At 35.5% G+C, this 72,089-nt stretch overlaps 1 protein-coding gene and 1 long non-coding RNA gene across 3 annotated transcripts in view; both read left to right on the plus strand.

Annotated features, from left to right (window-relative positions):
* The first annotated feature begins 8,746 nt into the window (after positions 1 to 8,746).
* On the plus strand, positions 8,747 to 50,720 carry LOC111047726 (E3 SUMO-protein ligase RanBP2). Of its 2 annotated transcripts, XM_039440268.1 has the most exons (19): positions 8,747 to 8,929; positions 13,032 to 13,201; positions 16,247 to 16,398; positions 17,758 to 17,917; positions 18,544 to 18,855; positions 21,273 to 21,414; positions 22,600 to 22,830; positions 23,977 to 24,097; positions 29,383 to 29,545; positions 30,324 to 30,532; positions 33,515 to 33,665; positions 34,697 to 34,925; positions 37,344 to 37,513; positions 38,628 to 38,801; positions 40,391 to 40,618; positions 42,914 to 43,227; positions 44,575 to 46,109; positions 46,618 to 46,885; positions 47,668 to 50,720. In XM_039440268.1, exons 3-19 carry the CDS (start codon positions 16,307 to 16,309, stop codon positions 50,711 to 50,713), a joined length of 7,545 nt encoding a protein of 2,514 aa, XP_039296202.1. In that variant the 5' UTR covers positions 8,747 to 8,929; positions 13,032 to 13,201; positions 16,247 to 16,306; the 3' UTR covers positions 50,714 to 50,720. The 2 variants fall into 2 exon arrangements, with proteins under 2 accessions (XP_039296202.1, XP_039296203.1); XM_039440269.1 differs by lacking the exons at positions 8,747 to 8,929; positions 13,032 to 13,201; positions 16,247 to 16,398; ... (3 more) ...; positions 22,600 to 22,830; positions 23,977 to 24,097 and adding exons at positions 25,118 to 25,259; positions 26,445 to 26,675; positions 27,820 to 27,940.
* An 18,668-nt stretch (positions 50,721 to 69,388) lies between these two features.
* Positions 69,389 to 72,089, plus strand: part of LOC120354071 — a 6,057-nt gene continuing 3,356 nt past the window's right edge. The window contains exon 1 of the long non-coding RNA XR_005572814.1: positions 69,389 to 69,479. This is a non-coding gene — a long non-coding RNA (uncharacterized LOC120354071). The remainder of the gene's footprint in view (positions 69,480 to 72,089) is intronic.

The raw sequence follows: 72,089 nt of genomic DNA on the forward strand, positions 1-72,089 counted from the left end.
GGCAGTTTTTTTTATTAATTATCTTGTTCACTTTTGGTTATGGACATTCATAAACAGTATATTCAAGCAATAAATAAAACTTATTGTTTCTATTTTAATATCAAAAATGTTATCGGAGACAAAGATATGGTCGAATTTTAATGACGTATAATTTATTGATTTTGATGCGTCCAGACTGCTTGCGTTAAGAGAGACTCTTCAATTTCTCATGAAATTGAATTCTTCATCAAAATAGGATGATATTTTTCACAGTTTTGATAAAAACAAAATTTTGGAATAATTTTATTCATGATGTTCCAATAATTTGTTTTTAGTTGTCAAGTAACCATGTGACCATTGTCGATTGTCGTCGTGTGGCTGTGTCGGTTTTGTCCTCATGCGGAATCTGTATCTGTAATGGCGATCGCAATGTTCCTTTGAAATTGACGTCTTTAAATTTGTTGTGTTTCAATGTTATCTAAATAAATTTGGTTTCATGTTTTGTTATAATAAAATCTGAAATGTTTCGGACAAAGAAGGATGTCGATCGTTATGCACAAGATGTTCTACGGAAAGTTAAACATGAGAGAGAGGTGAGTGTTGCCTATTGCCGCCATTCTTACTAATCGGCTTTTTGTTTATGGATTGGATCTGTTTATTGATGAAAGTTCATAAAATTATCAGATCAGGTTTTAATTTTAGTGTCCATGTAATAGGTTTTTTTGTGATAATATTTTGAAATTATAGGTTAAGTTTATTGAGTAATAATTGCCACTGCAAAGATTGCACCATTGTGGGGGATCTTGGGAAAGAGAAATTCACATTTAAGTTAATCCTACTAAACGCTTTGCATTGCCTTGTTTTTGTCAATGACTACCTTTCAATATTTGTTTACGTTTTCTTCAGCTATTAAATTCTAACTTCTCTTTCAAGTCTATTTCAAGGATCTTGTGAAGTGAAGGTTATGGCGGATCAATTACATTACGAAGAACGTGAATCAGATTACATGAAACCTGTCAAAGCTTGAACATGAAAATTATAGTTTAAATTTTTAAAATATTTTATGAATATATAACTCAGAATCATCATCATCATGATGAAGCTTATGTAAAAACAAACACAATTTAAAGTTTGTTGATGAAGTCGATGTCTGCTCCAAAGAGGTTAGAATGAACAATCATATGATTACATCTAAAAAAATCAAGTCACGTGAAAATAGAAAATAATAATCGATTCATTCAATTTTTACAAGAAATATTTTTTGAAATATCAAATTTATTCTTCTACAATCCAAATTTTGAACATTTCCCCGTATTCACACTGAGACCCTCTCTGAAAGCGTCACGTCTGGACACAACACTTTTTGAAAAAGTAAAATTACTTGAACAAGATGTAGATGAACCTGCTGATTGTAAAGTGTATTAAAACATGATTATACATAGTTGGTGAGAATTATGTAAACTATTTTATATTTCTGTTAGAAGTATAATTTAAGCAATAGATTTGATCAAGGATAATATTTGAATTGAAATAAGTCACTTTTCTGTAGCATCAGAATTTTGTCTGCCATTTTGAATCCATAAATTACTGGTACATTGAAAATTCAACTATTGAATTTGGAGTGTCAATAAACTATCACGATGACATTTCCACAAATCTCCAACACTTCAAATAGTAAAAAATGATGTGTCTAATTTTTATGTACTTATTCATTTCCTTTTTTTGTGATTTAAAGTATCTTGAAACGGTTAAGTTATCGATGTACAGTGTCTGCTCTTCATCATCTCTTAGATTTCATTTTCTTTACAAAAATCATGTACATAAACACCTTTCCAGGTGGGTGACCGGCTCAGAATACTCAAATCTGCCAATATTTAGAAATCATGAATATAACGTATCACTTCAATATGCCATTCCACACTATAGTATAGGCTTAATACCATAGAGAAAATATAGGTTAGCATATCAGTATCAGTTGTTTCAGATACTACATACCCTCCCGTATGAGCTCTCTTACCCTGATGAGTGCCTATGATAAATTCAAATATCATAATAAATTCAGAATAGCCAGAGACAAATAATCTATAGTGATGTCTACGTTATAATTGCAGTGCATAAAGATAGAAGAATAGCGATACCGATTCTCTGCAATAATTAATTATATTTTTACACTATCAAAAACATAATTGGCATCGTTGTGGACCTAGAAAAGGATAGTACCACCGGCTTTGTCGAATGATAAACCAGGATAGCAAAACCAAAGCTGATCAAATACTGTCATTATAACGTGGACCGCACTATAGACGGTATCTTCAATATAAAAAGTACAAAAATCAAATATTTCATGCATTATGACATGTTCCTGGGGGTTGTTTTATAACCACCTTATGGACTGGCAGTTTTTTTTATTAATTATCTTGTTCACTTTTGGTTATGAACATTCATAAACAGTATATTCAAGCAATAAATAGAACTTATTGTTTCTATTTTAATATCAAAAATGTTATCGGAGACAAAGATATGGTCGAATTTTAATGACGTATAATTTATTGATTTTGATGCGTCCAGACTGCTTGCGTTGAGAGAGACTCTTCAATTTCTCATGAAATTGAATTCTTCATTAAAATAGGATGATATTTTTCACAGTTTTGATAAAAACAAAATTTTGGAATAATTTTATTCATGATGTTCCAATAATTTGTTTTTAGTTGTCAAGTAACCATGTGACCATTGTCGATTGTCGTCGTGTGGCTGTGTCGGTTTTTGTCCTCATGCGGAATCTGTAATGGCGATCGCAATGTTCCTTTGAAATTGACGTCTTTAAATTTGTTGTGTTTCAATGTTATCTAAATAAATTTGGTTTCATGTTTTGTTATAATAAAATCTGAAATGTTTCGGACAAAGAAGGATGTCGATCGTTATGCACAAGATGTTCTACGGAAAGTTAAACATGAGAGAGAGGTGAGTGTTGCCTATTGCCGCCATTCTTACTAATCGGCTTTTTGTTTATGGATTGGATCTGTTTATTGATGAAAGTTCATAAAATTATCAGATCAGGCTTTTCAATTTTAGTGTCCATGTAATAGGTTTTTTTGTGATAATATTTTGAAATTATAGGTTAAGTTTATTGAGTAATAATTGCCACTGCAAAGATTGCACCATTGTGGGGGATCTTGGGAAAGAGAAATTCACATTTAAGTTAATCCTACTAAACGCTTTGCATTGCCTTGTTTTTGTCAATGACTACCTTTCAATATTTGTTTACGTTTTCTTCAGCTATTAAATTCTAACTTCTCTTTCAAGTCTATTTCAAGGATCTTGTGAAGTGAAGGTTATGGCGGATCAATTACATTACGAAGAACGTGAATCAGATTACATGAAACCTGTCAAAGCTTGAACATGAAAATTATAGTTTAAATTTTTAAAATATTTTATGAATATATAACTCATAATCATCATCATCATGATGAAGCTTATGTAAAAACAAACAAAATTTAAAGTTTATTGGTGAATATAGCTCAATAAGAACAATTATTATTATTAGGAAACTGGTATTTCATTTAGAAAATGATTACTGTACATACTTTTAAAATTGCTAGTTTTATTAATACATAGACTTCTTTAAAAAATAATTTCTATCATAATGTTTTATTTATTTTTTAAAGCCACTGCTGTTTGTTCTATTTAATCAAGGGTTTCCATTTCAGTTTGGCTAATGATTTACTATTTAAACCGTGCATACGCTGTATCGATTTTAAGTATGTCGGCGAACAATTAAATGCTAAATCATTAGCCTATATTGCACTAGCGACTTTTTATCGCAACTATTATTAAAGTTACTAACTCAATTTTTAAGAAATAAATAATAAAATATGTTTGCTAGCCTGATTTTAACCCAAATATTCGCATTTTACAATTAGGCCTAAGGCCTAATAGAGTTCAGAGATAAAGTCGCACATAAGTTGTGGTTAAATTTTAATTGTGATTAATTCTACGAGAATCAATCAGAGAAGCCATCTTTTCATAAATCCTTCTCTGATTGGTACTCGAGGAATTAATCACGGTTAAAAGTTAACCGGCTTTTGTGCAACCGGGCCAAAACTTTGAATTTCTGGAGTGGAACTTGGGCGTAACAATGGTCAGGTACTTCCGGAACACCCAATTGCTGGCATAGGAATATGCAGTTTGTCCACTTCTCCGATAACTGGTTCAAGAAGGACTGAAGACAAGCATACGCTAGTCCTGTTGAAACACAAGATAGACACAAGTTGAATAAGAAATCCATAATCCAATATCGTGATCGATGACCAGGGTTCCCCGGATAGATCGTGTCAAAAATTAAAACAGTATTTTACATATAGATGGCGGCGTCACAGACCAGCATAGTCATAATTGAAAAAATCCTCTAAAGAATAAAAACTCCTTTGTTGAGTTTTAAGTAGATTACTTGTAGATTACCTCTCTAAAGTAGATTACTTGTTAAATTGTATCTTTTCACATAAAAATTTTATATCTATTCTACTTCAACAAATATATTTTGATGCTTACTTACTATAGAGTATCAAGTTTATTTTATTTTAAATATTATTTAGTTTCATGATTTGAAGTTTTTGAGTTTTCCATTTTTTCCAATTTCCATTAACCCTATACCACCCCATTAATCATCCTTAGTTCATCTAATACCCCATACTCCTTTTAAACTCCTAAACTCCCAGTTACGTAAAAAAAAATTCCTTAGTTTATTGTTAAAGTTAGCATTCATTCTATTTATGTATTTTATTATTTGTAGGCACCTGCTGTAAAATCTTTTAGGTTTAGCGGGACCAATTCTGTAATGCTTTTTACTGAATAAAATGATTGATGATTGATTGATGATGATACAATTTCACAGGCATAGAGAAAAGTATCGAAATTTTATAAAGCCCAAGTTTATAGTTTTTATTGTGTGTTTGAATAAAAATTGAATTAAATTATTACAGTACTTAAACAGAAATCTCATTTTATAGCTCAAATCTAAACTTATCTGTGTATCTGTAATCACAATAAGTTGTCTTCTGTACGTGAATAGGTTATTTTTATTGACATGACTCAAATGGGAAACTCAACTTCATACTCCTATATAATATGATGAACCGATTGCAAACCTTACTTGACACTGAAGTCTAATGAAGGTGTATATACTACGGCTGCTTCCAGAGCATAATGAATTATGGCATAACATTCTGGGGGAGCAGTCCTAGCGCAATATGTGTGCTTCTCCTGAAGAAAAGGATCGTTAGAATTAACCTATAAGCAATGAAAACCTGGCACATTGCAAACCTTTATTTATTGAGACTGGAATACTAACCTTCCCAGCCCTACTTATCTTTGTATCAACTCTGATGGTTAAAAGAAGACCGGATTATTTCCAACGGAACCAACATAGGCCTATACATGGATACAACACTAGACGACATAATGACAACCATATACTGGCAGTGAGAACTGGACTGGCACAAAAAACATTCCCATTTTTATCCATAAAATTGTTTAATTCACTTCCTGAAGATCTTAGAAATATGGAGAATGGAACTTTTAAAATTCATATAAAACGTTTCTTAGCAGCTAAACCTTTAAACAAGATTGAAGATTTTTATACATTAGCTAGGAATATTGGGTTTTAAGTTGAAAATCAGATGACCTATTATCATAGGGTACTAATAGTGTAACTTACTGATGTAATATATTTGTATTTTGTATAATGTATTATGTTGTATATATTTGACTCTTGTATCTGAAGACCTCAGATATTGCTGCAATGAAGATTCTATTCTATTCTGGCGCAAAAGGGGCCCAGATACTTATGCAGCAGGATTTACATCCATCTCCCAGAAGAGATAAAAAATATCGAAGGTCCTCTTTAAGGACCTCCTGTAGAGACACCTACAAACAAAGCCTGCAGGAATTCTATGATGACGGTTTGTTTCGCAGGGACAACCCATGACGACCTCGGCGCTGTCACGTTAATAGTGGGATATCTACAAGTATCAAGTTACTATAGCGGTGCAATGTTGTAGGTAACTTGCCATCTAACAATATTGTAATGTAACTTGCCATCTAACAATATTGTAATGTTGTAACTTGCTATCTGACAATAAAAGCCTTGAGAATAAATGAATTGAAATGATTTTCAGAGAAACATGCGCTGCTACAATATAGCGGTGCAGTACTTTAAGGTGAGGGACTTTGAGTCGACTCGTCGCTACGTGTGCATGTACCTGGCCTTCAAGGACGACTCTGCGTCGGCGCACAAGTTGCTTGGACAGGCATTGGAGGCTCTCAAGCAGAAGGAGAAGGCGCTTGCCCAATACAGGCGATCGGTCGAGCCTGCTCTTTCAAAAGTTCTACCAGTTAAATATGCAAAATTTCAAGTTAATCAGTCCAGTAGTTCAAACTTGATGATGCGTATCAAAATCTGATGTATATTTCTTATTTTATTTTTTCATTTTGCATTAGTTTTCTTTCATTTTTTACTTAAAATCTTTGAAGTGTAATATTTTTTGTTCAAGTTTATTTATCTTTTGTAACTCATTTTTTTCCTGTAACTGGGCACCCGCCGAAAAACCTTTGGGTTTGGCAGGACCCTCAACTGTTTGCATTGTGAATAAAAAATTTTGATTTGATTTGATTTTTGCGTCAAACATAATCCCACTATCCCGTACGTGTATTGGGGAGCCCGATGGTAGCAAGCATTCAAAAGGCACACCAGTGTTTAATGTTAATTGGGCCTAGGCCACAAACTCAAGTTCTGTCTAAATTTGTCAAACTCTTTAAATAAGGATGATATAAGCCAGTTTTTCCTTTATTATAGTGTAGATTACAGAGTATTTTATCATTATGATTGTGATATGTGTAGAGAATGCTCCCAAGGTTGTTCTGTTTTGACTCATCCTCTGTCTGATAATCAGAGGTTTAGGATGCAATTATAGATTTTAATTTAATTATTCAGTAGTTAGATAATAACTTAGATAATTTCTTTATAGAAATAGTTTGAAAATTATAATTATAAGTTTTAATGGTTTGTGGAAGGGTGGTACTCCAGTTTTAATCTCGTTCAAAGTCTGGATAATCCTAACAATATTCATAGAATAGTAGGACTCGCTTTATAAATTCAGCCTTTGTTGAATGGGTAATGTTGGTGCTACTTATAATGTTAACACTTGAAATGCTGTCAGTTTAAAGTGTTTCTACAAAATAGTAAAAGTTGCTGACATTTCACGTGGCAAGTTGATGTCAGTCTAGATAAGTTTGGAAATATTTTAGTAAGATTTCGATTTAATGGAATATTTTCAAAATTGTGGCTTTGGAGGTTTTTGAATGATTCAATCAAGTCTTTTGACAATTTGATAGCGAATAATTTCATAAAATTTAAAATAATCCTCTTAATCTAGTAAGAAAAATTTTAGTCTACAGCAGTATCTTTCTTTCAATTAAGAACAAAGTAAGAATCTTGTATAATTGTTGTGATTCAACCGACAGTTTATTTATTCAACTTCACTTTCAAATATTTATACATTTCAGATTCAATATAATTGTTAACCCATTATGAGTGATTGGGAAAGGAACAACAAGCTTAAAACATGATTTCTTTTTTTTATATACTGTATGTTGATATAAAGGTGTGTACAGATTTACGCGCCGCGAACATGAGCAATTCACTTTTAATCAGCTGATGCCAAGCTTTTTATATCTGTATCTTACCGTTTCTGTAAAAATACAGACATAGTCAGCTGATTAAAACTGAATTGCTCATGTTCGCGGCGCGTATATCTGTACGCACCTTAAGGTGGCTGGAGGGTGATCTGAATAGGATGGGGAAGGATGGCGAATGATCGGAACGAGTGGAGGCGTGTGACGGAGGAAGCCAAGGCCCAACCAGGGCTCTAGTGCTGAGAAAGTAGTAGCCTAGTTTATACAGTGTGTTCTGAAAGAAGGTGCGCATAAGCCAGGGGGTGATTCCTCACATCAAAAGAAGAAAAAAAGTTCTAATTAATATAGGTCCGAAAATGCTTAGTTACCAAGTTGTACAGGGTGAAAGATTTCGTCTGAATTTCAGTTCCCCTGCCCTACGGGTATTTGTTGGCTGTTAATTAAGTTGTTAAATTCAGCGTACCTTATGTAAAATGGACTGAGAAATTGAATAAAACAGTTTCCAGACCTGTAGCTACAGTAATTTTTAAGATATGTGACGAAACTTAGTCCCGAAAAACAAGTTCCTTTAAGGTTTGAAGCAGATTTACTATGTTAGATGTACAATAAAAACAACATATTTTTTTACAGAACTTGTAGAAAATATAATTTTGAAGAGAAAGATGTAGAATACGTTAATAATAGACAAACGCAACATGTTTTTCGGGACCAAGTTTCGCGTATTTGGTCACATATCTTGAAAATTACTGTAGCTACAGGTCTGGAAGCGGTTTTATTCAATTTCACAGTTCATTTTACATAAATTACGCTATATGAACGTCTTAATTAACAGCCAACAAATACCCGTAGGGCTTCGTTTCGGCAGGGGAACTGAAGTTCAGACGAAATCTTTCACCCTGTATAACTTGGTAACTAAGCATTTTCGGACCAATGTTAATTATAACTTTTTTCTTCTTTTGATGAGAGGGATCGCCCTGACTTATCGCACCTTTTTTTCAGAAGACTCTGTATAATTATGTTGATAAAACATTTTGGATGATTTGATGAGTTGATTGATGTATTGTTTTGTCAGTTTGCGAGCTGATAACTGACCAGGATGTGCACGTGGATGCAGAGAAGGCGCGCTATTGGTGCGAGCGAGCCGAATACCTGTTTCCGCACGACCCAGTCGTGTACCGGCTCAAGGAGCGACTGCTGCTGACCAATGGCTCCACCAACAGCAATGCCAACTACTCCAAGGAGTTCGAGGATCTCATCAGCTGTAAGTTGGACAATCCATTGATTAAGGCTGTGCAAAGGCTAAAATAAACTTTCTACTGGTGATATTTTTAAAGTTTATCGATTTGTATATCATCAAGCTATCAAAATGAAAAAGTTTTCTCAGGAAAACATTTTATTTCGATCATCATTTATTGAAATATGAGCGCCTAAAGTTGAAATTTTTGGGACAAAACCTTTCAAATTCGGTAAGAGATCAATCCGTGAGATTTGAAGAGTAAAATTTTCATGGTATTGTTAATTGAATAAAACAAAAATGTTTTCAAAATATCAATTTTTGATAAAGTTATTCAATTTACCAAAAATGACCAAAAATAACTTTTTTGAGTTATTTTTGGTCATTTTTAGTTTAGGGTTAAGGTTAGGTTAGGTTAATTAGTTTGGTTTAGGATAAATTCTTCATGTTATTGTTGATTGAATAAAACAAGATTTTATTGAAAATATCAATTTTTGAGAAAGTTATTCAATTTACCAAAAATAACTCAACAAAAGTTATTTTTGGTCATTTTTAGTAAATTGAATAACTTTCTCGAAATGTATATTTTAAGAAAATTTTTGTTTTATTCAATCAACAATACCATGAAGAATTTATCCTCCAAATCTTATGGATTTATCTCTCACCGAATTTGAAATGTTGTCTCAAAATTTAAACTTTAGGTGCTCATATCTCAAAAAGTAATGATCGGAAAAAAATGTTTTCCAGAGAAAACTTTTTCATTTTGATAGCTTGATAATATAAAAATCAAAAAACTTGAAAAAATATCACTAGTAGAAAGTTAATTTTCAGCCTTTGTATAGTCTTAACTACACATTATTTATATACACATTCATATAGCAAGGTCCATATTTATAAAGGCAGTCGAGAACGCAAATACCTGTTTTCGCATGACCCAGTTCCGGCTTAAGGAGCATTATTTTTTTATTATAATATTTTTTTTCTAGTGGTTTATTTTATTTTAGAAGCCTCTCGCTGATGACAGACATGCATGATGAACATGCATATGTACATGATAAACATGTATGTTTCACAATTAGTGGCTAGTCTAAGAGATACCGGTATAAATATGATCGTAGTGGAAAGTTAGTACAAGGTAAAGGCAAGGAAAGTTCGCTATCTTTTCTCTATATTAATTCGTACACACTATTGGTAAGTTATACATATTCATGTAGTCCACGTTATAATGGCAGTGGAGAAATATAAGAGAACAGCGTTGCCTTTTCACTGCATTCTATAGATGGTAACTGGTACCGGTATATCAGATGAAAGATTAACTCTTCATTCTTGTTTAAAATAATCAGCTATATTTCATTCCTCAAGAATATATTATAAGAAATAATATTTTATATTATATATAATACGGTATATATTATATTATACATTATATTTATATAATATTTTATATTATATATAATACGGTATATATTATATTATACATTATATTTATATAATATTTTATATTTTTCAAATCAAATCATTTCAAAAAGTAATGATCGGAAAAAAATGTTTTCCAGAGAAAACTTTTTCATTTTGATAGCTTGATAATATAAAAATCGAAAAACTTGAAAAAATATCACTAGTAGAAAGTTAATTTTCAGCCTTTGTATTATATATATAAGAAAAATATTTTTTTGATAAATTGTGTTTCTACATTGTTGAAAAACGATCTGGCAACATTGCGGAGCTGGAAAAAGATAGCGCTATCTACTTTGTGGAATGATTCAAATCAAATCAAATCGTTTACTTTGTGGAATGATTCAAATCAAATCAAATCGTTTATTGCACAAAAATATATACAGAATACAACTGATTTATTGCACAAAAATATATACAGAATACAACTGAAAGGAAATTGACAACTTTGTGCTACACGTCGGCAAAAGAAAACTTTTACGCCGACGTGGAGTCTTAATATAACTTATTCACTTATACATTAATATTAATATATAAAATGATCCTACAATATTATAATATAGGCTAACAGTAATTAGCATTCAACCAACTAAATATTCTATTCTAAGAAATAACAATAAATTAAAGATATACATAAAGCTGAATTTAAGATTCATACAACATCAATCAATATTAAACCAAATCATTAATTGAATAAAAATAATTTTCTTTCACCCAGGTATGGAAATCTTTTATTTTAGGCTTCTTTATCAACCATCCTCTTGGAACTTTATTATAGAGTTTATTTCTCAAATATGAAATACTTCTACGGGATAGGGTGCTATCAACTCTTTCAATTGTGATTAAGTTTTGAGCGACTTGTCTAGTTACTCTTTGAAAATTTTGAATATTTTTTAATTTGAGCACATGTTTCTTAATAGTCTTTAAAATGAACAATTGTCTTATAGTGAACAGATTGGAATTTTGAAACAATGTGACACTTGGGAAATCTCTCGGATACCTCATTATTGTTTTGATAACTAACTTTTGTAAAACAAATAGAGGTTTTAAAGTTGAATCAAAAGTTCCTCCCCATATAGAATTACCATACTGAACTAAGGATTGGAATAGAGCAAAATAAACAGATTTTAGTAATTTTAGACTCAAAATACTTCTAAGCATGTACATTTTTAAATTGACCACCCTTAATTTTCTACAAAGGTAGCTAATCTGAGGTGACCAGCGTAGATGCTTATCAACAAAAATACCAAGATACTTGTAATTGTTTACACTCTCAATAACCTCATTGCAAGAATCACATGGATACCTGTTACAAGCATTATTCAAACAAAGCCTGTTCATATCTAGATCTCCTCTTGTTGTTGGACTGAAGGTCATACATTTTGTTTTACCAAGATTTAGTCTCAAATAATTACATTTTAGCCACTGAGAAACCTTATAGTAACCCACTTTTGTTTGCTTGATAACATCTTCCAGGAACCTTCTTGGAAGATAAGTGCTGTGTCATCAGCAAAACAAATTGTCTTAGACCCAACTGAGTCCAGTACACTAGGCAGGTTATTAACATAGATCAAAAATAAACTAGTCCCAATACAGTCCCTTGAGGTAGACCCCATGTCACATCTCTAATCTCACTATTACTACCACCACAGCTAACGATTTGGCTTCTACCCCTTAGATAACTTTCAAAGAAATCTAACTCTATTCATTGAATACCAATATTAGATAGTTTCTGGATCATTTTATCATGTGGTACTGTGTCAAAAGCCTTGGCCAGGTCCAGAAACATTACCAAGGTTTTTTTATTTGTTTTGAAACCATTGTATATTGTCTCAGTTAAGGACTCCAATGCATCCTCTGTGCTTCTACCCTGTTGGAAACCAAACTGCCTCTTATCAAGGATTTTATTAACAACTAGATATTCAACTAATCTTTTCTTTACCAATTTTTCGAAAATTTTAGAAATAGAACTTAGCAAGCTAATTGGTCTATAATTTTGAGGTATTTCTTTACTCCCCCCCTTGTGTAAAGGAATAACTTTTGCATGCTTGAAATGCAAGGGAAAGTATCCAGATGAAAAACAACAATTGAAAATTTCTGAAAGAGGTTTAGAGATTGTGTCAGTTAATAGTTTTAGCACGCTGTTGGATATGTTATCCCATCCAGGTGCCTTATTATCATTCAAACTTTTGATTACTTCCTTGATTTCTGTTTCAGTAACAAAATTGAAATTAAATGCATTTTCAATATCTATTGTTTGTTCCAAATATTGATCTTCATTCTGTCCATGTATATCAATTTCCTGCGCTTGATTTATACCTACATTCACAAAATAGTCATTCAAAGCATTAAGATCTTGATTTACATGTAATTGTGAATTCTTATTTACCCCAATAATTGCTTGATTTATCACAGACCATATCTTCTTAGGGTCACCTTGAGCTTTATTTATTTCTGATTGATAATATAAATCTTTTGCTTTTCTAATTAGATTGCAAATCAAATTTATTTCATCAAAAAATACAATGAAATCAGTATTTAAAAATTATACATTATTGTAAAATAGTTGTATGCAACATTAATTAATTGTTATGTAAAATATTACCTTTGTAACGTGGACCTCACTATAGGCTATTGTATCAATGATTTGATGGTTAAATTTGATGATTTGCAGCGGAACTGAAATCGCGTCCGGTGGATGTGAACGTCCACGTGCGCCAACTGAAGCTGTTTGTGGACACTGGGCGCACGCAGGCTGCCTATGCGCATGCGCAGCAAATCGAGGCCAACAAACTCTTTGCGCACGAAATTCTGTGGTACGACTATCTCACCACGCTCTACAAGGTAAACCAACATCCTATTGCATGTTAGGCCTATTAGAATAGGAAAGTATTCTTTATCTATTTATTTGGTTAGCACAAACAATACAACAACAATCGGAAAAAAACAAGCTATTCCCCAAAACTTCTTGAATTATGCACTATTGTCCAAGGCGTGCAAATGACGACGCGCGCCAGAGTGTGGATCGGTGGTTTGCCATCGCGCGCCTTCACTGGCCTCCGCTTGCCATCGCTCCGATTTTTATCGAACGGAGGCCAGCCAAGCGAAGGCCAGTGGCCAGCCGAACATCCACAAATGGTCACATTGTAGTGTGCATGGCAAGACCAACGTGACCAAGCTACCAGCTCGGCCAGCGACTGGGCGATAGTGTGGACTAGGCATTAAACATCACCAACATGACAAGCTTATATTTGATTATTAAACAGGGGCCAGATGTAATCCTTGCTCTGCAATGGTCAATAACCCTATTTTATCCTATCAGATTCACTTTGAGGCCTACAAATATTGGCAATAGAAAAATTAGTTGAAAAATGTAAAAGATAAAATAACTTGCTATCGATGGTATAAACACTTTAGCACATAAGCTCATGCACTTTAACACTTTAGCACATGGTATAAACACATTTAGCGTATGGCAGATCCACAACACATATAATATTTTTTTTTAATGATTCTGTTATTTACAAAATTTTTGCTCTGAAAAGAGCAGTTTTTTCCCTTATGACTGTGTAGTCCCTTGTGTGGGTCCAGTCGCCTCAGATGTGGTTTCGACATAGTCTCGCCACGTAGTGATCGTTTAGTTCTCTCCTCTCAATAAAACTTTAAGAGTCGTTTTGTGGCTGCACCAGTCTGGCATGAGAACAGCCATACAGAATTAATAGATGAGCTAAATAAGACTATGCGTAAAGTTTGTGGATCACTGCAGGCCACACCTCAACATTGGCTACCTGTACTCTCGCACATTGAACCGCCAGATCTTCGTCGCACAAAATCTACCAGTAGATTATGGGATCAGATAGAGAGAAATCAGTCTCTCTCCATTCATCAATTTCTCGACCCTCAACCAGTTCTGAGACTGAAATCCCGCAAACCCCCATGGCTGAGCAGCAGAATGAGTAACCAGCAAGCCTTGACTGTATGGCAAGAGCGATGTCAACTGTTGGGAGGTGAGAATAGAGATAGGATCAACGTATCTGCCCTCCCGACGGGTTTCTCTCTGCCTAGGAAAACATGGGTGCGCCTAAATAGGGTAAGGACTGGTTGCAGTAGGGTAAAAGCGACAATCCATAAATGGGGTCTTGCGGAGTCAGCAGATTGTGAGTGCGGTGGAATGCAAACGCTCCACCATATTACTGATGAGTGTCCACTATACAGGTTCCCAACTGGGGCTGCAGGTCTCCTCACTCTTAGTCCAGATGCTCTCCAGTGGCTGAGTCACCTGCAAGTGCCAATCTAAACGTTTATATCGTGTTTTCATGTAACTTTATTTTTATTTAATTTATTTATGTATTTATTTATTGAAAATACTACTCAACTGGCAAGCATATAATTTCAATTTTTCTTGACGACTCTTTTCTAGTGAGGAAAGTATCTACTATGTTTTTCCCCCTGACCATACGAATATATATATATTAACACATATAAAGCTCATAAGTCTCAAATGTCTACATACACACTGTATATTTCCAATCTCTTGAGATGTTGTGTAGTTCTTGGTCAGGAGAACCTAATTTTGTCTGACCGCCATTATTTGCTAGTCCATTTAGCGTTAACCAATGTACACCATGTGGACGAACTAGCGTTATACATGTTTGAATTATAAAAAATGATTGCTGGAACAATCTTGAGGTTAAAGAAGGTTTTTTATTTGAGAATGATGCCCACATGAGCTCCAAGCTTTTGCGTTGGTAATGTAACGGATGATGATGAGAGATGAGTGGAGCTACAGCTTCAGGTGGGTTCCGAACCACCGGGAAGTGATTTTTGAACTTATAAATGGTATTTTGGAGAGTTCGACTCTTGAAGTGGTCATCCTTACAAAGGGAGAAGCAGACGCATTTAGCTTTACTTATCTTATCGATAGCTTATCAGAGCGACCACGAAACTAGATCGCTTTCCTACTTGATAACTATGATATGATTTGAAGTGTGGGATCATTGAATAGACACTATTTACACTTAATAAAAAAACTTTTTATCATCCAAAAACACCTTATTAAAAAACTATTTTAGGTAAACCTCGTCTTTATCCAACTAAATATTTATTCAACGAGTTTAAAGTATTGAATGTCCGTCAATTATATATTGAAAACCTCATTATTCTCATTAGAAATAATAAAGATATGTTTCTATTCCGTGAATCAAACATCAATTTACGACCTTCCAGAAATAGGTTTGAAAATATAAGAATGGATCTTAATGTTTGCAGGAGACAATACTTTTACCAGATTACCATACGGAGCATATTAATCGAAATTCTGTTACATAGCTTGAAAAAAGAACTATTGAATGGATAATTACCAGTAAAATCGAGGACATACTTTTTGAGTGACTCTTATCTTTGTTCCAATATTATGTTTGCATCTCTCTTTCTTTCTCTTTTCATTTTTTCTCTTCTCCTTCTTTCTCTCTTTCTTTCATCCTTATTCCACTTATTCATCATCTTATTTTATTAATATTATATTATATAATTTCTTATTTCATCTTTTGTAAAATGACTGATATTGAATTTGTATTAGCAGCTCTCATCTGCGCACAGGATTTTCCTTGCAGGGGATTGGTTTCTTATATTTTTGCTGAAAGTTTTTGATTTTTTTTGTATATTTATTTTCGTTGAAGAACCAATAAGGATTTTTTGATTTGATTTGAATTGATTGCTGCTATTTCTATTAAACTTGCTATTCTAATATTTATTTGTATTCTAACTTGATAACTGACATTCTAATTCAATTTATTTAATGTAAATAAATAGTTGTGTTATTAGTAAATACTTTTTAAAATTATAATAGTTGTAAATATGTTGTTTTCTATAAGTTTTATTTGTTATCAGACGTATTATGACAAGAATCTTCCTGAGGTGGCGGACGGGGAGTTCATTCTGAACTGGACGATGGTGAACGAGCGTTATGTCATGCTGTGTCTTGCCGAAAACCAAAATTCGCCCCCCAAGAGTATCACCGAGTGCGGAAATGCTATATACAGGTAAGCAAATACATTCCAAATTACTATACTCTTCGGTTTTCAAACAAATAGAGGATAACCCCAGCAGAAGCTCATTATTGCATGAAAAACATTGTTTGTATATGATTTATAAAACTTGTTTGATCCTAGAAAAATGTAAAAGAATGCAATAAAAGGTTTATTTATTTATTTAACCTACTCGAACTGTGGGAATGATACTTTTGACATTTGATTTAATTTTTTGTGTGGAAAGAAGTATCTAACTATAAATTCGTAGGTTATAATACTGACATCTCATTTCATTGTATTGACTTTCATCTTGATCTTATACCATTAATTGATTTATTTATTTATACATTGATACATAGGTTACAATATCATTTTCAGCTATGAATGATTGGGAAAGGAACAACAGGCTTAAAGCCCAAAACTGTTCCTTTCACAAATGGTAATACTACTTTACTATGACTTTAAAAATTTGGTCCGCCATGTTGAATGCAACATGCAACTTTATTTTTTTAAATAGGAAGGTGGTCATGCGATACATGATTTCGATACGGAATTTAAAAAAAATGAATGGCGGAAACCGCACATCGATATCTCAAACCGTTCAGAAGATATTCACATCATTAATCAATACCACTTATGTATTTCATTTCTGATTTGCATGGTATTGATTAATAATGTGTATATCTTCAAAACAGTTTGAGATATCGATGTGCGGTTTTCGCCATTCGTTTTTTCTTGAAATTCCGTATCGAAATCTTGTATCGCATGACAACCTTCCTATTTTTTTATAAAAAAGTTGCATTCAATGTGGCGGATCCAAGATGGCGGACCAAATTTTTAAAGTCATAGTAAAGTAGTATTTCCAATTTGAGTAGGATCCCCAATCATACCCACCGTTAAATTACCTTTGTGTATGAGATATTAAGCCGTTCTCGGACTTTTCGCCCATCCTGTATAGGTTACTACTGATACTATATAGGCTAGTACTGATACTAATTAGGTTTTATATTTATTATTAGTATTGGTAGTAGTAAATACCACTACTAATAATAGGTATAAAACCCATAATTTAAACCTAGAATAATTATTAATACTGAAGTTACGAATTCCACGAATGTACTCTTTCATGGACAACGCTTGAATTTGAATCAATCTGTTCTCAACGAATTAATGAATTCTAAGCCTGACCACTAACGACAAGATGCATGATGAAAATGTGCGTACACACATGTACGTAATGCACAAACACAATCATGTTCATCGTGCATGTCCTGTCGTTAGAGGCCAGCCTTACGAATGAATTAACTTGAACAAAAAGAAAGAATTAACTTGAACAAACTTATTAACTTGGATGATATTGGTTGTTGGCAGGTTGGATGAAGTGCTACACAAGGCCTATGCCATGCTCAACAACTCCAAGTCGTACGGACAACTGCCTCTGTCGGCCAAGCGATGCGCCGATTTCCTCGAACACATGTCCGCGCAGCTTTGCCTGCATCTGGCCACATTCATCTTCAAAAAGGCCAAAAATGTGAGTCGCTATTCCTATATTGAGAAGTCAGCGCCTGATTAACATTGGTATTTATATTCTTGTTTCTAGGCTAAATAGTTGACCGAGCAAAGTGAGGTCTAAGATTCAAGTCGACGGTTTTGCATTTCTCTTTATGTTCAATTGTTTATATGTTGCGCATTTACAGTGAAACGCAGCAATAGATTTTCATGAAATTTGACAGGTATGTTCCTTTTTGAATTTCGCGTCGACGTATACATAAGGCTTTTTTAAAATTTTGCATTTCAAGGATAATACAAAAGGAAAAGGAGTTTCCTTCGAACACCAATATTACCGTAAAAATCAGACTATAGAATATTATTCATTATAAATCAGCTGTCTAGTGGACTATAATACTACCCGTTCAAAAACATCGAACATCTTGAAAATGTATCTTTCCATCAACGTTAGAAGACAGTTGTCTACTAACTTCATCTTTCCATTAGCTGAGGCCATGATTCTTGTTTGGAGTTTGGAGTTATTTATACATGTGCTAGGAAATCCTTTAATACATGAGAGGATAGAAAAGGTGTCAGGTAAATGGTATTTATTTTTTAATTCATTCTATCTATTCTATTGTAATTTATCAGATGTATTATTTATTTCAGGAGCAGGGCAACTGGAACGAGGCCACTCGCAACGCTGCGCCACTACTGTTGTTCGCGCTGGTGTTGGGTCGGGGGGCTGTCGAGGATGGGGGGTCCGGCGAAGGGGTTGGGGGCACCCCCCTCAAACTAATGGCCGACCGCCAGCCGCAGAAAGTCAGCCTGATGCAGACCGCAGCCACCGCAGCTGCGGCAACGCACCGCATCAGTCAGGCCGCTAATGTGATCATCTGCCTCGCCAAGGAGAACAGGCAGCAGTATGTCGAGAAGGTGGTGCATTTCTGTTTCAAGAACTGGCGGGAGAAGCTGTTCCAGGTGATTGTTACTCAATATTGTTTACATGTTCATATAGATTAGCAGAAAGCGGTCGTGTCATCAAAAAATGAGAAGGGTAACTACTGATTCAATATAAGGAAAGTTTCACACACATTCGGTTCGGTTCGGTTTGCTTTCTGTTCGTTTTCGGCCAATTCCGATATAAGTGTGAAACGGTAATTCGGTACCGAATAGAAACCGCCTAGAACCGAACGCCCACTTGACACTAATAAATTCCATCAGGTTAAAATTCGTTTCTAGCGAGAGGCTACTTTCACACACATTCCATTCCGTTCGGTTTGCTTTCTGTTTGTTTTCGGCCAATTCCTCTAAGTGTGAAAAGGTGTTTCCATTTTGAATTTGGTTCCGAATAGCAACCGCATAGCACCGAACGTCCCTTGGACACGAATAGGTTTTATAATATTCGAATTCGTTGCTAGGAAACAGGAAACAAAAACAAAGTCTTTCAAACACGCTCGGTTTTTTGTTTTTATTTTAACCTGATATCGTGATTATTTGTTTCAAAATCATCTATGTCAAAATCATATGGCCAATTCATTTCAGTTATTCACTGGTGCATTTTTTTCTCAATAAATATTTGCTAAAAAAATATGAAGATGAATTAAAACTCAGGGAGAGTTTTTACTTTCTTTTTCCTTAAAAATTACATGATTTCATCAATGGAGAGAAGAGATGAATGTTATGTACCATGTGTCAAATAAACTATTCAAAGATTTCACAATTTTGAATTATTAACTTGAAATTTTTTAGTTCAAGAAATAACATCCTACTACTTGAACACGAACTGTTATTTATTTTAATACCAGCATGAATTGTGAAAATCTAAACACAGCTGTGTTTGAGAAGTAAATACCTGATTAGAACAGTATGAATTAGAACCTGATATGAAAGTCTCATTCGTTTTCGGCAACGAACCGAACCGAATGAAACCGAATGTGTGTGAAGCTGAATAGAAATAAATGATAAATATCTTCCGAGGCTGTTTGCGAGTTTGTCAGTAATTTGAGGTATCCCCTGGCCGCGGTACGAACGCTGCGCAGGTCAAGTCAAGCGGTGGGACTTGCACCTTGCTACACCTCAAAACACACGATTTGTGTAGGGCTTTCTCCCCTAGACGAGTTGCACTACTTTCACTACAGCTACGAGCCTTGTGTACCCGCGATAGAAGAAAGTGATTGGGGCGAAAAGAGGAAGATGATGGACCACGGATAAGAGAAAGTGGATTGAAAATATCTCAAATTCAAATTCAATTTTTTGTCTGACTTTTCGCAATGTATAAGTTTGTCATGAAATAGAAATACAGTGCACATAATATGACACATAAGGCTAGGCACACACCAGTTAGTCAAGACAAGACAACACATGATCAGACACGTTTAGTCACAATACTTCACATTGTTGCTTATGACGCAACTCACATAGTCATTGCAATAAGACGTGTCTTCATAAGCATCTATGTGAAGTATTGTGACTAAACATGACTAGTCTTGTCTTTATTTATTTATGAAAAACATTGAAGCATACAGGATTTCTCCCAAAAATTGCTCCCATAAGAACACAATTACAATAGTTCATTATACATAGTAAGAGTACAGAAAAATACTGAGTAAAATATTAACCGGTGTACGCCCAGCCTAACACAACATATAGAACAAAAATACTGAGTACGGTATACACAAGTAACAGGAATAACAGCATTTACATGGATAATACAACTTGCAGAATTCAACATACTTATATAATAAGAGCAAGTGTAATCCGTGCACCGCCGCAAAGCTCAATTAGGACCATCAACCCTCTAGGTTGAGTGTTTAAGGCCAGGCGAACACTAAGACAGGACAGGATCAGACATGTTTAGTCACAATACTTCACATAGCTACATGTACCGCAACTCACACTGATTAGTCATTGCAATTAGACTTGTCTTCATAAGTAACTACGTGAAGTATTGTCACTAAACGTGTCTGATCATGTCTTGACTAATCGGTGTACGCCCAGCCTTACGCAACTTCACATAGTTGCTTATGAAGCCATGTCTAATTGCAATGACTAATCGGTGTGTGTTGCTTCATAACCAACTATGTGAAGTATTGTGACTAAACGTGACTAGTCTTGTCTTGACTAATCGGTGTACGCCCAGCCTTACGCAATTTCACATAGTTGCTTATGAAGCCATGTCTAATTGCAATGACTAATCGGTGTGTGTTGCTTCATAACCAACTATGTGAAGTATTGTGACTAAACGTGACTAGTCTTGCCTTAACTATCCAGTGTGCGCCCAGCCTTATAGTTCCATGCTGAATATTATGAGTGTTTTGCCATCGACTTCTCTCTGAGGCCTACAAAATTGTCAATAGAAATAATTATTTGTTATTCAAGATATTTTTGTTTTTCAGAAACTGTTTACGTTCGAAGAGACAAAGAACGGTCTGTCTTCGTCTCACTTCGTCAACCATCAGATGTTCAATTCACCGCCTCGTTCTGATTCGTCAATCCTGCGCTACCTCGATGACGTCATCGTCCAAATACCCAAACAAGGTTGGTGTCAGAAATATCGATATTTATATGGCGTCATATACATATGACAATTATTGTGTACAATAATAACGATAATTCCAGTGCACACTTGTTGCTTGATTAAGTTCATATGTCTTGACCGAGCTTGGTGAAACCGGGTATCATTGAACCATTCAAAACTTGATATTTGGTAATGAACAATCTTGAAAAATCTGGAGTCTTTGAAAATCTTGAAAGATTATTTTCACTGGATCTGAAAATCTATAAATTTAGGGTTGTGTGGGAGAGAGGACCTTGAGTACTAACTCCTCGGCCCTTAATAAAAGCAATATTATTTTATTTAATTCAATCTACTGAAAAATTGAAATGTAATAACTACTGTACAACAAGGTTTTTGATAATTGAGCAAAGCGAATTCTATGTTTCAAGTCAATCGGCGTTTGTCTGTTTGATTGTTTGTACCGCAGTTACGGTCCGATTTGGATAAAATTTGATCTACAAGTACTTTGAAACAAAGGGCAGAAACGTATATATTTAAAACTTTCAAATTCATTCCCGTTTCAAGGTGGCGTCCCTTTATTCGGAAATTTTACCCTAAAAATCAACCTAACTTTTCAATACTTAATTGGATCAGGTTCAAGTTGGGCTCATTCTTCTCAGCGCTCCAAAGCGGTATTATTTCATGTATCACATGTTCAAAATTTAAAAATATTTGTAATTCGAATTTCAAATATGGAATCCAAGTTTCAAATTTTTTAGCTTTTTAACCGTGCTTCCGAGCTCAAAAGTGTAGAGGACCTTTATTCTTCGGTGCTCTAAGGTGGTCTTATTTCATATAATCACATGTTCAAAAGTTTTAAAAAATTAAGAATTTGATAATTTTTTCAAAGTCCTACATTTCAAGTTTCAGATTTTTTATCTCTTCAACCGTGCATCCTAGCTCAAAAGTGTAAACAACTCCTATTTCTCAGCATCCTCCACCTATCCTCTTGCACATCATACTCTAAATCCAATTTGTGTTTGTTTGTGTGTGAATAGGCGGGCGTGTGTGAGTAGTGATGTTATTGAGTGTAGCGAGTTCTACTGTTCTCCGAACTACTAGTTACTTATTATAAAGAAAACAAGGTGTATTCGAAAGTAACAGATTATTATTAAAAAATACAAGGTGTGTTCGGGAATAAGAGAGATTTGGAATGTGTTTCGCAGTGTCAGCAACAGCCACCATCCACCCAGGCAGTCTCCACCACCTGGTGTGGCTGGGCGTGCAGGGCATGCGTCATGCAATGCAACAGGGCATGCCACAGCGGGGAGGCATGCCTCTTCCGCCGCACGACTTCCACACGCATCAGCTGTTCGCGGCACTCGCCATCTGCGATACCTCAGTTGGCAACGACACTGTCACCAGGCTGGATGTCGACTCGTTCCTTTATGCGGCTGGTGAGTTTATTCAATTCAATTCACATTCATTAATAATAATAATAATTATTATTTATTCAACACAGTAAAGTTTCAAACTATAGCTTTAGTACAAGTTTGTGTTTCTTCAAATTTTCTTAAATAACTCAATATTATTCCTTACAAGTGGTAATTGAGTGGAATATTTCTAATCAATTTATAAATTAAAGCCATCTAAATTTAAAATTTATAGTTTTCATGTTTATTTTGGACTAAAATTTTATAAAAATTGAACATGTAAAATTCTAAACTTATCTTGGACTTTTTCACCCATAAATTTGGAAGAAAAATAGCACAAGGACTATCTTATTTTATCTACCAATGTTATTGCTTTAGTGTCATTGCATTCTTAATAAATACATAAATATACAATTAAATATTTTCAGAAGGATAATTAACTTATATCTAATAACAAATTGTCATTCTTTATTGTGAAATTTATGTATACAAATACATGGACAATCAATCGTCAGGTACATATGCGAGCAAATATCACAAAACAATTACAGTCATACAATAGACCAGCTATTAGGCACTAGATTACACACTTTCATCACTCCTTCATTGAACACTAGGCCTCAGCGCTAAGGTTTTTATTAACCTTGCAGGGACCTCCCGTCATATATACTGCGTGTCCCACGAAAGGTGTTCAATATACAGAGCGTCCTATGAAAGTTGTAACAGCCGAAGATTATAATTTTACATGAAATTTGCAACAAAAAATGTCCAGTAACATTTTATTATGTCGACCTCAGTTTTCGAGTTGTATAGATTTCTATATATTTTTTATGAACGTCAATAATTAGAAAACTATCAGTCAAAATGTAATTTCAAGTATCCGTCAATAAATAGAAAAAAACTAGTCAAAATCTCATTCTAGATATGTAAATGGATTCTGCCGTCTTTTTATTTAAAAAAGAATTGAACCATGTCCAAAAGCAAGCCATTGTTACTCTTGGATATTAGTATGTGTATAAGTTCAATGTTTACGTTTTATTCCTGTTGAATAGTGATTACCATTATAATTTTATGTGATACTGATCATGACGATACACTATCTAACAATTAACTTTTTGTACTACAATGTGTAAATAAAGAATTTTATTTGATGTTTTGTTTTGTTTTCAGTATTATGTGCGAGTGCGCAGTTATGCAACGAAATCAAGAGTGGCTTCTACTCGTTGGAGAGACCGATCACTCTGCCTGCCGATATCACTTGCCAGCTCTGCTCACCTGAACAGGCCAACTGGTTAGTAACAACCACATTTATCTATCAAATTCCTACCCAATATCAATTAATTATAATGTCCTATTGAACAGTGTTCCAACCTGACTTTCTTTACGATTTTTTGTACCGTTGTTTGACTTTGGTTGAGTTCAAAGCCACTGGTCGGTGAGTGAACGTGGCTCTGAACGAACCACTGTTTTGTCGTTGAACGATGCATAGACTCACATCACATGCAGCACTAGATTATTTGGAATTGAAATCGGCCATTAAGGGGGACAGCTGAAAAAATAATATAAAAAATATGAAAAATAAATTCAATAACATTTAAAATATTTTACAAAGCATTTACATGGATAATACAACTTGCAGAATTCAACATACTTATATAATAAGAGCAAGTGTAATCCGTGCTCCGCCGCAAAGCTCAATTAGGACCATCAACCCTCTAGGTTGAGTGTTTAAGGCCAGGCGAACACTAAGACAGGACAGGATCAGACATGTTTAGTCACAATACTTCACATAGCTACATGTACCGCAACTCACACTGATTAGTCATTGCAATTAGACTTGTCTTCATAAGTAACTACGTGAAGTATTGTCACTAAACGTGTCTGATCATGTCTTGACTAATCGGTGTACGCCCAGCCTTACGCAACTTCACATAGTTGCTTATGAAGCCATGTCTAATTGCAATGACTAATCGGTGTGTGTTGCTTCATAACCAACTATGTGAAGTATTGTGACTAAACGTGACTAGTCTTGTCTTGACTAATCGGTGTACGCCCAGCCTTACGCAATTTCACATAGTTGCTTATGAAGCCATGTCTAATTGCAATGACTAATCGGTGTGTGTTGCTTCATAACCAACTATGTGAAGTATTGTGACTAAACGTGACTAGTCTTGTCTTAACTATCCAGTGTGCGCCCAGCCTTATAGTTCCATGCTGAATATTATGAGTGTTTGCCATCGACTTCTCTCTGAGGCCTACAAAATTGTCAATAGAAATAATTATTTGTTATTCAAGATATTTTGTTTTTCAGAAACTGTTTACGTTCGAAGAGACAAAGAACGGTCTGTCTTCGTCTCACTTCGTCAACCATCAGATGTTCAATTCACCGCCTCGTTCTGATTCGTCAATCCTGCGCTACCTCGATGACGTCATCGTCCAAATACCCAAACAAGGTTGGTGTCAGAAATATCGATATTTATATGGCGTCATATACATATGACAATTATTGTGTACAATAATAACGATAATTCCAGTGCACACTTGTTGCTTGATTAAGTTCATATGTCTTGACCGAGCTTGGTGAAACCGGGTATCATTGAACCATTCAAAACTTGATATTTGGTAATGAACAATCTTGAAAAATCTGGAGTCTTTGAAAATCTTGAAAGATTATTTTCACTGGATCTGAAAATCTATAAATTTAGGGTTGTGTGGGAGAGAGGACCTTGAGTACTAACTCCTCGGCCCTTAATAAAAGCAATATTATTTTATTTAATTCAATCTACTGAAAAATTGAAATGTAATAACTACTGTACAACAAGGTTTTTGATAATTGAGCAAAGCGAATTCTATGTTTCAAGTCAATCGGCGTTTGTCTGTTTGATTGTTTGTACCGCAGTTACGGTCCGATTTGGATAAAATTTGATCTACAAGTACTTTGAAACAAAGGGCAGAAACGTATATATTTAAAACTTTCAAATTCATTCCCGTTTCAAGGTGGCGTCCCTTTATTCGGAAATTTTACCCTAAAAATCAACCTAACTTTTCAATACTTAATTGGATCAGGTTCAAGTTGGACTCATTCTTCTCAGCGCTCCAAAGCGGTATTATTTCATGTATCACATGTTCAAAATTTAAAAATATTTGTAATTCGAATTTCAAATATGGAATCCAAGTTTCAAATTTTTTAGCTTTTCAACCGTGCTTCCGAGCTCAAAAGTGTGGAGGACCTTTATTCTTCGGTGCTCTAAGGTGGTCTTATTTCATATAATCACATGTTCAAAAGTTTTAAAAAATTAAGAATTTGATAATTTTTTCAAAGTCCTACATTTCAAGTTTCAGATTTTTTATCTCTTCAACCGTGCATCCTAGCTCAAAAGTGTAAACAACTCCTATTTCTCAGCGTCCTCCACCTATCCTCTTGCACATCATACTCTAAATCCAATTTGTGTTTGTTTGTGTGTGAATAGGCGGGCGTGTGTGAGTAGTGATGTTATTGAGTGTAGCGAGTTCTACTGTTCTCCGAACTACTAGTTACTTATTATAAAGAAAACAAGGTGTATTCGAAAGTAACAGATTATTATTAAAAAATACAAGGTGTGTTCGGGAATAAGAGAGATTTGGAATGTGTTTCGCAGTGTCAGCAACAGCCACCATCCACCCAGGCAGTCTCCACCACCTGGTGTGGCTGGGCGTGCAGGGCATGCGTCATGCAATGCAACAGGGCATGCCACAGCGGGGAGGCATGCCTCTTCCGCCGCACGACTTCCACACGCATCAGCTGTTCGCGGCACTCGCCATCTGCGATACCTCAGTTGGCAACGACACTGTCACCAGGCTGGATGTCGACTCGTTCCTTTATGCGGCTGGTGAGTTTATTCAATTCAATTCACATTCATTAATAATAATAATAATAATTATTTATTCAACACAGTAAAGTTTCAAACTATAGCTTTAGTACAAGTTTGTGTTTCTTCAAATTTTGTTAAATAACTCAATATTATTCCTTACAAGTGGTAATTGAGTGGAATATTTCTAATCAATTTATAAATTAAAGCAATCTAAATTAAAAATTTATAGTTTTCATGTTATTTTGGACTAAAATTTTATAAAAATTGAACATGTAAAATTCTAAACTTATCTTGGACTTTTTCACCCATAAATTTGGAAGAAAAATAGCACAAGGACTATCTTATTTTATCTACCAATGTTATTGCTTTAGTGTCATTGCATTCTAAATAAATACATAAATATACAATTGAATATTTTCAGAAGGATAATTAACTTATATCTAATAACAAATTGTCATTCTTTATTGTGAAATTATGTATACAAATACATGGACAATCAATCGTCAGGTACATATGCGAGCAAATATCACAAAACAATCACAGTCATACAATAGACCAGATATTAGAAACTAGATTACACACTTTCATCACTCCTTCATTGAACACTAGGCCTCAGCGCTAAGGTTTTTATTAACCTTGCAGGGACCTCCCGTCATATATACTGCGTGTCCCACGAAAGGTGTTCAATATACAGAGCGTCCTATGAAAGTTGTAACAGCCGAAGATTATAATTTTACATGAAATTTGCAACAAAAAATGTCCAGTAACATTTTATTATGTCGACCTCAGTTTTCGAGTTGTATAGATTTCTAGATTTTTTTTATGAACGTCAATAATTAGAAAACTATCAGTCAAAATGTAATTTCAAGTATCCGTCAATAAATAGAAAAAAACTAGTCAAAATCTCATTCTAGATATGTAAATGGATTCTGCCGTCTTTTTATTTAAAAAAGAATTGAACCATGTCCAAAAGCAAGCCATTGTTACTCTTGGATATTAGTATGTGTATAAGTTCAATGTTTACGTTTTATTCCTGTTGAATAGTGATTACCATTATAATTTTATGTGATACTGATCATGACGATACACTATCTAACAATTAACTTTTTGTACTACAATGTGTAAATAAAGAATTTTATTTGATGTTTTGTTTTGTTTTCAGTATTATGTGCGAGTGCGCAGTTATGCAACGAAATCAAGAGTGGCTTCTACTCGTTGGAGAGACCGATCACTCTGCCTGCCGATATCACTTGCCAGCTCTGCTCACCTGAACAGGCCAACTGGTTAGTAACAACCACATTTATCTATCAAATTCCTACCCAATATCAGTTGTTATGTCCTATTGAACAGTGTTCCAACCTGACTTTCTTTACGATTTTTTGTACCGTTGTTTGACATTGGTTGAGTTCAAAGCCACTGATCGGTGAGTGAACGTGGCTCTGAACGAACCACTGTTTTGTCGTTGAACGATGCATAGACTCACATCACATGCAGCACTAGATTATTTGGAATTGAAATCGGCCATTAAGGGGGACAGCTGAAAAAATGCATGATTACATAAATTCAATAACATTTAAAATATTTTACAAAGCATTTAAAACTACTGCAATCACCTGATGGTTTTCCATTTTAATTGATTACAATGAAATAGGTTAAGTTCTAGTTTTGTTTACAAAACATTATCAACAGGGGAAACATCTGTCAGTCATGACTCATGAGCAACCGTTCAGCCACAGTATACACACAAAATGGAAGGTACCAATCTAACCAAGATTTGAGTGCACCAAGACCACGACACATGACTGCATCATCTTGTTAGAAATTAAAACTACCGCTGTATTACAATGCTACACTTTCTTTCAAGATGGCGGATTATGACGTCAGGATACTAGCCGACTTAATATTCTGTGGTTCATCTGTGATCAGGTTTTTTTACTGAACGTAAAAAAAACCCGATGGAATTGATCAGTGGCTCTGAACTCAACCATTTTATTTGACTTGATTGGTTTGTATTTTTAATCCATTGTTAGGTTGTGATCAAATTGAATGCGTATATATGCAAGTGCATGTCAGATCATGCATGAGCCGAAAAACAAAATCTGGAAAGAGCCATACAAACAGGTTGTGACGTGCATGCAGCTGCTCGCACTGAACGCCACCAGTACATGCATGCGTTCAGTGTGTGTGTTCCTATTGCTATTCTCATCTGCGTGCTCATAACCAAGCGGGTATAGAAATTGTACATGTGAAATACCAACTTTATCTTGGATTGTGTCATCACCTAAATCTGGAAGAAAAACAGCACAAGGATTACCTTATTATTTTATCTAACAATGTTATTACATCAGTGTCATTTGTATCGTAAATAAATGAATAAATATTGTGAATATTTTAATCTTGTTATAATATATTGAGTGGCTCGTTGGAATAAGTGATAACGCGCCGGTCTAATAATAAAGAGAAACCGAGTTCGAATCTCGACCGGGGCAAAAGTTTTTGACCACAGCACAATCACATAGATACGGCAACCCCGTCTTACGGAGGAGACGATAAGCCGTCGGTTCCGACTACCTAAAAAGTAGTCGTCATCTCTCATCATCATCATCCCTCTCACTCATTACCCTCGTACAAGCCTAAGAGCTTATGTTGGCATCACCCTCAGTATGACTATTATTATGTACATATAGTTGATGCAACATTTATTTATTGAGATGTTATTTTGCAGGTGGAATGCAGTGCACAAGATCTATTCAAAGCAGATGACGTCTCGAACAATAGTAGATGCAAAGTGGGATCTGCTGCGAGGCATTGAGGTGATCAGGGCTGTTGGCAACCATGGTCTCGATCCTATACTGTTGGCTGCACTTGCTCAAACCTTCACCGAACGGGTAAATATTTATCATTAAATTAATTTATTATATTGACACAATTTATTACAAAATAATATGAGATGATACAACAGGCTTACCCCCAAAACTGCTACAATCGCCGATTTAAAAATATCAATAGTCCATTGAAACTTTTTTCAACAATAAATTGAAATTTTTGTTTTACAGTTTCTGATCACAACATACCGTGTGCTATACAGCCCTGCTTTCTAATGAATTCTTGCTCTGTTGAGCATTATGTGAATACCATTGGTTCAAATGAGAATGTTTCCACAAAGGCAGACATCAAATGTGTGAATCTCACTTGAACTTTCATAATAAATTGACTATAAATATTCTGATAGCTCACTTTATTTCTTCAACATTGTTTCTCCAATCCTTGATATGAAACGTCAATTACTTGTAGCTCACTTTATTTCTCCAATCCTTGTTATGAAACATCAATTTCTTAACGAATTATTTTAACTCAATATGAATGATTTAGTTTTTTCTATGGATGATGATTTCTTAGGTTTGGATTGTTTTATACTTAGAACATTGTCTTCTGCCATTGTCTAACGTAATCGTCATCATAAATAAATTGATTGGTTTTCTTTTAATATTGTCAATTACACCCACCAAATCTTCAGTCTCATCTTCTATATTACACTCCTAATCCTTGTCAATCCTTAAGAAATTTGAACTCAATATATTTGAGCTAAATACAATTTGAACTCAATATCTTTGAGCTAAATACAATTTGAACTGTAAATATTTGAGAGTGGTTTTGTTTTGGCAGGCGATGAGCTTCTATACGTCGTCGCTTAGTGACGGCAATGACTACATCTCTCCGAAACTGGACCCATCCAGCGTGCATGACAACGCCGAAGTGGGTGCACTCGAGTCGAGGGCCAACCTCTACTGGAAGGCCGCCCTGCCGCTGTTAGAGCGCATGCGTGCAGGCAAGGCACTCAGCAACCCTGTGTCTCGGCTGTTCGACTATCAACGGTAAGTGCAGTACGCGTCCCGTGACTTTGAAACGGCATATAGGCAAGGTATCGTTCGCGGGGTGATATTCACGGCTTTGCAAAAACATCACGCTTCAGAGACCCTAGATGGAGGAAGCTCCCTACACACAGAGATTCTTCATGAATGAGGGAGTTGCAACGTATCACCAACAATGGAAAGAGCATGTTGAACTAATGTCAGCTGATAGGCTGTGTTGTGCTAATGGGACGTAACTCCAAAAAGCTTCTTGTGAATCTTTTCGGATGCAACAAAAGAGCATGTTGCTTATTGAAAGATACATTTTCAAACGATCTTTTTGAACGGGTAGTACTGTAGTCTAGTGGTCCTCCGCCGATAGGCAAAGCTACAGGACCCGAGTTGGAGAGTTATAAGCCCTGAAAGAGCAAAAAATAGGATTAAAAGCTGTTGTTTTAACAATTTACACTTTTAAGAGCATATACCTCTAAAAATGTTGGAGATATCACGAAACACTACGTAATAAATATTGTAGAGAATTTATCAAGCTTCATTTCTAAATAGTTAGTCATGTCGGTTGAACACATTTTTCTCAAGATCTGAGCGTGTAAGCAAAACATTGAAAAATGAAACTTTTAAACCACCCTCTTCCCTTTAGCACAAGGGGTAGGGATTGGGAGTTTTGATATGTTCACCCCCTAACTGGTCCCAACAAAGCTGCAAAGTCATTAATTGTGTTCAAAACATTCTCTCCAAATTCCTTTGTCAATTGGTCTATTTTTGCAAAAACTGAAGATCACACACTCAATACTGGAGCTGCTGCAACAGTCGTGGGGATGTGCGTAAACTTGTGAAATTATACATCAAATTGGAGTGAATTCGATGCTGTATAAGCTCATGATCAGCATGAATTTTTCCATAGCCACCTCTAATACAAGGCCCCGGCCTACTATATTGCAACGTCGCAGTGTAGGCCTAGAATCTAATACATGATTGGTGAAAAAGATTTTAAAAAATACCAGCTGATCTTTTTCACCAATCATGTATTACATTCTAGGCCTACACTGCGACGTTGCAATATCGTAGGCCGGGGCCTTGTATTAGAGGTGGCTATGATTTTGCCATCAATATTCAAAAATTAATAAGAGAAAAATAGCAAAAAATTGAAAGAAAATGTATTTTTTATTTCAAAAATGTCCATCTTTAAGAGCGGATATCTCGAAAAGTAAAAGAGATATAGAAAAAAATTGAGAAATCAATATTGTAGGAAATTATGTAAGCATTAATTTTTTATGGAATAGTCATGTCCGTAAAATGCATAATTTTCGAGTTATATGCGAGAAACCAAAAAATGGTACCTTTGAACCACCCCCACCCCCTTAGCACAGGCGGTAGGGGTGGGGACTTTCGAGTTGTTTACCTCCTTACTACCCTGAACAGAACTGCGGGGTCAAAAAATGTCTTCCAATCTTTACCCTCTAAACCCTTTTTTGAGCATTCAATGCCTGGACTATAAGTATATGAACTCTTAAATCAACAAAATACCAACTCTGAAAGGATTTCTATATTTGTTAGTAAGGATGATGCTCACATAAGCTCCAGGCTCATTCGTGTGAATGACACTGATGATTCATTTGTTTAGAAATGTTCCTTCATTTGTTTAGGAGGCTTTTGTTCTATAAAGAATGAAAATAAAGCTTTATTGCATATATTTTCATTTCTAAACAAATGAATCATCCGTCTCATTCCCACACATGATCCTGGAGTTCATGTGGACATCATGCTTACTAACAAATAACGGAATAATTTACGTAACGAATTTTCTCACATGAAATATTATAATGTTTACTGTTTTCTTCTCTCTTTGTAACTAATTCCTCTTTGTAGCTGAATCTCTTTGAGGATTGTTAGATTCATTACTAACAAATATCTAAATCCTTTCGGAGTTGGTATTTTGTTGATTTAAGAGTTCATATACTTAGTACACAAGAAGAACTTGTAAGAAGTTGGCCATAATTTTGAAATGATTCTACACCTTTTCCAATTTTATTTGAGAAAGTATCAAGTTAATTTAAGAAAGTATCAATTGTATTTGAGAATAGTCACTTGTATTTGAGAGAATGTCAGATGTAGATGAGAATATTCAATCGTATTTGGGAAGTCATCAAATTTAATTGAGAAAAGTGAATTGTATTTGAGATATCGTTAAATTTAAATGAGAAGATATCATTTGAAAATGAGAAAATTTCCAATTGACATGTCGTGACTCTTCTGTAGCCTACAGTACAGGTTTGATTTGAACAGGAAAGGATACTGTACTACGTACACTGTATTATAATTACTATCATAGGCTTTGCATGGGGGAAAATTAATATTTTCATGGTGAAAGTATTTCCCCTGTACTGTTTACGAATGATCAATGAGAATTATTTCTATGTATGCATTGGCAACGCGACTTTTGTCTTCAAACATTTTGTGAATCATTGCACTTGATGAAAATCAAATTCTCTATGTTTTCGGCGTAATTGAATCTCTTGATCAAGCAATTCTTCAATGGATTTTGGGGCTTGAAAATAATGTTTTATTCAAAAACTAAACGTTTTATTGGAATATTAATTATATTATCATATTATTTTACACGAGAAAAATATAAGTACTGGAAGTACTGGTTTTTTAAAATAAATACCCAATCACAACTCACAACTTCTCGATTTCAAATCGTATGTTCTCAAATTGAAATGATACTTTCTCAAATAAAATTCACTATTCTCGATTACAAGTGATGACTTATCAAATACAATTGACTATTCTCAATTACAATTTATACTTTCTCAAATACAGTTGGAAAAGGTGTAGTTGCCAGTCCATAATTTCCTATCTCTTTCTGAAGTACACCAAACTTTCCCCACTCTTCGTTCATAATTGTATTGTTTTTATTAGTTTATTATTTATATTTATATTTCACTATGCATTCACACATTTTATCCACTGATTTTGTGTTTGCAGGGAAGAGGTGGACTCGACTACACTTGCAACACTGATCGAGGAAGGCAACCTGTTTGTGGCCCGTCAGCTGATGGCCAATGAGGAGTACGAGGAGGCTGTTGAAGCTTTCAAGTCGCTGCGCAGTCCCTATGCTTCCTATCACACGGCCGAAGTAAGTGGTTCACAACTAATCCTGCTATTTTTTATGAAATCACATAATATTTGCCAAAAACATGTCGTGTGTTTGAAAAAAAAGAAAAGCCGACGGCTTATTCAATTGATAGTAGAGATCCTACTTATAATACGAAAAACTGGACAAGACAATATTTTAGCATTGTAATTTGAATTACATGTCATCTCTTTATCGTTCAATAATTCTTCATTATTATTTTTGTAAAATTCATTGTTTGGGTTATTGTTTATAGGTCATATTTTGGTAGAGAGTTAGTGGGGAGGATATTTTTAATATTCTTCCCAAAGAATGGACATTGATATGTCCAAAGCTCCGCCAATTTATGTAGATGCATAACAATATGATTATTATCTATAGTTATTATATTACAAATTGCTTTTTCATATCATATACAGTTCAATAGTTATTTTCTTAGTCTATATTATGTAAATTCATCTATAATTTTGCTGTATTGTAAGCTATTGTATATAAGTGTATAAGCCAGTATATATTGTAATCTACATAAATAAAGTACTCAATCAATCAATCAATATTTATTCTTTATTCTTTGGTAAGAGATCGAAAAATAAGCTGAGTGAAAGATAGATACCTGATCATTCAAAATCTTGATAGAATATTCAAGAAACATTATTGTTTTATTCTTTTATTGATTCATTGATACACAATTATTTTATTATTATATTGTTAGTTATTATGAAGCCATCAATATTTTTATCTGAATGAATAAATAAATGTAATCTGAACTTCTCGTAAATCCTCAGATCTTTACTGAAATGATCAATAATCTTTATGCTAACAATTCTACTTGTTTATTCTCTTTCTTCTCCCTCTCTCTCCTTCTCTTTCTGCTCTCCTGCTTCACCTCGATTCTGATTCGAGCTATATTTTCTGTATGCTGTTGGTTAACCTGTGTTTGTGTCCGTTGTGTATGCACATGTGTAAATGCACAGGTGTACCTGAAGATAGTGAAATTGCAGTGATAGTGAAATAATAATGTATAATTGTTGTAGGTGTACCTGAAGCTAGCGTCTGATGCGGCGACGGCAGACAGTGTGCTATCACTGCACACGAGTGAAAGTGGCAACATTGATAATCGTGCCAAGCAGACTGCGCTGCTGGAGAAGGCACGTGACGCGCTGTATGTGACACGTGACAGGCTGCACACGGATCTCCAACATCCACTGCATCGGGTGCTGGCTGAACGCATCAGGGTGGTCGAAGCGCGCCTGGATGACACTGGTAATCATTCATTCTTTATTTAAACCGTTCTTTCATTTGTTTATTTTTTTCACTCTTTCTTTAGTTAATTCATTATTCATTTTACCTGTTTGTTCGGGAGGGTCTCAGTTTGTCAAGAACCTATATTGACCATTTCCTGAGATACTGAGACACACTCATATTGACCTATTTTGGGCTCTTCCACTCACATTTGAGTTGAAGTTATGGTGTGCGTCTATGGGGTAATTCCGTTCCTTAAAAAAAAGTGTTCCTATGGCAAAAAAAGGCTCTTGAAGCTATCCTAGGACTAACACAGAGAGATTCATGCAGGCCACATTTCCCTTAAGGCTGTGCAAAGGCTAAAAATGAACTTTTTACTCCTGATATTTTTCAAAGTTTTTCGATTTGTATAATTATCATCAAGCTATCAAAATGAAAAAGTTTTCTCAGGAAAAAAATTTTTTTCTGATCATTACTTTTTGAGATATGAGCGCCTAAAGTTTGAATTTTTGGGACAGAACATTTCAAATTCGGTAAGAGATAAATCCATGAGATTTAGAGGATAAATTCTTCATGATCTAGTAAAACAAAAATTTTCTGAAAATATCAATCTTTAAGATAGTTATTCAATTTACTAAAAGTAACCTAAAATAACTTTTAGTTGAGTGTTTTTTGGTTATTTTTGGTAAATTGAATAACTTTTTCAAAAAATTGATATTTCCAGAAAATTTTTGTTTTACTAGAAAGTTTATTTCTAGCCTTTGCACAGCCTTAGTTGGGTATACTAACCCTTCCATCTCTCTTCATTTATTCTAATTTAATTTACGTCAAGGAAAACTCAGAAAAATTTTCCATTCATGAAGACTTTCACCACAAATAAGACTTACTAAAATTATGAGAAGCCATACTTACCAGCAGTACATATTGTATAATAAACTACCTCAAACAACCAGGAATCTGCCTCTAAACAAATTCAAGAAAGTTATATAGTTACAGTTATCTGAAAAATAATGTCTTTCACTCACTTGAGGAATATCTGAATACTCAACTTGCATGTAATATAAATATGCTTTATCATGTATGATTTTCTATCCAATTGTGTGTACTTTTAAAATGTATATAGTATGACTTGTCTAATGCTATAATTGTAGCCTGATGGTTAATAAAATGAATCTTGAATCTGAATGAAAGCTCAGTTCGTTAAGTCTCATGGCATCAAGCTTCCGTTGCTGGCTGATACAGTCTTATTCAACCTCCACGACACCGTGGAGGCAGAATGTCACGCACAGAGAGAGACCGGTGAGAGTCACCGGACTGGAATCGGGACAAAATATATCGTGTCGGTAGGAATTCGGTGAGTGTGTAAACGTCCGATAGAGGTGGTCAAGTCAAGGCCTGATGACACAACAGGCTTGAAGTAATCAAACAGCGGTTTCAACTTCAGTTTAAGCCTTACATAAAAATAAGTGTAAATCAACACTGGTTTTCAACTAGGAAGTTGGAAAATTTGAGAATGTTCTATTGAATTACTACACGATTAAACTGTTGAGCTGTTCACATGGTTTAACGTCGAGCGCTTAGCTTTAGGGACAAACTAATTCCGCTAGATCGCTCCAGCTTTACTATTCACTTGCTGCCCGAGCATAGCAGGCGTAAAACCGTGCTTTAAAGGTACACATACCAGCAGCTATTATTGTGTCTATAAAAGAAGTTTAAGCATCAAATTTATTCACCAAGAACAGCGCTACAAGTTGCTATGAATTTGAAGTCTGTAGAACGAACATTGAATGTGAAAAAGGAGTTTAAAATGCATAAGAGATTAATTTTTCTTCAGATTTTCAAAAACAAAGTTTACTCAATTTTTGCTATATTGAAGAGGAGACTTGCATATTTTTCTCAAATTTTTATGTCCAGTAGTTTTTGTAGGGTATGTGTACCATCTGCCTCAAAAAAGTGACTTTTGAAGCCCTATTGTGAGCTAACAGAAGCTGATAAAAATATTTCAATTGTATAGATTATGTCCTAAGAACCTGTGCAATAGATTAGAAAAAGAAAAAACATTTTGAAGAAAAAATATTGAATGCCTAATGCCCAACCTTAAAGTGACATAACCTAGATTGGACTGTTGTATAGAATTGGAATCGTTATGGGCTTCAGCCTGTGGTACTTTCTAGAAGTTTCAAGAAAGAAAAAACTTCGAAATCTTTTAAAATGGGTTTGTTTTTGTAAAAGCCACGTTACTCTACGATTGAATTCACATAGCAAGTAGCAAGTATCTGCACAGGATCAGCCTAGTGTATTCGTAGGAAATTAAAATAAACATAGTCATTTTCTCTTTATCCAATAAATCTCTATAATACTGTAATTCTCGTTTTTTGATGTGTAGTGAAATGAATGATATTTCCTATGTTGTAATGTTTTTTTCCAATATTTTTCTAGAAGAGTTCCTGTCTCCAAGCGGTTCACCGTTGGGACCGGCCTTAGCCGATCAGAGCCTGCGAATCGGTCGCCAGGCAGAGATGAACGGCAGCGCCAACAAGAGTCAGCGACAACTAAACTATCTCAACACAAGCACACCTCGATCCAGGACTACCAATTCCCCACGACCGGTATGCTTTTATATTTATAATTATTACCAATTAACAACTTACAGAACAAAGATTTGAAATAAAACAAAAACATGTTTCAACACCTATGAAGATGACACCGTAGTTGTTGAAACATTTTTGTTTTTATTTTGAAGATGTAGTCAGATATTACAAATATTATTTAAAAAAACATGTTTGAATATTAGCACGGAAATTGAATATTAGGTAAGGAAAGTATTGCTTTCCGAAAAAAATTAAGGTACCCCAATTTCTATATTTCTATACGTTTCAAGGTCCACTGAGTCCAAAAAAGTGGTTTTTGGGTATTGGTCTGTATGTGTGTGTGTGTTTGTATGAGTGTATGTGCGTATGTGTACACGATATCTCATCTCCCAATTAACGGAATGACTTGAAATTTGGAACTTAAGGTCCTCAAGGTCCTATTATAAGGATCCGACCCGAACAATTTCGATCAAATGCAGTTCAAGATGGCGGCTAAAATGGCGAAAATGTTGTCAAAAACAGGGTTTTTCGTGATTTTCTCGAAAACGGCTTCAACGAATTTGATCAAATTTATACCTAAAAAAGTCATTGATAAGCTCTATCAACTGCCACAAGTCCCATATCTGTAAAAATTTCAGGAGCTCCGCCCCATCTATGCAAAGTTTAATTTTAGATTCCCAATTATCAGGCTTCAGATACAATTTAAACAAAAAATTTCAAATGGAAAAGATTGAGCATAAAAATCTTTAAAATTAATGTTCAGTAACATTTTCACCTAAAATTGAAAATAAGCTGGAAGTTCGAGAAAATAAGATTATTCAATTTGCAAACTGTTGGCAAGTGTTGATTCTATTAAATCATTCAATATGAAGAGATAGCAGACTTCATGTGTCTGCAGCGTTATTGTCCTGTCACCAGCTGGCTTAGATCTTTGAATAGTAGACTTGAGATGCGCGTGAACACTAGCGTCAGGTGATCAATTTTCATAACGGCAAGGAAAGTTGTGTGAGTGCGCCACACCAGTTTTTTAATATAAAAGTTTGAATTGAATATAATTTTTCATTAAAGCTTTGCACATTATCACAGCATATTCTTGGCGATGGATGATTTTAGGCAAGTTTATTTGTTTTAGGCACCAGCATCAGTAGTGCAACAAGCTCCAGCAGCGTTAGGACCGGAGTTTGAGAATCTGCTGCAGGCGTCCGAGACCCGGCTGCAGGATGCATTCAAGTTGGCCAACACTGCTATGTCCGAGCGACTCGAGTCCATTGTCGAGACCATCATGTCCAAGCTCACTCGGCTCGAGGTAATTCATCAATTCAATTCTTCAAAAAAATTGTTTCGCTAAAGAATTTTAATCGCCTTCATCTTCTTTAGGTACCTTCTCCATTGTGGAGGTTGGCTACCATCATGGCAATTCTCACCTTGTTTACTGCGGCTCGGAAGAGGTCCTGTGACGAGCAGTTGAATGCCTCCCTCAGGTTTCTCAACCAACACATTCTTAATCGCCTATAAGCTCTTAATCAGTGTGAAATGTTTCCATGTATTTTTGAAAAGTTCTTAGACTTTTCATACTCAGGTGGGGTCGGAGTTTCGGGTCAGTCGCTTCCAAGAGTTTCGGTCATGGATTTCGTTTGGTGTTTTTTGAAAAGTTACAAGTGTAAAAATAGCTAAAAATTAGTGGCAAATGTGTTTTTCTTAAAAAAATGACACCTTCAAGATCTGATATCTCAAAAGCTATAAAATATATAGAAGTAGTGTGTTGAATATTGTTGGAAATTATGTAAGTTTCAATTTTGTATAGAATAGTCATGCCCGTGAAATGCATCGTTTTCGAGTTATATGCGAGAAGCCGAAAAACGGTCAAATATTGTCTTCCAAACTTTTCTCTCTATAACCCTTAGGCTCAGCTCACACTTACGCGACTCAGGTCGAGAAAAGACTCGATTCTAGTCGAGAGCATGTTTTTTCAAATGGTGACAGTCGCGGAGACTAGAATCGACTGGTCTGAGTGTCACCATTTGGAAACATATGGTCTCAACTAGAGTCGAATCTCTTATCGACCTGAGTCGCGTAAGTGTGAGTTGAGCCTTAGTTGACTGGACTACTAGAACAAGGAATGTAGAATAGATAAAATGTATTCTAGATACATTGCTCTAGACTGTCTATGTAAAAATTACGGTTTAAATGAATTTTGGACGAATGCCTGTTGCTTTTACCTGAATTGTATTGTCTGTGAAACAAGTAAATGAAATTCAATAGTTAGGTTTGGTGACTATGAAAATGATGATAGAAAATTATGTATGAAGTAAGAAATGTCAAGTTCATGGATGAATATAGATTTTATTATTCATTGTTTCTTTGTCAGGTGTATAATGTCGATCCACATGTTGGCCCAATGCTTACAAATGCAAACGACCAGCGCTAGAGTGTGGATGGGTGGTTTGCCAGCGAATTTTTGTCGAGCGAAGGCCGGTTAAGGCCAGCACTGGCAAACTACCCATCCACACTTGTCGACCAATGCGTGCGGTTTCTTGTTTAGTCTTCTGCTCTACTGTTTTCTGTGTCATTGAGTTGCTAAAGGCTTGATTGTTATTATTAATTATTACTTTAGTTTTTTTATAGTTCTTATTCTGTTAATTTTAGTTAATATTTTCAATTTCTATCATGGATATGTGGCTGGCGTTGATGGGGTACTGGTCACATTGCAGTGTGGATGAATGCAGTGTTAGACCAACGCAGCCAAGCTTACCAGGCTGGGCCAACGTGTGTAGTAAGCATAAGATACTGTGTCCACTGGACCTTCTGAAAGCAACTTGATCAACTCAGATCATAATGAAGAGGATGAAAGGCCTACATTTGATTTGATAGATGGATTGTTTATTCTGTGTTTAGGTGTCAGTGGACGAGATCCGTCGCGACGTGGCCAAGATGCAGCACCCGGATGACTTGTACATGTTGGGTGATGATGAGGACTACACCGATGACATCATCTCGTTCCCCACCAGCTATGTCACCCCTCCACCCACCGCCCCTGCCCCTGTGCCGGTGCAACCGCCCCCCACCACCCCCGCCGCATACTATGGAGTGCCGCCCCCTGCCACTAATGCCTACTACGGAGCGGTCAGTGACAACTCAGTATTTACAAATTTATGTATTGATTTATAATTCATGTGTTAATATTCTGTGAATTTAAAGTTTGTTTTTTGTTCCTTCGAAAACTTATTTGTATTATTTATAATTTATTTAATTTGTTGAATTTGTTTAATTCTGCGAAATTGAAGTTTGTTTCGTGTTCTTTGGAAGTTTTATTATCAACCTATCCAAATTTAAATTTGATAGTTTATTGTAGTGTGGAATTTCCAGATTAATTGTTGGGTGTAAAAATTAATATAGACATAAACTATTTAAATTATTTGAGACAAAAATCCATGAAAGAAATAAAAATAGGAGAAGAAGATAGAAATTGAAGAAGTTTTGGGCAATAGCCTGTTTTTTTCTATTCTGAATATTGTATTTGTTTGCTTCATTCAATAAAATTAAGTTTCTCAAACTTCTATACATTTTTAACTTTAATCAGTTTATTTCCTTTAGACATAATTGAAGAAAAAATGATTACATTTCAAAGTAAGATTACATAATAGAGGAAGTTATAAAATATTATATACTAATGCAAAAAATATAAAATAATCCAGCTGCTAGAAAAGATGAAATATTTTTTCTGGAAAATAATTCATTTTTGAATAGACACTTGTAAATGCATTTGAATATCAAGTACTTAATAAGACGATTTTAATTGTTCAATTATTATAGAAATAACTAGTACCTTGAGCTAGACCCTGAGGAGGTTTTGAGGCTTCTCTGATTGGTTCTCAATCAGCATTAAAAGTTAACATATCTTTGTGCATCCGGTTGTTAGTGTTCTAAAAAGTGGGCCTAAATAAATGTAATAAATCAAAATATATAAATTTAGGGCTACTTTCTTGTATATATATATATATATATTATATATATATATATATATATATATATTATATATATATATATATAAAATAGAGTTATAGTACCCTTTGAAATTAATAAAAATATAGAATAAAAATACAAATTATAACTACTAGTTTCGTTGATCACACCATCGACAGGTTATAACCTTTTATACCGGGTGATTACAAATGAAATAGACAACTTCAATAGCCTGTACAAAATTAAACATGTGTATTTCAACATAGTAAGTGATATAGGTAAGTGGAGAAAGCTTATTGTGTTCTTGAATTAGCCAAAACAAACTCTGTTACTGTTGTGCAGCGTTATTTCAGAACAAAATACGGTAAACCACCACCAACAAGGCAATCAATTTATGACTGGTAAGAACATTTTGAAAGCAGTGGATGTGTGTGTAAGAAGAAGAGTACTGGAAGACCTTCTGTTACAGAAGTAAAAATTTTGTCAAGAGATGCAACATTGTCTTGAAAATGACGACACATTGTTTAATCGCCTAATTTTCAGTGATGAATGCACTTTTCACATTAGTGGAAAAGTTAACAGACATAATGTACGAGTATGGGGAACAGAAAACCCAAGAGAGACTGTACAGCATATACGCGATTCTCCTAAAGTGAACGTGTTTTGCGCTTTATCTTGTGAAAAGGTTTACGGGCCTTTCTTCTTCCAAGAACCATCAGTAACCGGAAGAATTTATCTGGACATGTTAACCGAATGGTTAATGCCTCAACTCCATGAAGATAGTTGTAACTTCATTTTTGTACAAGATGGAGCTCCGCCTCACTGGTACTCAGACGTCAAAGGGTATCTGGATGAACATCTTCCTAGACGATGGATCGGCCGTGCAAGTGAGGAAAACGTTGTGTTTCAGCCGTGGCCACCTCGTAGTCCGGACCTAACGCCCTGCGACTTTTTCTTGTGGGGCTATGTAAAAGACAGAGTTTTCGTACCACCGCTTCCTGTTGATATCGATGATCTTAAACAACGAATCACAAATGCTCTTGCTACAGTTAACCGTGAGATGCTTAGTCGTGTGTGGTCAGAATTTGACTACCGTGTTGATATCTGTCGTGTTGCAAATGGTGCACACATTGAACATCTGTAAATTTTCAATAAAAACTTCAAGAATTCTTCTATGTAATCATGTAAGTAATGATCTAAACTTCTAAATAATAAATTCTCTACAAGCTATTCAAACTGTCTATTTCATTTGTAATCACCCGGTATAACCTTAACCATTGCTGTAGAAAATTTATCAAGCTATTATTTTTTGTTGTTGTGGTTGATGTCAATAAAGGTTTTTTGAATTATTATTATTATTATAACCTTAACCTTTTGTAATTTGTATTTTTATTCTATTATTTTATTAATTTCAAAGGGTAATAAATCAAATTAATTTAATAATTTTTTTTTCAGACGACAACACCGTCGGCCGCCGGTTATTACGGAGCAGTGTCCCAGAACGCAGTGCAGACGCCACGTGGAGTCCAGGGCACGAACACAGTGACCTATGGTGCACCGGTTGCTCAGCCGCCGGTCAGTTATAGTGCACCAGTTGTTCAACCGCCACCGGTAAGCTACGGTGCACCAGTTGTTCAGCCACCACCGGTCAGCTACGGTGCACCGGTCGCTCAGCCGCCACCGGCAGTTCAGCCACAGTACTACACGCCACCGCCGCAATTCCATCATCAGCCGTCGCAGGCTGCCGTTGCTGCCGCTGCTTCTATAGGGTCAGCTCACTAACCTAACCTAACTGTATTTTCAGGTTTCTGTTTTACTGGTTTTTGCAAGAAATCAGATGTTTAGGCTACGGTAATAAAATTCGACTGAGTCACTGTCAATGTTGTAGAACCGTTCCATAATGAAGTAAAAACACACATATGTTGTCAAATTCTACACAGTTTTATCATAGAGAAACAATAGCTCAAGTAGATATCTCATGGTATAGGGTGTTTATGTCGCAACTTTTACTGTTATCTCAAGTCGATTACTATCGATTATTGTAGATTTTTACTGTTTTGTTGGGGTAAGAGTGTATGAACGGCACGGTATGAGAGACTACCAGCGTCACACACCTTTTTGGGAAAGAACTACGTGGACTATCGGCTTGAGATAACGGTAAAAGTTGCGACATAAACGCCCTATACTATGGGATATCAACTTACGCTATTGTTTCTCTAAGGTTTCGTGACCACACCGGTCACATTTTCAAGCTGACTGCTTTCAAACAGTTAGCTTGAAAATGTGACCTGTGTGTTCACGAAACCATGGTCCTGTGGTCCACATGGTCCCATGGTCCAAATAAAACTGTAGAATTTGACAACATATGTGTGGTTTTATTTCATTGCGGTAATAGAATTCAATAAAATCTGCGTCAGTCTAACAACCTAATTATACTGTGATTTTATACTTCTGTTTTATGGTTTTTGGAAGAAATAAGATGGTTGTAATAATGAATTTAGTCAAACAATTTTTCTTCAAGAAATAAGGATGGCTGCAATAGTAAAATTGAATGAAAATTTGGGTCAGTCCACCAACTTAACCCAACTGTATTTTCAGGCTTCTGTTTGTCGGAAGAAATAGGATGGTCCCAGTAATAAAATTCATTTATAATGTGGGTGGGTCCAAAAACTTAACCTAACCGTATTTTCATACTTTTGTTTTCCTGGTTTTTGGAAGAAATAAGAAGGTTACAATAAAAAGTTTTAAATGGTAGAATTCCTATAAGAATCATTGTGGAACCACTTTGTTAATTCTGTGGCGTGACTTCAAAGAATTGTCATTATTGGTCATATCTTAAAAGTAAAAATTCAAAGATTAAAATTATCATTATTGTTTGCTCATATCTTCGAAGTAAAATTTCAAAGATTTGGAAATTAATATGCTGAAAAAAGACTGAGTGATTCTTGAAAAGAGAAACCAATTTATTCGTTAAAAGATTATTCCCAATAACATTTGTATAATTTTATAAATAGTTCGTTATTATGAATGTCATATTATATAGCATATTGGTTACATTACTAAATTAATAATAAAGTTGTAATAAATTATTAATGGTTAACTCAATTTGTTTGCAGATATTATGGCCAAGGAGCACTCCCGTTCAGTGAAGGCCAGCAGTTGCCCGACTTTTTGCGTCCAGCGCCCGTTGTGACCAAGTCCCAGTCACCCATCCCGGTCAATGTGGTCATCACATCATCGGACACTCTGCCCACAGGTCCCCCACCCGTGCTACCCACCCTCAGCGTCACCATCCCACCCAAGCATCGGCTGGGTGGAGTGGGCCCCACCCCCACTCACCCCCTCTCATCGGTTGTCCTGGGCCAACCTCTGGTCGCTGCCCCTCATGAGTTCCAGATCACGATGCCCGCCTCAGCCAACATCCCCAGCATCCACAATCCGCCCCTCGCTCTCCAACAGGACGAGGAGGAGTTGGAGTCGCGTACCGCTTCACCCGAGGTCGAACACGATCCCTACCCGGACTTCAAGCCGATCATCCCTCTGCCCGATGAGGTCACCCCGACCACAGGCGAGGAGGACGAGCATGTGCTGTTTGAAAACCGCGCCAAACTGTTCAGGTTTGTCGACAGAGAATGGAAGGAGCGTGGGCTCGGCATGTTGAAGCTACTCGAGGATAAATCCACCAAGAAAGTGCGACTCCTGATGAGAAGGGAACAGGTGCACAAGATCTGTGCCAACCATTATGTGACAAAGGACATGACCTTGAACCCCATGCCCAACACTGACAAAGCTTGGGCGTGGTCTGCCAACGACTTTGCCGAAGAGACGCTGCAGCGAGAGAGTTTCTGTGTGCGCTTCAAGACAGCGGACGAAGCCGCCAACTTCAAGGATGCTTTTGAGGCCGCTCAGCAGATGTTATCGGAATCGGCCAATTGCAGCCAGGATGCCGAGGGACTTCTGAGGACGCTGACTGTTTCGGATGTTGCCTCATCTGCGACGACATCAACTCCGCAACCCTCCAAAATCACGCTGGGTGGTTTCACGTTCACATCGACACCAACCATGAAGCCAACCGACGACAAAGGTGCCACCAAACAAGCAGCACCTGTGGCCAGTGCAGCCGCAACTACAGCACCAAACCCCTTCAACGCGTTCACGTTCACTCCTTCCCCCAAGGTTGCTACTACAACCACCACCACTCCTGGCCTAAACATTCTGAAGACACCGATCTTCTCAACCCCCACCGGTCCGCAACTGTTCCTTAACAAGTCCACACCGGAAGCAACACCAACTGAAGCAGCCGCCAAGGGCGACATCTTGCTGAAATCAGCTCTGAAGAGTAGTTCTGCAGTGGGAAAGAGCGCAGAGGATGTGAAGAAGAGTGTGCAGATTGTGGAGGATGTGAAAAAGAGTGTGCAGATTGTGGAGGATGTGAAAGTCGCTGAGGCTGCCGCTCCAACGAAGGGCCAACTGCGTCGCCCGCACAAGTCTATCGAGGAACTAGTGTCTTCGGAGTCGACTGTAACTCCTTCTTTCATTGAGAAGTCGAGTGGTGCTGTCGATTTTGCTGCGCTGGCGAAATCGGCTGCTAGCAGTGCTAGTGGAGGTGGCGGTGGCTTTAAGAAGTCTGATACATTCAAAGGATTTGAAGGTGAGATTATTACAATCAATTGTGAAAATACAATGGATAATAGTAAAACTTATTTATTGCTAGAAGAAACCAATACAAGAAAAAAAGAAATAAAATTAGGTAAATAAAGTAAAATTTTACTCTCTTTGAATAATTTACATAACACAGAATATTTTATAATAAGTTATGATTAGCCTATGATCATTTTACATTTTAAAATTTCTTGTGTAAAAGTGAATTTTTAAACTTAACATGGAAAAGTATAGGAATTTGATGACCACTAATTATCACCAATAATTAGTGACCAGCTTCCAGACATTCGCAAATGCCAATTGATAATTTTCAATGCCAAATTCCTATAAAAGGAATTAAAGAATTATTCTTCAATGATTATTGTTTTTGGACAGGTTCTGGGATTCTTGTGTTTGGTAAAATTGTCAATTGACATTATTTATGAATGTCATCAAGCTGGCCACTGACTTTCTTCAATAATTCTGTCCAATTGTTTAATAAGGATATTTTTGGATAGGTACTGGGAGTCTGGTGTTTGGTAAACCTGAAGCCACAGTGGCGGACGAAGACGGTGCTCCGACCGACGACTTTGTGCCGACGGCCGAGTTCAAGCCGGTGATCCCGCTGCCGCAGCTGGTTATGGTGCAGACTGGAGAGGAGGAGGAGAGGGTGCTATACGAGCAACGTGCCAAGCTGCTGCGATTCGACACGACGCTCAGAGAGTGGAAGGAACGCGGAGTCGGCAAAATGAAGATACTGCATAATCCCAACAACGGCACTGTCAGGTCAGATATTCTAATTATCGCTTAAATTATATTTATTGAAATCTTACTAGTGAAATCTACTTTATTGAAATCTTACTATTGAAATCTACTTTGTGAAAATACTTGAGGAATGAAAATTTTGTGAATTGAAGAACTACAAGACTTACCTATTTCGGACTATGTGTTATCTAAATTTGGTAGAGGAATAGTACAAGGTTATCTTATTTTTCATCTCCCTATCATATTGATAAAGTACTTATTTTATAAATGAAGCTGAACAAGGGTTAGCAAAGTTCTCACTTTTGACTTACTAGAGCCCAAAGTCGTTTTCTGTCTGTTTGTATGTTCGACAAGAACTTTAGAGAGAATTGATCAATCAGCTTCTACTTTTGAACATGAATTCTTCAAACCATTTAACAGGTCAAGTTCGTTGGACAACAACATTGAATCACTAATTCGTTCTTTTTCCCGAATTACACACTGAAATTTACAATCTAATACAAACAAAAAACACAGATCATTAAATTTAAAAATACTTTTATTCATTCATTATAAGTACATCATCAAAATGATAGGGAGAGAAAAAATAAGGTAACCTTGTGCTATTCCTCTCCCAAATTTAGATAAGGTTACACATAGTCCGAAATAGGTTGTCTTGTAGTTCTTCACCTCACAAAATTTTCAGTCCTTAATTATTTTTACAAATTAGATTGTCAAATTTAGATGCTTCAAAACCAAACAAAATAAATATTTCACATAATTTTTTTAGAAGGAATTAAATCACATTTATTGATTTTTTGCAGATTTTTGATGCGACGCGAGCAAGTATTCAAGGTGTGCTGCAACCATAGGATAACAGCTGATTTCAAAATGAAGCTTTTATTGAACTCAGATAAAGCTTGGTCGTGGTTCGCTCAGGACTACTCGGAGGGGACAGCCACCGACGAACTGTTTGCACTGAGGTTCAAGACCGTGGAGCTGGCTGGCGACTTCAAGGCCGCAGTAGACGACGCCGTGGAAATGCTGCGTGGAAATACTAGTCTGGGATTGTCGGATGTCTCGTCGGATACGGCCAACCTGTCGTCGTCGTGTGCCGAGGGAAGCAGCGACGAGGGGGCGTGGCCCGGTCCTGTCAAAATCACCGAAATTCGCACCACAACCACGCCCATCACCAAATCCACCAAACCGCAGCAGTCGTTGAGTGAAATGTTCAAACCCAAAGCGGGATCCTGGGAGTGTTCTGGCTGTTTGGTGAGGAACAACGCAGATGTGAAGAAGTGTCCCGCTTGTGGTACAATGAAAGAAGGTGAAGCATCATCTCCCAAACCTCAACAGTCTTTGAGTGAAATGTTCAAACCCAAAGCGGGATCCTGGGAATGTGGTGGGTGTTTGGTAAGGAACAACGCAGATGTCAAACAGTGTCCAGCTTGTAGCACATGGCGAGATGGCGTGGCTCCAGAAAGCTCTGCCACATCAGTCACATCATCATCTACCTCCTCAACACTCACTTTTGCTGAAAATGTGTTCGGTACATCCACTACACCTGGTACAGGGTTCACTTTCGGTATTCCGCCCAGTAGCACACCATCAACAGAAGCACCCAAGTTCCTCACCACAACTACCACCTCAACTACGAATACATCTTTCTCATTTGGAATTCCTCCTGCATCTCAGACCTCCACGGCTTCCCCACCTAAATTCTCATTCGGAAACATGTTCGCCTCCAACACACCTAGTGCACAAAGTGTTGTGTCTAACATGTTTGGAGGGTTGGCTCAGAAGAAGGGAGATGAAAGCAGTGTCCCCATAACACCAGCAAAAACATCAGTGTTTGGAGATGTCTCATCAAGTAAACCACAAGAACCCACCAGTATTTTTGGAGGAGGTAGTGGCCAGACCACAAGCACACCCAAATCGAATGTGAATTTCTCGTTCGCTGCGGCGACTGGGAAGACGTTTGTGTTCCAAGGACAAGGAGACAGCGACAAGAAGTTTGAGTTCAACTTCACAGGTGTGCACACGCCCAAGCAACCCAAGTCGCCCGGCGAGGCTGGCGATACGGATGGCGAGAGTGATGGAGAAGGCCATGATGAGTCCAACGACAGCATCGTGTTCCATCCTGTCATTCCTCTGCCCGACCAGGTGCCAGTCACAACCGGCGAAGAGGACGAAACCGCTCTCTACACGCACCGAGCAAAACTGTTCAGGTTTGTCGACGGCGAATGGAAGGAGCGAGGACTCGGCGATGTGAAGATACTCAAACACAACAAAACCGGCAAGTTGAGACTGTTGATGAGGAGGGAAATGATTCTGAAAGTCTGCCTCAACCATTTCCTCACCGATGAACTGAACTTCCAGCCCAAGGATGACAAGACGTGGCTGTGGTGTGCTATTGACTACTCTGAAGGCGAGGTCGCTCAGGAGAAGTTTGCACTCAGATTCAAAACAGCTGATATTGCTGGTGAGTTCAAGGATGCTCTGGATAGGGCACTAGCTGATCTCAAAGACAATCCTGTCCAGGATGCATCCGCTGTTGATGACTCAAAGCCAACAGAAACCATGAACTCGTTCTCGTTCAGCTTACCCAACACACAACAAACAACTAGTCCACCACAACAAGCGAAATCACCATTCTCATTTTCGTTTAAAGGCGGGAGTGGCAGTGCTACTCAGAAGTCATCATCGATTTTTGGAGGTTCAACAGCAGCAGCAGCAGCAGCCACAGACAGTGATGATGATGTGGAGGTGGTTTTTGAAACAACAGTGACCGCTGAGGAGAGGGAAGCAGCCCTCAAGCTGCAGTTGCCGCCAACTTTCTACGCCTACAAACAGGCGCCGCCGTGTCCCGGATGCATAGGATGTGATCCCGAGGACAGAAAGCAACCTGTTCAGACTCCTTCCAAAGATTCTCCCAAAGCAACCGCTAAAGAATCCTCCAACAAATCCTCACCACTGGCTGCTCCGGTACTCAATTTCGGGTTTGCCAAACCTGCCGATTCACCACAGTCGAACGCTTTTGGTTTCGATTCATCAAAGTTTGGCTTCAGTATGAAAAAAGCTGACCAATCCTCCGAGCCTAGTACAACTCCGGTTTTCGGTGCAGGTACAGGCACACTTTTCGGCGAGACCTCCACTTCAGAACCAGCTGTCGTCTCGAATACCCTCTTTGGAAAAACATCAACGGCTTCTGAACCTAGTGCGACGCCGATTTTCGGGTCAGGTGGTGGACTTTTTGGAAAATCAACAACACCAAATACAGCGACTCCAAGTATTTTTGGGAAACCTTCAGATTCTGAGAAACCTAGTGTGACTCCAATTTTCGGTTCAGGTGCAGTGTTTGGGAAAATAGCTGATGCTACATCTACCACTACTACAGAAGCTAGTGCAACCCCGATTTTCGGCTCAGGAGCTATGTTTAGCAAACCAGCAAGTGTCAAAACGACATCGTCCACTTGGAACATTGGCACCACTGCTACTGCCGGCATGGGAATGTTGTTTGGTGGTGGTGGCACCACTGTTACTACAGCATCTAACAACAACCAGAATGTGACCTCAACAACAACAACTGCACAAAGCAACAACAACAACGGTGGCCCTGGGTTCCTGTTCAAGGATGCAGCTTCGTTCTCGAGTTTGGCGTCAACCACTGGTGGCGGTGGCTTCAAAACTGCGCCCGAGAACTTCAAGTGGGACTCGACGCAGCCGGTGTTTGGCGGCTTGAAGAGCAAGTCGCCCAAGGCCACCAAACCAAAGGAGAAGGCAGATGCTGATGATAATGAGGAGGAGGAGGAAGGAGAAGACGGTGAAGTCCAAAATGAGTTATTTTTTATAGAATTACTATTAATTTAATTGTATGGTATGAGATATTGTGGTATTACTCCATAATTGAAAAATAAGTTGTTTTTTATAGAATTACCGTACTATTAATTTGATTGTATGATATGAGATATTGTGGTATCTCTCCATAATTGAAAAACAAGACGTTGATATTGTCAATACCACTTTAATTTATTCGAAAATTAATTCATCTTACAGAACCAGTTTTCATGGTAACACCTACCACATCTTCAGCTGAACTGAAGATTTACTATTCCCTCCATTTTTATTTGCTTAAAAAAGTAAAGGGTATTAATCAATATATATAAAAAAATTAAGCAATATTAAAATAGCCAATGTTTTATGTGAATAGTGTGAAACATTATACAATTAATATACTTTTGTAAATACAATTGACTTGAAAATACAGCTCATTGAAAATTATTTATTTAATTTTCACAAAACAATTGTTTATTTTTTTGTAAAAGAGATGTATCTACAAAAATACAGCTCATTGAAAATTATTAATTTATTCCATTGTTACAAAAATAATTGTTTATCTTTGTAAAAGAGATGTATCTAAATTTTTAATCATATTCTTGAGTCACGTTCTAAAATAGAGGGTAACTTCCTCTCGAAAAACTTGGAAACAATGGTCATACATATTTTTTGGGTACCTTGATAAACACTCTTCTGATGATAGTGGAACACTTGCAATGAATGGTGAGAACGCACATCGATATCTCAAACAGTTTCGATTATATTCATATTCAAATACATTTATAAATACTGTAATCTATAATATTATAAAGGAAAGGACTGGCTTATACACGTACGGGATAGGAAATTCCCGAATGACGCATTATCAAGTCTGAACTACTCGACTGATTAATTTGAAATTTAGCATATAGATTCTTAATTAACCGAGGATGGTTATAGGCCTATTTTCAATTCTCCAAGATTTCATTACGTCAAGTTTTCAGTTTGTCAAGTTTTACAATAGACCCTTGTGGAGCACGGGTTACCTGCTCAAAAATAAAATAAATAAATACTTGATACTTTAAAAAATATGAACTATTAAAATTCTTTTTCCTTTCCAAGTGTTAGTTTGGAACATAGGAATTTTTTCGGTCAGATTCCCATTTATTTCACTTTTGTATGATTTTATAAGTAGCTTTGAACGTGAATATTTACGGAACGGTTTCATTTCTCTTGAAATTCTGTATCGATATAATGTATCACATAACTCATTCAAAAAATTTGAAGTTGAATAAAATATGTCGGATAGTGGACCAAAATTTGGTGAAACAACTATCAATAAATTTATCTTTAAATTTAATTTAGCATAATCAGATCTGAATAACTGAAAATTTTGCACATTTTCCGAATTTACCGAGGATGTTTATAGGGTTATTTCCATTTTTTATTAATTAATTACAATGTAATTAATAAAAACAAATTTGTTCAGTTTACGATACAAAATTACGTAAAGATGAAAGACCAAAGAAATAGAAGATACCATGTTCTGGATATGAAGGTCCTCAGTCCGAAGCCGCTTAGAGCCTATATTTTTGCTACGAATTTTCAACAAGTTCAATGAAGATTATTCATGTAAGTTTGACTAAATAAAATAACTATCATACTTTTCTTTTTTTTATGTAAATTTGATAGGATAATACTTTCAATTTTCAGCATGGAACTATGATTTAATCTATTTGTGTTTTTCCTAGATCCTCGCGGAGCACGTGTTGCACCTACTCGTTGAACGTAAATAAGTAATTTTTAAAATGCTATCAACTACCTACTGTATTTTGAAAAATTTAACAATTTTTATAAGTCATGTCAAACAATCCTCCAAACCTTTTGGAAGAAACTTGGAAATTTTCCATCTGTGAATCTTTATAAATTTTCCATTCATTCAGTATCTTGATAAAACTAAATGATGAAACTTTGTTTGGATCTTTATTTTCATACTCATTGTATTTTAGTTTATTGTAACATATTTCATTTCAAAAGTGTGATTTCTTTAAATGTTCGTTTGCTCAGGTAAAGACTGGAGAAGAAGAAGAGGAAAAAGTATTCTACGAAAGGGCAAGGCTATACAGGTATGACTCAGACCTGAAGGAATGGAAAGAGAGGGGCGTAGGCGAAATGAAGATCCTCTTCCATCCCACAAGAGAGACCTACAGGCTGTTACTGAGGCGAGAACAAGTTCATAAGGTTAGTACTTTTCTATCGTGAACTTTCAAACTTCAAACTATAAAGCTACATGAAAAACACATACAGAGTGAGTCATATTGTATGGGAACCCTTCAATAAGTTGGAGACTGTTGTAGATAATTTTTAAGGCCTCATATTGTATGAGAACCCTTCAATAAGTAGGGCACAGTTTTAGATATTTGTGTGGTAGATCATTTTTAAGGCCTTTTTGAAACAAGAAAGATGACATTAATAAAAATATTCTATGATATTTGTATTAAAAATGGCGGCTGATTGAAGTTTTATTTTTTAAAGAAATGATCGGCAAAGTAATGAAACTTGAAAAATTGCATGGTTGCCTGTAAAGTCGGTATACGGGCGAAAGTTTTACGTGACAACGACTTTGAGTGGTAAAATAATTTTAATGTGAATATTCATTCGTATAGTAGGAAGAAGGATGATATAATAACTCACAATGAGAGTGAGTGAGAGGCACGCGTCCCTTCCACTCAGGCATGGTTAGCCCGCGCCCACCTAAGAGCGAGAGAGACAACCATTGACTTGACATTTTGAATTAGTGGCGCAGTCGCAGGAGATTGCTTGCGGCGCCTGCGCAGGTTGACTGCTCCGTTTCACTCTCTCTCCAGGTGAATGCCTTCGGCTGCTGCGAGCGTTGCTCGCCACTGCTCCTATTCGTGCTCTTTCCAGACGACCGTGAACCGAAACGAACGCTCTCACTCGCTCTCATTGTGAGCGCATAACGTGGGAACGTAACGCAGTTTCTTAAAATGTCTCCCGGCAAACCAATTTATAAGACGTTATCACGTCAAAAACACTTTTTTGAATGAATAACGAAATAAATTGAAAAAAACTGGTTATTTATTTAGTAATCTGTTTTAATACTATTTACATTTAATTTTAAAAATGCTTGAAATGCCCTCCTCTCGTTTGACAGTGTGCCAGTCTGTCATAAATGTAAATTAAATTTAAATAGTAGTAGGCCTATGTAGAATGTATGTAAAATAAAATGTAAACAGTATTAAACAGATGACTAAATAAATAATTAGTTTTTCATGTATTTCGTTATTTATTCAAAAAAGTGTTGTTTTAAGTTTCATTACTTAACCAATAACTTCTTAATAAACTAAAACTTCAATCACCCGCCATTTTAGATACAAGTATCATAGAACATTTTTATTGATTTCATCTTTCTTGTTTCAAAAATACCTTTAAAATGATCTACCACATGGTAGGTGTTTACATTTAAAATATTTGAGCTACAACCTCTCATTTCTTCAAAATATTAAAACTTCAATCAGCCGCTGTTGAAATATAGTTGTACGTCAAAAGATAGAGAATTCGACCTATAACTTATCCTGAAAGTTACAGTGTTACTATCCTTGCCCTATTACCATAGGTAAGGAAAGTATTGCTTTCCGAAAAAAATTAAGGTAGCCTACCCCAGTTTCTAAATGTCTATAGTTTCAAGGTCCCCAAAAGAGTCCAAAAAAGTGGTTTTTGGGTATTGGTCTGTATGTGAGTGTGTATGAGTTTATGTGTGTCTGTGTACACGATATCTCTTCTCCCAATTAACGGAATAACTTGAAATTTGGAACTTAAGGTCCTTACAATATAAGGATCGGACACGAACAATTTCGATCAAATGCAATTTAAGATGGCGGCTAAAATGGCAAAAATGTTGTCAAAAACAAGATTTTTCGCAATTTTCTCGAAAACGGCTCCAACAATTTTGATCAAATTTATACCTAAAATAGTCATTGATACGCTCTATCAACTGCCACAAGTCCCATATCTGTAAAACTTTTAGGAGCTCCGCCTCATCTATGCAAAGTTTGATTTTAGATTCCCAATTATCAGGCTTCAGATACAATTTAAACAGAAAATTTCATGAAAATCTCTACAATTAATGTTCAGTAACATTTTCACCTAAAATTGAAAATTTATTTTAATTTTATTTATTTTATTTTTTTTTTAATTTTTAGCTCGAAATTCGAGAAAACGTGATTATTCAATTGCAAACTGTTGGCATCTGTTGATTCTATTAAATCATTCACTATGAAGAGATAGCAGACCTCGTGTGTCTACAGCGTTATTGTGCTGTCACCAGCTGGCTCAGATCTTTGAATAGTAGACTTGAGATGCGCGTGAACACTAGCGTCAGGTAATCAATTTCCTTAACGGCAAGGAAAGTTGTGTGAGTGCGCCACACCAGATTTTTATATCGAAGTTTACAACAGTCTCCAACTTATTGAAGGGTTCCTTTACATTATGACTCACTCTGTATAAACTTTTAGATGGATAGGCCTATGTAGATCACTCATCCACTGGACTAAGAGTGAGGAGACCTGTATCCCCACGCTAATATGGTGGAGCGTTTGCATTTCACCACACTCACAATATGCTCACCCCGCAAGACCCCATTCATGCATTGTCGTTTTTACCCTACAGCAACCAATCCTTATTCTATTGAGGCGCACCCATGTTTTTCAAGGCAGAGAGAACCCTTCGGGAGGGCAGATACATTGATCCTATCTCTATTCTCACCTCCCAACAGTTGACATCGCTCTTGCCATACAGTCAAGGCTTGCTGGTTACTCATTCTGCAGCTCAGTCATTGAGGTCTGCGGGATTTCAGTCTCAAAACTGGTTGAGCACCAATAAATTGATGTATGGGGAGGGACTGATTTTCTCTATCTGATCTCATAATTCACTATAGTGAGGTCCACGTTATCATGGCAGTGAAGAAAGATAGGAGAACAACGTTGCCGAGTTTATTTATTTCATTGACAATCACAAATCATAATTACAATATAATATGATTGGGACAAGACAACAGGCATAACCTTAAACTGTCTTTCTTCCAAATTTCGATGAATGAAAGTTTCAAAAAAGAATGAGGTTATGATTTCACTTTTTACTTCAAAAAGTCCAATTTTCACTTCAAAACTAATGACTAAACTAAAAATTTTAATATTTAAAAACTATTCAAAAACTAATTAAAAACAAAAATATTTCACTCAAATCTCTACAAATTAGAAATTTTTAAGTAATTTTGCAAAATGTTGAGCCAGATACAATTTTGACTCTATTTTGCTACTACGATTTTGCTGCTGTTACTTAATTCATCCCATTAAATTTGATCTAATATTAGTTTCCATCTCCTTGATAAAATAATCAATTCCACGTCAAATTAGTTAAATTCATCAATAAAATATCTTTCTTCATGATTTGATTCGAAAAGTTTTGCTTTGAAATCAGATTTTTATTTTCATACAAACCTGAAATGGCGGCTAATTTGAAAAGCTGTGATGCACCAATCTAAACTTCAAAACAACAGAAATAAAGTTGCTTGGTGGGTATTCTATTCCAATTTGTCTTGAAAATAATAGAAAAATGGAAATCCTATTTATAATGGATTTAATTTAAATGGAACTAATTTTATTATAAAGGTGCGTACAGATATACGTGCCGCGAACATGATCAATTCACTTTTAATCAGCTGACTATATCTGTATTTTTACAGAAACGGTAAGATACAGATGTAAAAAGCTTGGCATCAGCTGATTAAAAGTGAATCGCTCATGTTCGTGGCGCGTAAATCTGTACGCACCTTAACCTTTCAATATTATTTATAACGGTACCAGTACCATAACCTAAACGGTAGGCTAACTGAATCATGGACGAAGTCTAGGATGTTCAAAGTTATCTACTTTTGAATTGTTATTTCAGGTCTAATTTGTGTTTCTCATACGGTAATATCTAAAAATTATTTCATTTATTCAAAAATACATTTTCAATAAATTATTCGACTTGTGTACTGAAGTATTTTGGTAGAATGAAGGGAAAATATGACGGCTGAGAATTGTTTGTTTACTTTTGTACAGTCACTGTCAAAATTAAAAATGAAATATTTCTGGCAAACTGACAACATTGCAAAGCTAAAGAGAGATAGTGCTATCTGCTGTGCTATCTGTCACATTATTATATCAAATATTCAAGTTTTACATTGTTATACTATGGAAATCTTCGAGTATATCTTCAATCTAAGAATCTTTTTTGCTAAAAATGTATGTAAAAATCTTCAACACTCGGCCTCTGCGCACAGGTTTTTCTACCTTACAGGGACCCTTCTCATTTATTATATAATTACTAATTATAATACCTACTGTATATCATATCATTAAGTGATGTTTAAACTTTGTAATTATCATTAAGGATAATTAAATTTGAATTTGATGAATTCGAACTACTTGAAAAGTCGAAAAATATTGTAAAAAATGAAAAATTAAGCTGCTATGTTGCATGATAGACAAGGACAGCAACACTATTGCCAATCGTACTCTGCCATTATAACGTGGACCTCACTATAGTAGAGTTTTTAACCTAGTTTTTTTTTCAATCGAATTATTTTATAATGTTTTGTTTTTTGTCAATGAAGATTTAATTTGATTGATAACTCTGTAGGTGGTGTGCAATCACTTGATAAACAGTGACCTGCAATTGAATCTGATGTCAACCAGCAACCAAGCATACGTGTGGACGGCGATGAATCTGGCCGAGGAATACAAAGAGCCACAATTGGAGCAGCTGGCTGTCAAGTTCAAAAACGTCGACTTGGCACATTCCTTCAAGGCCAAATTCGATGAGTGTCTCGCCAAGGTAAGGCTGTCATCACATTCAATTATTTATATATTCATATGGCTTTTATCGGCAAAGAGATCCTTTTGAATATTCTGCCTTGCCGTATTACCCAATGTCATTTCGTATTTACTCTTAAGTAAATTGTTTATATATTGGGTTCTTCAAGTTTTATCACTAAAAATTCACACTAAGGGTCGTTGCACAGTATAGATTGCTAAACTTGATTAAGTTAATCTGAAAGTTTAAACTTGAATCGGTTTTCTCAGTGCATTTACTAATCCAGTTTAAGTTAAACTAGTTTAGCGTTAAGTTGGTAATAGAATGTCATTGTTTATAATATCAGGAAGACTGATTTTTACAGGAAATTTGTTATTTGTTTACAAACAATCAGTAAATTGAGGTTATGTATCTACTATTTTCTTGTTCAAAAAAAACTTATGTTTAGCTGGCACCAAAAAATATATTTTAGAATGTAAGATAAAAAAGTTATATTGTTACTCTTGAATCTACTACGGTCTTTCTCGTTTATTAGAAATATCTCGAAAGCAAAATATCTCAGTTATGTGTTATTAAAAACATGTTTTCTAATCAAATACCACTGTTAAAAATTGTCTTAATCTCTATCAAGTGGTTTATTCAATCAAATACTAATTGGCAGTTGCTTTACTCAAGCAAAACCGTGAAGAAAATTCTCTATCATCCCAGAAATTTCAATTTATTATTCGTTTTTGTCCAATTTTTCTGTTTAAAAATTTCTTCGCAGTCATCTTTTTCAATTGCATTAAAAACTTCTATCAATTCCTCTATTATAATTATTTTTACATTCAAATAATGAATCACTATAACCTAAATAATTATTATCGTCTACAGAAGCAATAAAAACAACTGTCGAAAAAGTTTCGACATCAAATCTTTACAGATGTCAAGTTAATCGAAATTATTTGGTTTAAACCTTCTGCTTTGGAGGTTTAAACTTTCCCAGAGTTTAAACTCAATACAGAGTTTAAACTGATACTGTGCAAACGGAATTTTAGTTTAAACCAAAAAAATCCAGATTTGGTTTAAGCTTTAGCTTAGACTTACACTGTGCAAACGGCCCTTACTGTCACTTCCTGGGTTACGCTATCACATTCTATGCGTATATAGAATAGAATGCCATTCTTATTTGATGACGTGGCGAAGTTTGGACACTAATGTGTTCACTCTACCACTTAACCACGTGATGTATATAAAATACCTGCAGGGTTGGTGAAAATTATGGAAGCAGCGTAATGTGTCTCTTACGAGGATAGTTTGACAGTAGGTTTCCATGGTTATCTTATTCGAATTAAGAAAAAAAAACAATTTTCTGTCGCTTCAAAATTTTGGTGCGTCATCTTGGAACCACCGTCATTTTTTAAATGGGAAGGTTGTCATGTGATACAGAATTTCAAAAGGAAATGTAATTTAAGGGTTGTCAATAACGGTAAAACATACATGGTAAACATGCATGACATGCACACAGACATGTTCATCTTGCACGTTTTGTCATCAGTGAGAGGCTCCTAACATAGAATAAACAACCAGGAATAATAAATAAAACATTTCAAAGTTACAAATTATAATGATAGAATATAATTAAACCTCAAAGCAGCGAAGAAAAAAATTAAATCATTGGAGATACAAAAACCTAACCTCCAAAACATTTTTCTCAAAGCCTTTCGCTGATATCACAGCTGTGATTACACAGTAATGTATTTCGACTTTGTATCAGATATTCTTCACTACAGTGATATCATGCATGTTCTACCTTTAGTGGCCAAACTAAAGGTGCATACAGATATACGCGCCGCGAGCAATTCACTTTTAATCAGCTGACTATATCTGTATTTTTACAGAAACGGTAAGATACAGATATAAAAAGCTTGGCATCAGCTGATTAAAAGTGAATTGCTCATGTTCGCGGCGCGTATATCTACGCACCTTAAGGCCCATGTTATACGGACAGAAAAAACGCGACAGATTTTTCGCCACGTAGACGCCAAGCCTACCGAGCAATGGACGTCACTGTGTGCAAGTTATACGAACGTTTTATCTGTCGCGTCGGACCCTGTAAACCCGGCGTCATCGTCGACAACGCGACCGGACCGGTAAAATTGGCAGAAAAAGCGCGATAGAAATGACGCGAGTACTGTTATACGGGCAGCTTTTACGCGGCAGATCCGTACTTCCCCCCCACCATACTCCTCCGGGCGTACACTTCTCCCTTTTGGCTCCCTCGGAGCCTGCCGCGGCGTGTTTGCTGCTCGTATAACAGCTCCCTGGCGTCGACGACGCGGCGTTATTGCTGCTCGTATAACAGCACTGAATTGTTAGTTCAGCGTCGGCGTTTTATCTGTCGCGTTTTTTCTGTCCGTATAACATGGGCCTAAGATGCTAAGACCAGCCGCAAAGTAGACCCACGCTAATCCACGCCACTCCAACCCACGCTAATCCACGCCACTCCAACCCACGCCGTGCGATGTTTTTTAAACCATTGCTTTAGTAAACGCAAATTGGTAAGGTGAGTGATGGTGGCATCATCTCTGAGTGAAATTGGTAAATTTCAAGCTTTAAATTGCATATGTTATTCTAAATATTGGAGATGTGTAAATCATTAATGACAATTTTAAAATCAGGTTTTATTCATGTTTTAGAGAAAAACAAACAAATACTCGTCACTTGTCCAATTACAACGGTTTAGTGAAGGCTTGAATATTGATGCTTGAAATGTTGATGTCCATTCCAAATTATTCAGTTAGAATAAAATGCATGACTGAATTAAAAAAAAATAATGAGAGGTCAGGTTATGATGACATTTAAATGTAAACAAACACGAATCAGACGAACTGTTTGAACTTTTTCAGTGCTTGAAATTTACCAATTTCACTCATAGACGGAGCCACCATCACCCGCCTCTCCAATTTGCGTTTACTGTAGCAATGATTTACAAAACATCCCACGGCGTGGATTGGAGTGGCTTGGGTCTACTTTTCGGCGGGTCCAAGTATTCAACCAGATTATTTTTAATTTGGGATGCCTGTGTGCTTTGATCTGTTAGTAGTCTGTACACAGCAAGCTATGCATGATTTTTTCCATCCAAATTTTATTTTTTCTTAAGGTTGAGTCGTAGGAAAAATTCCAAACTTTTTCTCGTGACTGAATACTCTATAAAATTATGATTATAATACACTAGAAGGTAACCCGTGCTCCGCAAGGGTCTCATTAAATACTTGATCTATTGAAATTGTGAATTTAAAGTAGGCCTATAACCATCCTCGGTAAATCAAGAATCAATATGCAAAATTTCAAGTTAATCAGTCCAGTGTGATGATGCATCATTCGTGAATTTCCTATTCCGTACATGTATAAGCCAATTCTTTCATTTATTATATTATAGATTATGATTATTCTGTTAATGGGAGAATAAAATGATTTCTCTTTTTAAAGGCGAAATTGATCAAGGCAAAACAGTTCACTGAATAGCCTACTCTATAAAATTATGATTATAATATATTTTGATTATTCTGTTGAATTGTAAAATAAAAATGTTTTCTCTTCTTGAAGGTGAAATTGATCAAGGCGAAACAGTTGACGGCTGCACGGGCCGACGTCATCCTAAACAGATCTGCGAACGGTGAGGAGTTGACCTGCCCCAAGAGCCCCGCCTACGAGAGTGTCGACGAGGATGAGGACTACGATGAGGAAGAGGGTGACTATGACGAGGAGGATGAGGATGAAGACGATGAGGATGATGATGAGGGAGAAGAGGATACTATTGAGGATGTCGACTGAGGAGGTGATGCCAGGATGACGTCTAGCTAGGAATGTAAGTGATTTATTGCACTCTCTAATAATTAGAGAGATAACGGTTTGGCATTTCTCTCAATGTTTATATGTTGCGCATTTACGGCGAAACGCGGTAATAGATTTTCATGAAATTTGACAGGTATGTTCGATTGCACGTCGACGTTTTTCAATTGCGCGTCGACGTATATACAAGGTTTTTGGAAATTTTGCATTTCAAGGATAATATAAAAGGAGAAAGGAGCCTCCTTCATACGCCAATATTAGAGTAAAAATCAGACTATAGAATTATTCATCATAAATCAGCTGACAAGTGATTAAACAGATAAGTGGAGAAGCCAGTCTATTGAACTGTATTTCCATAAGGTCTATAGTTTCAATCAGGTACTTGTGGATGAGAATACTGCGTGAGGTCTACTGTTCACAGAACTACTAGTTTATTGATAAACAGATCGTGTTCATATTTTACAGCTGGCTATATGTCAGCTTATGAATTTCGGGGATGAGATATTTTGATTTTCCACAGAATCACTCGCTCACTTTTTACTATCCACAGACGACAAAAGTCTCAGCTGTTTCAGCCAAGAATGAATTATCCTTTTAATGTCGTTCAGCGAGTTTTCCCAAGGATGACACCTAGTGCAATCGAATTTTTTTATCATAAACCTACTATGTTCCAAATTTCGTAAAAATCGTTAGAGCCGTTTTCGAGATCCGTTGAACATAAATAACCATATAACCAGTTATAAAAATATAAAGAGATATACAGAAATTGCTCGCCTAATATAATAGGATTGCTCTCTCCAATTTATTGCATACTAGCAGTGCTCCACAAGGATCTGTTTGAAGTACACAAATAGATTGAATTTGGTTTATAGTTCCATGCTGATATTGAAAGTATTAACAACTAATCATTTACAATAGAAGAACGATTTCATTGGGATTTTATCTTGCGTAAACTTCGTATCACAGAATGAATAAATTTGTTTTCATTATTGATAATATGATAATAATTGATTAAAAAAATGGAAATTGGCCCATAGCCATCCTCGGTGAATTAAGAATCTAAAGTTAATCAGTTCAGTAGTTCATGCGTGAAACATGTGTTTGTATTTCGTATTCCGTACATTTAATAAGCTACATTGAAAGTATTAACAAACGAAATAATTTACAATAGAAAAACGATTTGATCAGGCTTTTATGTTGCGTAAACATTTTTTTTTAGATTACGTCCTAAAGACTCCAGTCATGGAGTATAAGACAAGTCATGTTATTACATAATTCTTACACTAAGTAGTTCAACCTAGTTTAGGTTTGAAAGGAATTCTTGTACACTATAAAAAGCTCTATCAACTAAATATTTTTTCATTTGTTTTTTGAAAATCTTCAAATCATCATTACTTTTCAAGATTTGAGGTAGCTTGTTATAAAATTTCCTACCAATATAATCTGGTTTTTGTTCAAATAACCTACTATTGTGACCCATTATATGATAATCTGCTCTGTTTCGCGTATTATACTCATGAACATCTGAATTCTGGATCACACCACTCGTTTTCACATGCATTACAACTTCATATACATACAAAGATGGCACAGTTAATAGACCAAACTTTTTAAATAAAGGCCTACAAGAGTCTAACCTATTCACTTTCTCTATACATCTGAGTGCCTTCTTTTGAATCTTAAACACTCTGTCCATATTTTGTTGAGATGAATTACCCCATACTAAAATAGCATACCTAATATGAGATAGTATAAGTCCATGGTAAGCAGTTAACAGTAGTTTTTTATCATTCAGCCTAGCAAGCTGCCGCAGGACAAATACCCCAGAATGAAGTATCACATGATACTTCATTCATACTGGCATACCAGTATCAATACTGGCATACCAGTATCACAGAATGAATGAGCTTGTTTTCATTATTGAAATTATTATTAATAATTGATGAACAGAAATAAAAATATGCCTACAATCATCCTTGGTAAATTAAAGATGGATAGATTTAGTCAAAAATTTCAAGAAAAATATTAATTCATAGGCCCAGTTGAATAGTAGTATATACATAATACATATAGGCCTGGTAGTAAAATACGAAATATTAGTGTATTCATAATACATCAATTGAATGATGTATGTAATAATAATGTGTCAATCCTTATATTATTTATAGCCTGTGCAAACCTTGTTTGCATATTCTTTTTATTGTTTTATATTTTTCTCATGCCACTTCCGTGTTTCGGAATGGACGGATATGGAGTGCACGAACTGATAAAAATGCAATCAAGGATCGTCTTATCATTTGAGGTTATGTTTATATTATTAGTATCAAGAAGTTAGTTGAAGGTTAAAGTTAGCTTAGAGAAACGATTTGGGTTAGGGGTTAGTTTTGAAATGGCAATATGGTATTATTATTCAGAATTTTTTAAATTTCTAATTGAAAATTTGGTTCGTAGTTGAAAAAACAATTACTTGGAGTGCTGATGTATGGGGTTTCTTCCAAGGTCTATAAAATTATACAGGTCAAATACGGTACACGATTCCGTGATGCATTGCAAAATTTGTAATAATGAATAAAAGTAAATTATAGAACCATTTATTATTGAAATTTCATTATTTAGAAATCGAAAATCTGAGTTTACGTATTATGTGAACCAGAATATTGTTTTTAAAATGCATAATGCATGATTTTGTTGAAATTGAATTAGATTGGATTTTCAAATGTACCGCCATAAAAACTGCACAAAATGGCCGCTTCATAAGGAACACGGGTGTCTTGACCTAGTTTCTATAGACCTTTGTTTCTTCGCGATTTGAGTCGCGCTAGTATGAGTATTTTCTAAGATTTGCACGGACTGAAAAAAAACCTTAGAAAGAATTTTTCAATTGAAAGAAGTTTCTTCATTATAAAATGATGTATGATAATAGATTCTTGAATTCTAAATAAAATATACTGTTTGTTCTTTTGGAGTAATTAACATTTGAAATATAATTTGTTTTTTTTTTCAGAATCAAGTAGGACATAGAGCTCAAAAACTTTCACTGCACATGAATTTGGTGGATGTGAAACCTGAAGGCAGGAGAAGACTGTTTTGTTACCTATTTTTTATGAATCGGCTCCGAATTTCTTCGTCTGTGATTAAGATGGACTACTAGTACTACTTAGGAATCGATTAAATGGCGGGTGATTATTTTTTTGTTAAAAACTTCTAATAAAACTAATTTTGAAAAAATAAACTCGAAAACTACGATTGTTTCTTGAGTGCTGGTGAACAGAATATTGACTATATTTCAATAATTATTGTGATGATTGATATAAAAAAGACTTTTGTCTGTCTCCTCGTGGATTATGTTTTGTTGAAAGAAATAAGTAAGACATAGCAACACCGATTATAGACTCACCATTATTCTGGTTGTATATAATATTATATTGAACGAATCGTATGTTTCAACTTTGAATTTATTACTATATTTTGCTATTTCATATTGATTCTCATAAATTATTCAAATCATGTTCCAACGGTTTTAATTGTATTTTGCCAAATGTTTTGTATTGTAAGTCAATATCATTGAAATGTTGCGAAATTTAGTTAATTTCTTTCAATTATATTCAAACCTGCAAATTCAAAAAGTACATGCAATTCTGAATTGGTTTTGAAGCAGAAGTGAATTTTCCTTGAGTTGTTTATTTTCTCTGGATATATATCCAAAAAATTGATTTCTATGAATTCAAAAATATGATTTACTGTAAACTAAATCATTTTTACTAAAGATGATTTACTCAATGAAATTTCTGCGGATCTAATCATCAGGTTTCATTTAATTGAAAAAGACATTCCAAATATTCTGTGGATAAATTGATGAATTGATATTTAACTCTCATGATTCAAAATTGTTTGTATTGGAATCAATGTAGATTCTTTCCGCTCAGTAACTGAGAATAAATATTTCATGTTAAATTATATTAGTTTTTTTAGTGATGAATTAAAAAATTTAAACTAAAAAAGTTAGACCACAATGTGTCATTAATGCGCATTTTAGAACAGAACCCGTAGAGGATGATTATTTTAAAAATATGAAGTTATCATTTATCGATGTACAATATGCAGCATGTAATTGAAAAATAATATAGATTTCACTTTTCGTTGTAGAATTATTTGTTCGAAATACTGTCGTTTTGTTAATAAGTTACTTGTTTTATTCTTGCACAATTAAGTTGAAATTCAAATAAATGAACAGATTTTTCAAAAATTTCATACTGAAAGTTTTTTACATACCCTATCCTCCAAATGTTTACTTTTGTTAGACTCACTTTAAACTGTCAGCTTTCCTTATAAGTAATATCAATATTCTCCCATTCAACCAATGCCATGTATAAAGCGAATCTCATAGATCAGTTTAATTCCCTTTCTGTTTCTTTTGATAACGTACAGTAATTGACCGAGCGAAGTGAGATTCAAGTCGACGGTTTGGCATTTCTCTTAATGTTTAAATGTTTATATGTTGCGCATTTACGGCGAAACGCGGTTATAGATTTTCATGAAATTTGACAGGTATGTTCCTTTTTTAATTGCGCGTCGACGTATATACAAGGTTTTTGGAAATTTTGCATTTCAAGGATAATATAAAAGGAAAAAAAGAGCCTCCTTCATACGCCAATATTAAAGTAAAAATCAGATTATAGAATTATTCATCATAAATCAGCTGACAAGTGATTACACAGAGGTGTGGAGAAGCCAGTCTATTGCTGTATTTCCATAAGGTCTACAGTTTAAAAAGGAGTCTCCTTCATACGCCAATATTAAAGTAAAAATAATCATACTATAGAACTATTCATCATAAATCAGCTGACAAGTGATTACACAGAGGTGTGGAGAAGCTAGTCTATTGCTGTATTTCCATAAGGTCTACAGTTTAAAAAGGAGTCTCCTTCATACGCCAATATTAGAGTAAAAATCATACTATAGAATTATTCATCATAAATCAGCTGACAAGTGATTACACAGAGGTGTGGAGAAGCCAGTCTATTGCTGTATTTCCATAAGGTCTACAGTTTCAATCAGGTACTTGTGGATGAGAATACTGCGTGAGGTCTTCTGTTCACAGAACTACTAGTCTTATTTTTGATTTTTAATATTAAATTATTTATCAAACTGAAGATGTAGAAGACCCAATCAATGACAAACACAATACTGTGATGTAACACAGCACGAGACCAATTATTAATTATTATGTGAGGCTATTCTTCTTTTCAAGGATTTTTTTTCTGAAAAAAGAATTTTTTTGAAGTTATAGCTTAGCAGGTTTCAAGACTTTAAAATAATGTATCAGTCATACTGTTTTGATGTTCTATAACCTTAATTGTATGAAATCAAAGTAAATATTTTTGTATCTTGAAATAGATTTTAGTATTTTCCTGCAATAGGTATAATAAATGTAATATCTTAACGTCAATAACAGTGCAAATAAATATAAAATAACACCAACATAATGCAAAATTAATTTATTCATCATTTGGACATACAAAAATACATTTGATAAGAGTTACTAGAAGATATAAGAAATATATTGTTCTCAAGTTCTCTGTTACATTCATTCAATTTTTATTATTTTGTTTCACTTTACATGAAGCCTTTTACTTCAAACTTTACAAAAGCCGCTCTACGTCACACCGATACAATTTGAAGAGCACATAAAATTTTATTCACTCATGACGGAATGCTAACAAGAGTCACAAATTCTAGTAAATACAACGTAATTCGTAAATACGATGAGTAAATAGCCTATTCATCATAGAACTAGGCCTATATTTGTGATGATTCAAGTGTGTTTTAGAAGAGTATAATGATATAAAAGCACACTTTAGATGTAAATGCCAGCAAAAACAGGATTTTGACTACGAGCATTGAATAGTCAACGCCAACGACAAGCTATCAGAAAATCATCTACAAAAATCAACGCCAAAGCTATGGTGAGTTTAATCTGAAAATACTTTTTCACATAAAATTGTATTATTACTTTCCTTGCCCTATTACCATTGGTAAGGAAAGTATTGCTTTCCGAAAAAAATTAATTTTTTTCCAAAATTTAACCCCAATTTCTAAATTTCTATACGTTTCAAGGTCCCCTGAGTCCAAAAAAGTGGGTTTTGGGTATGGGTCTGTATGTGTGTGTATGTGCGTCTGTGTACACGATATCTCATCTCCCAATTAACGGAATGACTTGAAATTCAGAACTTAAGGTTTTAAGGATCCGACACGAACAATTTTGATCAAATGCAATTCAAGATGGAGGCTAAAATGGAGGAAATGTCAAAAACTGTGATGTAACACAGCACGAGACCAATTAATTATTATTTGAGGCTATTCTTCTTTTCAAGGATTTTTTTTTTTTGAAAAAAGAATTTTTTTGAAGTTATAGCTTAGCAGGTTTCAAGACTTTAAAATAATGTATCAGTAATACTGTTTTCATGTCCTATAACCTTAATTGTATGAAATTAAAGTAAATGTTTTTTGTATCTTGAAATAGATTTTAGTATTTTCCTGAAATAGGTATCTATATAATAAGAGAGAGTAGGGTTGTGTTTGTTCGCATCAAAACATGTCAACTTGTGGATTGCATACCGGAAAAACGGGAATGATTTAGATCTCCAAATTTTGAACATAGATTCTAAAAATATCAATCTCGTGCACCTGGAAGCCCAAATTTCAATTTTCCTTCTAGATTTTTCAGAATTAATGTTCAAATTCATCTATGCTACCGTAGGCTACATGAAGTTCCATAGCCCAAAGTGTGTCTTTTTATGAGCCGGTTATAAGACTATTATTTTCGAACGTCTATGTGTATGTAGCGCAGCGGTAAAACGCTTATGGAGCGATGGTTTCTCGGTTCGAATCCCCCCGATGCTTCTCATTTTTTTTTGTTCTTAACTTTTTCCCTCGAAACGTATTATTATCAATTATTTTTTGAAGGAATTTGTTTTCATTGCTATTGAACTTGGATTTTATCAAATAATTATTTTTAATGTAAAATTTTGCCACCAGTACAAATGAATATTGGACATAGTCTACATGCTGAAGGCCTATAATTTAATTTCATAAGAAAAACATGAATAGATCACAATAAAATAAGTAATAATTTATATACTTCAGTTATAATGTACTATCAGACACGAATTCCCAGTGAAACGAGTATTTTAGGTATTTTGTTTGGAATTGGGAAAACAAAAGGCTGCCTGATTCAAATTGAGGAGGATCCTAATCGAACTAAAATTTATTGATGTATTGGAAAAATCAATATGATTCTGTGAGGTTTCCAAGTATTATGTATTCTTCAGTTTTCTATACTATAATAAAGGAAAGAACTGGCTTATACACGTAAGGAATAGGGAATTATGTTTGACGCATCATCACGTCTGAAATATACTCAACTGATTTATTTGAAATTTTGCATATAAATTCTTCATAAACCGAGGATGGTTATAGGCCTATTTTCAAATTTCGATTTTTCATTACGTCAAGTTTTCATTTTGCAGTTTTAAAACAGACCCTTGCGAAGCACGGGTTACCCACTAGTAATAAATATAATATCTTAACGTCAATAACAGTGCAAATAAATATTAAATAATTCCAACATAATGCAAAATTAATTTATTCATCATTTGGACATACAAAAATACATTTGATAAGAGTAACTAGAAGATATAAGAAAGATATTGTTCTCAAATTCTCTGTTACATTCATTCAATTTGTATTATCTTGTTTCACTTTACATGAAGCCATTCACTTCAAACTTTACAAAAGCCGCTCTACGTCACATCGATACAATTTGAAGAGCACATTAAATTTTATTCACTCATGACGGAATGCTAACAAGAGTCACAAATTCTAGTAAATACAACGTAATTCGTAAATACGATGAGTAAATAGCCTATTCATCATAGAACTAGGCCTACATTTGTGATGATTCAAGTGTGTTTTAGAAGAGTATAATGATATAAAAGCACACTAGATATAAAAGCCAGCAGTAACAGGATTTTGAATCCGAGCATTGAATAGTCAACGCCAACGAAAAGCTATCAGAAAATCTACAAAAATCAACGCCAAAGCTATGGTGAGTTTAAACTGAAAATACTTTTTCACATAAAATTGTTTTATTTTTTATTGACAATAGAACACATCAATTAGTTATGGGATAGAACAACAGGCCTGATACCGTTTCAATCCATGATCTGAAGTTATCAACTGCCGAAAAGTTATATTCACACTTGAAATACTTCACTGATGATTCCAGTTCATGCAAACTATAAACCACCAATTTTGAATTTGGAAATCAATAAACATTTGCAATACAAAATCCTAAATAGGAAATAGTACAAAAACTTGTAACAAATATCTCGACAGAGAAATGGTAAAAAATGGCCATTTCTACACTGATTTTAGAGGGCAAAGTAAACGTCTAAAAAGAGTAGGCCTACTGGTAACATAAACCAAATGTGAGTTTCTGAACATACTAATACTAATTATTATTGATCTGATCTCGTTTCATTGTTATTGTGGTTCAAAACTCATTCAATGTCATTTATTTATAGAATGATAAAAAACATAATTATAAAATGATTGGGAATGAAAAAACTGACACATTCCATACCCAAATTTTGATTGAAAAGTGTTCCAAAAAAGCTATGTATCGTCAACACTTTCAAACACAAATATTTTTGGTCCCAGAATAATATCAAGTAAATACCGTACTGTTATTCACAGCTCCTGGATGCATTATAAGGGATTGGAACAAAAAGTATGGCTCTAGGTGGGCTGTGGGTAAATTGAAAGGGCAGAACATGATGCAAAGCTTGAAGTATACAAATCATAGGAACATATTTTGAATTCTTTCAAATCCCAGCTTATATGAGACAAGATGCCGTACTACAGCAAAGTTAGTAGACAAACGTTGTCTACTAACGTTGGTACTACAGAACAGTAGTTGACCGAGAGAAGTGAGGTCTAAGATTCAAGTCGACGGTTTGGCATTTCTTTTAATGTTTAAATGTTTAGGGGCTGGTTTCCGAGCTCGGGATCTAGCTAAGTCCTAGACTTTTTAACAGCTGGAGTTAGAAAATTGGCTTTCCAAAACGGGGCGTAGTCGCAGCGTTCATAACAGTAGTCGTAGTTTTTATTTTCTCATTTCTATAATTGGAAACGTTTTTCCTTGACGAAATTAGACATTCCTAAATAATTCAAAATAGCTGAAACTTTACACTATTTTCTCTTTATTTTATTTTGTGTTCAATTTTCTAGTTTTTCGAAATTTAATTCAAACGTGACTATGACAATGACTGCGACTATGCCCCGTTTTGGAAAGCCAATTTTCTGACTCCAGCTGTTTAAAGTCTAGGACTTAGCTAAATCCCGAGCTCGAAAACCGGCCCTTAAACATTTAAATGTTTATATGTTGCGCATTTACGGCGAAACGCGGTAATAATTTTAATGAAATTTGACAGGTATGTTCCTTTTTTAATTGCGCGTCGACGTATATACCAGGTTTTTGGAAATTTTGCATTTCAAAGATAATATGAAAGGAATAAGGAGCCTCCTTCATAAGCCAATATTAGAGTAAAAATCAAACTATAATAGAATTATTCATCATGAATCAGCTGACAAGTGATTACACAGATGTGTGGAGAAGCCAGTCTATTGCTGTATTTCCATAAGGTCTATAGTTTCAATCAGGTACTTGTGGATGAAATACTGCGTGAGGTCTACTATTCACAGAACTACTAGTATGAGACAAGATGCCGTACTACAGCAAAGTTAGTAGACAAACGTTGGTACTACAGAACAGTAGTTTAAAAAAACTTCTGACAGCAGGTGTCTTTAGGTGCGTACATACTTATCAAGGTCTATAAATACTAGCATAGCCACCTCTAATACAAGGCCGCGGCCTACGATATTGCAACGTCGCAGTGTAGGCCTAGAATATAATACATGATTGGTGAAAAAGATTTTAAAAAATATCAGCTGATCATTCACCAATCATGTCTTAGATTCTAAGCCTACACTGCGACGTTGCAATATCGTAGGCCGGGGCCTTGTATTAGAGGTGGCTATGCTAGTATTTATAGACCTTGATACTTATACTGGGTCCGGCAGTCAAACCTGACGGTTTTTAAGTGGGGATAGTGGTGGGTGGGGGTGACTGGGCGGGGGGGATGGGCGCCATCTTGTTCACCTTGAGTGGAAGTTCATTAGTTCAGTAACAATGGAGCGTTGGACCGCTGAACATCGTGCGTTTGTAGTCGAGACGTTTTTTAGAAATAATGATTCTGTGATTCTAACGCAAAGGAGTTTCCGTATACGGTTTAACATTCCCCTCGTGGTGCGATCCCGTCACGAAACACAATTCTTCTGTGGGTTCGGAACTTTCAGAACACTGCGTTGGAACCACAAGAAGGAGAGGAGGATCACCTCGAACGGTAAGAACTCCTGCTAACGTTGAGGCTGTTCGACATGCTTTTGAACGGAGCCCTCGTCGCTCTGCCATTCGTCACGCCAAGCTCTTCGGATCTCACCGGTCTGTGAGACGTATTCTTCATGACTACTTGAGCTTCCACCCTTACAAGATTGCTATTGTTCAAGAGTTACAAGCAGGAGATTTTGGTAGAAGGTTGAATTTTGCTGAAACCATGTTAAGAAAGATTGAGGAAGACCCTGGAATCATGTTTTG

Source organism: Nilaparvata lugens, chromosome 13 (genome assembly GCF_014356525.2).
Source record: "Nilaparvata lugens isolate BPH chromosome 13, ASM1435652v1, whole genome shotgun sequence".
Classification (NCBI taxonomy): Eukaryota; Metazoa; Arthropoda; class Insecta; order Hemiptera; family Delphacidae; genus Nilaparvata; species Nilaparvata lugens.

Coding starts and splice junctions, on each gene's coding strand:
- LOC111047726 (XM_039440268.1), top strand. CDS start 16,307: ATGGTGAACGAGCGTTATGTCATGCTGTGTCTTGCCGAAAACCAAAAT. Junction 29,546..30,323: donor CTCAAACCTTCACCGAACGG/GTAAATATTTAT, acceptor TTGTTTTGGCAG/GCGATGAGCTTCTATACGTC. Junction 33,666..34,696: donor CTTCCTATCACACGGCCGAA/GTAAGTGGTTCA, acceptor TAATTGTTGTAG/GTGTACCTGAAGCTAGCGTC.